General features: G+C 38.8%; 2 protein-coding genes and 1 long non-coding RNA gene across 9 annotated transcripts; all 3 read left to right on the forward strand.

The window, feature by feature from the left end:
* The first annotated feature begins 3461 nt into the window (after positions 1-3461).
* On the forward strand, positions 3462-12958 carry LOC141907228 (putative cytochrome P450 CYP44). 2 transcript variants are annotated; one of them, XM_074796807.1, is made up of 9 exons: positions 3462-4080; positions 7974-8202; positions 8478-8668; positions 9244-9442; positions 9603-9774; positions 9935-10101; positions 10528-10606; positions 10688-10850; positions 11427-12958. In XM_074796807.1, the coding sequence occupies exons 1-9, from the start codon at positions 3852-3854 to the stop codon at positions 11582-11584; spliced, it is 1587 nt and encodes a 528-aa protein (XP_074652908.1). In that variant the 5' UTR covers positions 3462-3851; the 3' UTR covers positions 11585-12958. The 2 variants fall into 2 exon arrangements, with proteins under 2 accessions (XP_074652908.1, XP_074652909.1); XM_074796808.1 differs by lacking the exon at positions 3462-4080 and adding an exon at positions 7308-7374.
* A 2964-nt stretch (positions 12959-15922) lies between these two features.
* Positions 15923-36018, forward strand: LOC141907634 (FMRFamide peptide receptor frpr-18-like). Of its 6 annotated transcripts, XM_074797344.1 has the most exons (4): positions 15923-16006; positions 19888-19985; positions 31215-31360; positions 34074-36018. In XM_074797344.1, the coding sequence occupies exon 4, from the start codon at positions 34088-34090 to the stop codon at positions 35183-35185; it is 1098 nt and encodes a 365-aa protein (XP_074653445.1). In that variant the 5' UTR covers positions 15923-16006; positions 19888-19985; positions 31215-31360; positions 34074-34087; the 3' UTR covers positions 35186-36018. The 6 variants fall into 6 exon arrangements, with proteins under 6 accessions (XP_074653445.1, XP_074653444.1, XP_074653446.1 ...); XM_074797343.1 differs by lacking the exon at positions 15923-16006 and having other exon boundaries at positions 19578-19985; XM_074797345.1 differs by lacking the exons at positions 15923-16006; positions 19888-19985 and adding an exon at positions 24986-24999.
* A 326-nt stretch (positions 36019-36344) lies between these two features.
* On the forward strand, positions 36345-51566 carry LOC141907635 (uncharacterized). The gene is made up of 3 exons (XR_012619528.1): positions 36345-36379; positions 39858-39937; positions 51512-51566. It is a non-coding gene; the product is annotated as an uncharacterized LOC141907635 (long non-coding RNA).
* Positions 51567-59894: the final 8328 nt, after the last annotated feature.

The raw sequence follows: 59894 nt of genomic DNA on the forward strand, positions 1-59894 counted from the left end.
CTCAAATACAAATTTTACGTCCCATAACAAAACTACTTGTCACAAATTCAAATGGCGTAAAGAAAGGGAAGTTGAATTTGCTCAGTATATGCATTCAGATGATACCCAATCTTACCTCAACGATATTATAAACAATGCAATGAATAGAGAACATAATGAGTTTTCAATTAACGAATTGGTTAATGATTTTTCAAAATTCTTCCAGACTGCGGTCGAAAAAGTTCATGGTTCATTTCAAAATTCGAGGAACATGAATAACAATAGGCCTATATCATGGTATGACGGCTCGTGCAGAAAAGCACGACACCGACACAGATTATACCCGAATGATTTAAACCGATTTCTGGTCAAAGAAGCACGGGATAAATACAAGTCCACTATAAATAGTGCTAAAGCATTGTATGATGAACGTATGCTGGATGACCTGCTGAAAGCGCTAGATTCAAATAACCACAGAGATCTATGGTCAAAATTTTAAGGGCCCAATGAATACGTTGATACTCAACTAAGCATTGATGACTTATATGAGCATTTTAAAAGTATCTCGTATGAAGATCGCCCTCCACTGGATGTTGATATCGACGTATCTGATCACATAATTGATCAGCAAATCACATTGGAGGAGGTTAATAGAGCATTTAAAATGCTTAAAAGAAATAAATCTGCAGGAATAGATGGTATAAAAGGCGAGGTATTTATCGCTGGTGGCAACCCAATTGTTACTCAACTTACTATTCTTTTTAATATTATATTAGATAGTGGACGGTATCCCGAATCATGGAGCACTGGCTATATTGTTCCACTACACAAGGGTGGTTCAAACAATTCAGCAAATAATAACAGGGGCATAACCATCTTGTCGGTATTTGGCAAACTCTTCTCAATAATTTTGAATACTAGATTAACTTCATGGTGTGAGGCATACTCTGTTCTATGGGAGGCGCAAGCTGGCTTTAGGCCAACTTATAGTACAACGGACCAAATATTTGTATTGAATTCAGTTATAAATCACCTGTTAAACAAGAATTGCAAATTATACGCGGCCTTCATTGATTTTTCGAAGGCGTTTGATTTGGTTGACCGCTCGTTATTACTACAATAACTCTCTGTGAGTGGGATCTCGGGTAAAATATTATGTATTATCAATCTATGTATATGTCCACAAAATCATGTGTAAGATATCAAAACCATTACTCTGATTATTTCATTTGTGAAACAGGGTGAATGTCTATCACCTTTACTTTTTAGTCTCTTTATCAATGATATGGAAAGCTGTGTGAAATCCGGAAATTATGAGGGAATTGATATGGGAACTCTGAAACTATTATTACTCTTATATGCTGATGACACGGTAGTGCTGGCAGATTCTCCTGACTCTCTTCAAGTGGCGCTCGATAATGTTTATATCTATTGTGAAACCAAACATATTAAGATAAATTATGATAAAACAAAAATAGTTATATTTAGGAAATCTGATAACGCTCGGTTATATAAATGGACAATTAACGGTCGAGTACTTGAATGTGTGAGTCATTTCAAATACCTAGGCTTGGTATTTAATTTTAATGGAAAATTTACTCAAACTATAAACTCGCTAGCAAATAATGGAAAAGCAGCGTATTTCACATTTCGCCTATATCTTTTACGCTACCCAAACATAACAACACGCTTAGCATTCAAGTTCTTTAACCCCATGGTTGTACCGGTCTTAAACTATGGATGTCAAATATGGGGGTTTCAGGTAGAGAAGAAATTGGAGCGCATTGTTCTTAAATTCTATAAATCTCTACTGGGTGTAAAACAGACCACACCGGACTTTTTTGTCTATGGGGAATTAGGTGAATATCCACTGTTTATTAACCAGCGACTACAGGTACTGAAATACTGGCTAAAGATCATTAAAACAAAACCTGAAAAATTTTCAAAAAGAGTAAATGATTTCATGTTCACCGAATGTCAAGGTTCACTTCACATAGTAAATTGGGCATCAAAAGTTAGGGATCTGTTGAATAGCCTGGGATATGGCGAATTCTGGATTAATCAGAGGGTTGAAAACGAATTGTGGTTTATCCGTTCAGTCGAGCAACGTATGAAAGATATTTATTGTCAAAATTGGTTTAATGCAATATCTACGTCTAATATAGCGTTATACTATCGGGACTATAAAATGACTATCATGTATGAGCCATATCTGGACATGTCAAAATTTATTAGAACTACTATAGCAAGATTTAGGTGTTCAAGTCATGATTTAAAAGTGGAGACTGGTAGACGTTATCGCTATATAGAACCTTAAACTATAGTTTTATATATATATATATATATATATGTATGCTCGAAATTGTATATATATATATATATATATATATATATATATATATATATATATATATATATATATATATATATATATATATATATATATATATATATATATATATATATATATATATATATATATATATATATATATATATATATATATATATATATATATATATATATATATATATATATATATATATATATATATATATATATATATATAAAACTATAGTTTAAGGTTCTATATAGCGATAACGACGCACGTCGGTTTTAGAATCAGTTCTCGAAATTGTATGCTCGCTGCAGGGGCAAATCCATCCTCGCTTGCCAGGGGCCTGTATCGCTCCCCGAAATCGCTTCCACCAACGGGGAACAGCTTGCTTAAGCGTAGTGGGTTCGAATCCCTTGACGGGTGAAGATGGGGCTAATCGAGTCCACCACTATTACTGCTTGAGCGCGGTACTCATGTATGTAGAAGTCTGTTTCTAAGTTCTGGTTCAAGTAATGCTCAATTTGAATATCGAAAGTGGTAAACTTCTTATTTCTTTTGCGAATAATAATATTTCGTCGAATTCTTGTGGATGGATAGAAGGATAGAAATGATGTCCAAAATGTGCTCAGGTTGCATCTCAGAGCCATAAAGAATTAAAAACTTCTAGGTGCTCTTCCACCGCAGCACTCAGGTTAAATCCGCCCCTGTTGACCGGTCGTGTGTGAAGGCATGCTATGATATGACTTCGCGCCTCTCGACAGAAAACGAAGGTTGCGTGAGTGTGTCAGCTTAACGAACTACTCTTTTGGGCACGCGTGGTAGGCAACTGGGGTTTGCTCTACATATCCGTGGGGTGACACATGTTCGCGCCGATCATTCGATCATTTACTCCGAATTTAAAACACAAAATAACAACAACAGCTATAGAAATATGATTTTCTCCGGCGTCAAGATGAATGAATACACGTGTTCTTCTGAGAATTGTCAGGTTTAAACCTTGATTGGCACCCCTTTCGATCACTGACACGGCATGTGGTAGTGCGTCGCTGAATTCAACATTGTAACAGGTTTGGCGGGGACCGCATTGCAACAGCAGTTGTCCCGGACGAGATTTTTGAATTTACGCATTTGTTAGACGTCAATGCGTTCTAATAAGAGCACTACCAGAAATCCATACGCTGATTAGAAAAGAAAAACAATCGATCTGAATGAAGATACGACCTAGCGAGTTGTGGTATTGTAATTGAAATATGGTAGCGATGAAATGAGTTGTGCAAAATGATACAAAATAATTAAAATACATGGAGTATAATTTTCTGATTTTGCGAAGAAAATTTAGCGTTGTCTTATATTGGAGAATTTGGGTTAACTGATTTAAGACAAGTTAGTTACATAATTAACTTTTCGAAATTTAGCGTTCTTTTCATATATTGAAGAGTTGCGGTGAACTGATAAAAAGACGAGTCAATCAAATCACTAACTTTGGAAGTTTAGAGATCATCATTCAGATTTGCACTTGTCGATTAAGTTTAAAATGTCGACATTATTGGTAAACAGAACGTCTAAGATTGTTTCGACGACGATCTTGGCGACAAAGAGAAACATTTCGCGCCAGTGCATTCGTGGGCTGAGTGATGGCCCTGTAGGTGAGGCGACGCACTCGTCCGGATTGGTCAACGCGTATCCACAAAGCCGACCATTCAAAGACATACCCGGGCCAAAAGGTCTGCCGTTTATTGGAACTTTGCTTAAGCATCGGATAGGTAAGAGGAAAGAGATTGATGCTTTAAAGATATTAGTAAGTAATAGTATATACGTATAATTTAATTTTTTTATCGCCCTTTTCAATTATTATTATAATTATTTATTTATTGCTCCATATACATTACATACAGTGAGCACAGATAATGCTTGTTACAAAATTGGTGATTAATCAGCGACGGAATGTCGAAAAAGCAGTACAACAACTGAGTTACATAAACAGTACAACAACTGAGTTACATATTTGCATACAAAAACATTGTAGATACAGAAATAATTGCATACAGTTTAGAGTTAATGTTGGGAAATTAACATAAAAGAGTAAATGGCCTTAGACAACCTTAGCTGCGATGATAAAAAATCCCAATTTTCTTACCTTTCTCGGATCTGTGAAAAATGAACGGAGTGAATAAATATTTTGGGCCATACGTGGTAAGTATTTGATTCTTAAATTATCGAAAGCTGAGCAATGGAAAATAAAATGTTTTTCATCCTCGACTTGGTTCAAGTTACATTTTCCACAGATCCTCTCGGTACGGGGTATGTTCCTATAGCGCCCAGTTTTTACTGCTAATTTATGGTTAGAACACTTAAAACGACATACTGCTAGACTTATATTCTTATTGAATGATACTTAATACGGTTCTCTACCCCATTCAGTTTTCACAGTTCTATATGTGCTACATTTACTTGATCTAAAAAGGTCACCATGCCATTGTTGGATGAATTGATCATGGAGTCTTTGTTTTATCATTGCTCCCAAGTAAGAAACGTAAGGGAAATTTTGGTATATCCAGTAATGGGCTAATCCACACTCTTCTAGTGTTCGCTTCACGAAACATAGCCACTTTGTGCTTTTATTGTTGAGATAATTGTTATATAGTACTTGGTAAATTCTACCCGCGATTGTCTTCCTTTTCATTATTAGGTTACCCCAAAATTTAACTATTCTCGTCTTTATTAGAATTTCCATTGGGAATCGCCCCGTTTCCCCATAAATCATAACATTTGGTGTTGACCTTTTTAGACGAAGTAAATATTTGCAAAATGTTAAATGGACCTTTTCGATCATTTCTATGTTTTCATGACCCCAAGTCTCACAACCGAAAGATAAAACTGATGACACCATGGCGTCAAAAAGCTGAAAGGCAATGTCTACATCGAGGGATTGCTCCTGTACAAAAAAACATGCTTTTTTAGCTTGGTCGCATATAGATTTTTTACACTTCGTAAAAGAACCGGTGTAATTGAATAAAACACCTAGATAGCGAAATTCGCTTACTGTCTCGATAGCTATGCCACCGACATAAAACGATCGGGTAGCTGATGATTTCCTTCTTTCGAAAACTAGTGCTTTCGTTTTGTTAATATTAATAGTTAATTTCCCCTTGTTACAATAACAAAAAAGCGCATTTAAAAGGCTCTGTAGTCCTTCTCGGCTATCAGATAATAATATAGTATCATCCGCATACAGGAGAACTAATAGGCGTAGCCAGGGCTCAATGTCGTCGTTTAAAAAGAAGTCTACAGGTTTACATCTCTGGGAATAGAGATAATTTTCAAGGTCGTTAACATATATGGAGAAAAGAACTGGCGATAAATTCTCACCCTGTCTTAGACCCGTGTAACTAGGAAATTGTTCACAAATTTTACGGTTAACTTGTATGGCGGATTTTATTTGTTGATACATACTTTGTATTGCCTTAAGGCATTTACCTGAAATACCCGTCGTGATAAGTTTATGCCATAGTGCTTTCCTTCATATAGTATCGAATGCTTTTTGATAGTCGATGAAAGCACAGTACAATTTCTTTTTATTAATGATAAATAAGTCGATAACCGATTTAAGAGTAAAAAATATGGTCATTTATACTGTGAAATTTCCTTAAGCCCGCTTGGTTTTCATTCAGGAGGCTATTTCTTTCCAAAAATTCATTCAACGACGTGCGCTATCCATCAGACCAGGTACCCATTTGCTCATCGGTGAGGAGAGGCAATAGGGATAAGTGTCTTACCCGGGGGCACGCCGGTACTGTACGGGTTCGTACAGGCGACCAAGATTCAAACGCTCTAACCATTAGCCCACACGCCTCGTTCACATATTGCGCAAGCGTAGAGTGATAAAATGTAATGCGTGCACAGGGCTGACCCAGCGCCAAATTTCTACAATTCAGTGACAGGGCGATAGACGTTTCATTATACTTTCTCACGTTTTCTTTTCAATATACTTATCTTTATTACATCAAGATGATTAAAACAATTGGTTTTAAGCATTTCCGGGGTGGACCCAGAAAGGGGTCTAGGGCCTACTGCTCCGTGTTCGAAAATTGTCTGATAGCGATATCAATCATATCGATGATACGACTTCTATATCATATACTTATACAATATATAATATGTTATATTTACATCATTGTAACGATAAAAATGTACATTTTATATAACATATTGTATGAATATATAATGTAAAAACAATCGCAGTAAATAAAGTTATTAACATATACTAAACCGCAATTCAGATCTTTTTCGATTGCTGTTTCTGCCAGATGTTACTGTTAGGTAATGCGCACATTTCTGTGAATGCATTTTTCATTGAAATATGAAGAAAGTATCTGGGTAAACACACCGCGCTCGACCCCCTCTGCTAAAAATCTCTGGATCCACCCCTGCTTTTGTTGATGCGCCTACCCATACTTTCAGTAGTGATGTAAAATGTATTCATACGTCAAATGTATTCATACGTAGTTTGAATATATTCATAATATATTCCATACATTTGAACGTGTATTAGGAAAATAATAATATTCATTCAATAATTTATGTGTTACAGCAGCTATAGGTTTAGAGCAAATCCACAGTTCCTGGTATCGTCAATAAACTTTGAACCGAACTAGTTCAGCCTTACCATTCAGTTTGGGGTCGCCAGTTTCATAAATCATTGTTTTAATATCAGATCAGCATGTGGTTCTCACATTAGTTGCAGTTGCTACCAGGGACTACTATTACTATCCCAGAAAATGAATTAATTGAAATATTCTTGGAAAAGGGCAAATTTAAAAAGTTGCTGTTACCATAAAAGGGAATTAAGCATAGTTGGGAGGGAGGGAGGGAGGGGAACACCGGAACTGGAGAACAGCCCTGAGAGCAGAATTAAAATAAAGCCTGAAATAAAGCGTATATCAACTGGAGAAAATTCTTCGAACGTTCATTTTACTATCGCGTGCTTTCGAAGACAAGCGTGGACCCCATGTGTGATGTGTTGATGTAATTGTTCGAATGAACATTATTTCTATTCCGTAAGGGATCTGGCTATTCTGTGAAAAAGAAAAAGCACAACACTATAGCACCTCTATATTTCCTTTACGTTATTGACAAGCCACAATCTGAAATCGATGAATATCAGCAATAAACCTCAACGCGACGACGGCTGTTACGCAATATCGTTATGGATGTTTTTCAGGCGTGACTTAAAAAGATTTTTTGTTACAACGGCTTAAGGCCGGTGTAGGTCAATTTGCGACTGCTTGCGAGGCGACGTTACCGCGTCAGCGACGATGCGCACGCAAAAAGTCTCTGTCAGTCGCAAAGCCGACTTTATGATGGTTGTTGGTTGCGACAGGGAGAGACGGTCACCACGCTATACGTCACAGGAAGTAAAACATATTAGATATGATCTGACGATCGCCAAACCCTTGGTTAGAATTTATTCCCTCTGAAGAAACTGAATCTCTCGGTTATAAGATATATGAATAAAGGATCTGATCGGAATTAGGAATCTTGCACGGTGCTTGGTTATAAGTTGTATGTACATCATAACAGCATCATTTTTTTCAATTATTTGAACTATTTATTATAATTTCTGTAATTTACGCTTACGTTTAGTTCGCATTTGCAGGTAAATACCGCCCGGAAAACTATCACGTCGCCATCGCGGATCATCACCGCGAATTCGGTGGAATATTCAAGGAGACGATCGCTGGATCGACCGTAGTCCATCTCTCTGACCCCGGCGACTACCGAGTCGTACTGCGAGCGTGTATGAAGGATCCCCGCGTTCCGCCGTTCATCAACGCCATACTCGAATTCAGAAAGAAAAACGGCTATACGCACGGACTCGGGTTTAGGTAAGAAATTTCAAAACCTACTTCGTAAAAGTCATTAGGGTCAAAAACCTATTATTGTATATACAACCCCCAACCCCAATGTCAACCCCCGATATACCGCACTCCCTTAAACTGCCACCCCCGCCTACCGCCAGGTTTTTCTCAATGTATATTCTCAATACAAATACAAAGTAAAACACGATATACCGCCATACTCTATATACCACCAAAATCGCTCTGCATCGATGTGGGCGGTATGACCATACGTCATATTTTTGTTTCTGTTCATTTTGTAGCGTCGGCGATGAGTGGCGAAGACTACGTCATAACTCGCAGAAGTACTGGTTGAACGCGAAAAATTGCCATGCATATTTCGATCGCATGTCCGCTATCGCTGACCAGTTTGTGGGGTACATTTCGAAAAACATCGACGCTAAGGGCGAAGTACCTAACCTGTATCCAATGATGAAAATTTGGAATCTAGAATGTGAGTATGTAATTAAGTTTTCAGTTTTTGTATCACTCACTCCCAGCCACGCGCTCTTTCGTTCTTCGAGGTACATATTCATCAATACTTAACATTATACAATTATCATCCATTATCATCTGGTTTTTTCTCCACTTTCTGTACTTTCAACATATCTTGGTGTAACTTGTGTCAATAAAATATATTCATATTTGTAGGTATATCTATGTTATAACTCGGTAGAGCGTGTGGCTGGAGAGTGAGTGGTGTTTTACATTGAGGTGTCTCATTTTACAATAAGATATCCTTGAGCACCTACCACTGATATTATTACATTTAATGTGATTATGTTAGAATTTGTCATAATTTTTTGCTGACAAAAAACAGGACTTGCCACAATTGAAAGATAAAAACCAGTATCAATGACCAACCCCAGTATTCCTGTATAATGAACTTATATGCGGTAATTTCATATACAGGGATACTGGGGTGGTCTTACCGACACGTCCCTGTGTGAAAGAATTAAACTGAACACTTTACCAAATGCTATCATCTTGCATATTCGAGCATAGATTATAGTTGTTAGCTTCTTGCAGCCTCGGCGATTTTGGCATTCGACCGAAGTTTCGGGGCGTTCACGGACAATCCCGAAACGTCGAAGATCGACCAACTCATTTCATCGAACCAATTGATGTTCGACATGGGTTCTCGGTTCCCATTCATGTTGCCGCTTCACGACTATTTCATGACGCCCATGAAGAAACAGTTATTTCGCTCTGAACAGATAGTATACACGTGCGTAATCATGTCTTTTTGAAGTGTCTGAAAAGGAGAAATTTATCTCGTGCATTCGACAAGAAGATAATTGGATAGAATAGTCGGGCTGGGTGGTATCGTAAGGCTATAAAAACTGATATATAAGCTGTACGTATATTTACTTATTCTCTCGTTTCAGCATCGTTAAAGATCTGATCGAGGAAACGCTTCGAAAGATAAAAGATTGCAAGAACGACGCAGAAAGTTCTGATAAATACCTATGGTTGAAACACTGTTTGTCGAGGTCGGAACTCGTAAAAAATGACTACAACATTCTTACTCAGAACCTGTTGCTGGACGGCTTAGCCGGGGTAAGACAGAAAGCAAGTCCGATATTTGAAAACATTACGCATAAACATTGTCATTCTATCGGTTCAAAGACATTGTATATTAATTAGCACAAAATGCTTAGTCTTACTGATAAGTTAGAGAAAAAGTTGACAAAAGCAAAGAAACGTCGAATCTTTTCAGACTGCACCGCAAGCTGCAAATCTCATCTATCGCCTGGCGAAATCGCCGGACAAACAAGATAAGCTTTTCGACGAGATTAAACGCGAAGTTGGTCCTACCGAAAATGAAACGCGTACATCGATGTCGAATATGACCTATCTGAAAGCGTGCCTCAAAGAAGCTGCGCGGTATGTATCGTCCTCCTGGGATTCGAACCTGATGGCATCGAGACTCGCCGCGGTACGAAACCCTGCTACGCTAGCCCGCGTGCGCAGGTACACGTTCGGATTAGATTATGTCATTATTAGCCAATCAAAGAGCCCGTTTTATTATAGCCTGGGTTTATCCGTGAAATTTGCCTGAGCTAAGTTATAAAACGAGCAATCTTATTGATGATGCAATTGCCTTGCGCAAACCTGCCCATATACCCGACGGTCTAGTGTGGCAGGGTTTTGTGCCATGGCTGAGCGATGCCCCCAGTTAGAATCCCTGCCGAGGGGATAGGTATGTGTAAAGACACGAACCGGTAAACGATAGGTCAAAATGTTGAGATGAAATATTATGTACGACGCTTTACAATCGATTGTCTAAAACAAATGGTTTCCGATTTCTAGTTTGACGAATGTTGGAACCGAAGTGTCTAGAATTCTAACCGAAGATGTCGAGCTCAGTGGCTTCCGCGTCCTAGCAGGCGTACGTACGAATCTATTTATCATGTTTTCTCCACTCTGCATTGTTTTTTTTTCTACAGCCTTCATCTTATTGTCTTTATAGACACGCGTCGATTTGAATCATTTTGTGACGTGTCGAATGGAGGAGTATTTCGATCGCCCGAATGAGTTTCTGCCAGAAAGATGGTTGCGTGATGTGAACAACACCAACGGAATACACCCGTACGCGCACGCGCAATTCGGTGCCGGAACCCGAATGTGCCCAGGTATATTATTATTCTTGTTCGACATCTGGTTCAATCTGCTCGTTGATATCGTCCTTTTGAAAACCCCTTTTTAGTTCTCGGGCTTCTGTGAGACCCTTATTCTCGTACTCTTGTCTGTCTGTCTGTCTAGTGTGTCTGTCGTGTCTGTCTGTCTTTCAGCTACTTAGCTTCGTGAAAAGTCGTTCGATCTTGATGAAACTTGGGTACAATGTTAATATGGAGGTCTAGTTGTGCGGTGCGAAGGATGGGACCAGTACGCCACCTAGCTAGCACTGACAATCGTTTTTTCAGTGACATGACCTCGAAGATGACCTCTGAGGAACCGGGTCGATATTCGTCGATATGACCGTGAAGATGACATCATAACTTAGGACCGGGGTTGATATCCAAAAAGATGTCTTGACTTGAGCTATTGGCCCTAGATACAACATATCCAAAATGCAATGGGAACTATAAACCCATGGTAATTTTGGACTTCGAGTTCGAGCGTGCGCCCGAGAACCTTTGTCGCCTATAGCCTGTTGATAACTCTTCGTTCATATAATAATGCCATACTATTTTTTTTCGTTGTCGCAGGACGTTTGTTTGCGCGCCAGGATATCGAGCTCTTCGCCGTAAAGCTACTGAAGAAATACCGCGTCGAATGGCATCAGCCGAAAAACCTGAAACAAGATTGGAAAATCCTCTTCGCGCCGGAGAACAACGAAGTACCGATTACGTTCGAACAACGTTGATGTGTTAAGCTCTCCCAACCGAAAAAAATCGTTTCTTTATCGAAAGCGGGCCCAGGGGACTATATTTTTACCTATGGTTGCTGAAAACTATTGAAAAAGCGAATAGCAGGAAACTTTCACCATGAATAATTTTTTAAAGCACGGGCGTCACTGTTTAAAGGGAAAAAACAACGTGCATGTCAGGGAATAGTCAGGAAAAAGCACGTCAAATAAAAGTGGCCACCCTGTAAAAGTCATCTCCCGGAATATTGACTGTTGGGATACATAAGTGCAAGTACTCCGCCTGTAATCATTACGCTTATTCAAAGATTAGACTAATTGGCTGTAGGTTGTATCCATGGAAGTCACGACGATTTCTATCTTCGCAGGGCCAACCCCCATGGAGTGGAAGTTTTATTCGCAGTAATTCCACTATGACCGAGCATATCTCTCCGATACGATTTCGTGTTAAGATTAATGTTAAGATATCCCTAGTGTCTGGATAGATAGGGCTAAACTCGCCTCATATAAAATGGCCTGCCGTTAATTTGAGAAAAAAAAACAACAGTATTTGATGGGACTATCTTAATGGTGATCAATGTTCCTATATCGCGAGTGGCAAAGAAGCTAGATTGCCACAGTTTATTCACGGCGAAGTGACATCGTGATCCTTTATGCGACTATAAATTACGAGAGAAGCAAGACGCGCGGCATTTCGGCAAAATTGCGATGTTTTTGATAACATCGTTCCCGCACTGATATGTAGATACATATCATATTTAAACATGATACGAGTTCGTGTTAGTAAGAGTTTTTTGCCGCCTTAAAAACCGTTACGATAATGTTTATATACTTTGATACCTAGCAAGCGTTGTAATAGGAGTATGAGTCGATGTGCACTACGTCATCGATATTGGCGTTTCAAAATAACAGTTACAATTGTGAATTTGGCGTTTGTTTTGTGATCAGATATATTTCATAACTCTTATTATATTTTTTGATAAATTCTAATGATTATCTATGAGAGGATGCGCACTAAGTCATCAATATATCTGGTCTAGACGGGTTACCGGTCAGTTCAATTCAATTATTGATATATTCAAATTCAAAATAACTTTATTGATCCTTGATATGATTATATTATCTATTGTTGACAATATTAAGCGTTGTGTTATTTTTCAAGGCGTCAACAAACTTTGACGCATCGAGTTAGTTTTCTTGTTATATTTGTCACTACTGTATAGATTCAAATATTGTTCAAATGTGATTATATCGATCTCATCTTGTATCTTTTTTCACTTTTGTCGAGAACGACATGTGTTGGTTCTCTTATATGATTCGTTGATGTCTCTCTTATATGATTGGTTGCTGTTTCGCGCCATGTATACTATACTGTAACCCTATACTGTAGTAATAAAGTTAGATTCTGTTTAGATTCATAAAATACAACACGCTCGTCGACTTTGCTCCTTCGGATCTGGTCAACTCTCTGTGGTGATAGTCACTCCGTCACAACTTCCCTACGTTGGCAAAGAGAAGAATACAAACAGAACAAAACTGAAAATTTCGTGTCAGCTTACATTGTTTTATATGTTTGGAGTCTAGTTTACTGGTTGATTCCGTAGTTATGGACAATCGATGTAAACGAAGGTGGTTAGTAGCATTAACGCCATTACGGCCCATCCTCCCCGGCATTATGAAAACCTGTTGATTACACTAAAAATGGCCGTCGATTGCATGACAATTGACTGACAAAAATCTGTCTGATATGTCAAAGATCACTCCCCTTCACGTGACGTGACGATTTCAGATCTCTGAATTCTCTGGCCAAAAATGGCCTTTTTGGCTTTAAAAAAATATCACAGGACGGCCAGCTTGTGTGTTCGATCAACCCAATTTCTCTTATGCTGATGGGCGTTTAGTTTCCCTTGAATGCAAACAAATATTTTTTGTAGTGATAAGATATTAAAACTGCCGGTAATTTACGTCACCGAAAGTAAACCATTATCCAGCGAAATGCGTTGGCGCCAATGTTTATCGAGGACTCGAAGGGTAAATTTCTCTGTGGCTTTATCGTGCTTTATTGCCCAATTTTTCTGCCGTTTTTGCACACACAAAGACACCGTTGTGGAGGTCGTGGAAAATCGGGAAAGCGATTGTTCCAAACATAATCGTGTAGTATCCTGCAGTCATCGGACCGAAGCGTTACACTTATTTTAGGGCGTTCCCTTCTTTAAAATTTGCCTTTTTTCCCGCGGGCTCTTTCACGCATCCTCCCACGACAGGGATTCGAACCTGATGGCATCGCTACACTCAGCCACGGCACGAACCCCTGCCACACTAGACCGGGTGCGCAGGTACATGCACACGCACGAAATCTTGCGGCACCAATCAGATTGCTTGTAAAATGATCGCTAAGGTAACTTTCGCGGAAGAACTATAAATAGGAAAACCTGGGCTAAAATAAAACGGGTTATCTGATTGGCTAATAATGACATCATCTAATTTGCGCGAGTAGCTGCGCACTCGGTCTAGTGTGGCAGGTTTCGTACCGTGGCAATCTCGATGCCATCAGGTTCGAATCCCTGTCGGGGAGGATGCCTTTCACGGTGATTTAGGGTGTTCCCTCGTTTGAAATTCGCAATTCGTTTCCGGTGAGTTTTTTTTCTACAGTGGGCACAATAACACGAGTGATGACTTTTTTGTTTTATATCTACGCATTTTAAAAGTTATTTTTTTTAAATTCCTGAATTCCGAATACATATCAAAATAATTTTCTTATACATTAAAATCTTGGGGTAATCGGGTACTGATATCTAATTCAATTAACTTTATTGTCTCTCACCGAAGGACCAATTCTGAAGTGCGCAGCGGTTGAATTGTCTTTATTCCACTTTTGTTTGTCGCTGGGAAGATTTACAGCCAGACCCGATAGTAAATTGGGTAGTTTTCAGACAATTTTGTACTAACTGTCCACGAAAATACATGGAAAATTGAATTTAGTTCGACGTATTGCCTTAATCCGTTAAATGCACACATAACGATTTGATAATATAATTTGTAAGGTTAAACAGATGAAACACCAAACATATTGAAGATAATGACATTTTAATGTGCGCCGGTGATTTGTTGAGAGGGAGGCGTAGAGGGAGACGGATAGAGAGAGGTTGAGAGTAAGAGGGAGATGGAGGGGCAGAAGGATAGGGAGACGGGTAGAGAAGGAGAGGGGGATAGATGAGAGTCTTACTATGTTTTGGTAGACAAACACGATCAGAAATCCAAGCTCGGTTTTTTTTCTGTCGGAAATGACAACTTTTCAGACGCAACGCTCCATTATTCGGGAAAAAGTGAAGGCATTTTGGTCATCGTTTCGGATACAAACAATCCCGGAGACCGGATGATTATTTGATTACACGCTGCACTCTCATACTCCCAGGACACTACTTAGCTTGGCGTACGACCGAATTGATGAAATACATGCCAATTCCGAAGAGGACTGGTGTATATGATTTAGGAATATTCCGGGACAAGTGACAAACATTTATGTACGAAGGGAGAAGATGACGTGTATGTAAGTTCTATTTCGTACATATACACTTAGATAAGAAGAGTTGCGAAAAACGAATATTTGTTTGAGTTTCGATTTCAATTTTCAATCATTCTCGCTTGCCAGGGTTTGATTGCCTCCCGCCAAAGCTCGCGCCAACACAAACCCTTCATTGGTCTATCACATTGCTTCGGCGGAATAAAACCGCGGCAAGCGAGGATGATTTTTAATAAAGAGTTTATTAGAACTATTTACACGTCATTATCTTACATAGCATCAAATTCTAACCCTCGCAAATTAGTACTGGCTGTTGCAGATTTATCATGAACGCAACGTTGATATTTTCTTATGGGTAAACACGTTACGCAAATATGCTCGTTCCTTGAGATTATATGTAATTTTCTCGCTGTATGCACACGATGGAACTTGACAGAATTGCGCCGTCGAAGCGAACAGGCGGTCCCGACCGTATGGAGTGTCAAGATTTCTTCTGAAACTAATGCCAGGCTATTTGCTGAACTAACATTCTCCCTCGGGATCTATTAAAATTACGAAAATTCATCGAGTCGCCCGTAATCAATCTTTTTCGAAGATATCATTCTAAAACTATCGTTCTCATAAAAAAGTCGACACAAAAGACCAAAATCTAGTCCCTTTTGATAACATATTTTTAATCGTTCCCTAATCGAGATAATGCTACATGCTACGAGGCGCATAGTTCGCTTAGACTAAAGGCCGCGCTTGTAGACCTATTTCAGCTAAAATCGATGTGACACCGATTGCCGTAGAATTACAACCCATATGAATTCTAACTGTTCTGGCGTTAGTACAAGCGAACTACTGGACCAATGGTCCTTTATCTTTTGATCGGGCTTGATCTTTTATATGGCATTACGGTATGTAAATTTCATGTAGTTTGCTTTTTGAAATGAGAGACTTCAAAATTCAGCATTCGTATAATAGTTAAGTCCTTTTGAGAAGAATTCTGGCGTTAGCCGGCCACGATTCGTTAATGAAAACGATTCGTTTATCAGTTCATCGAGCATTTTCAAAAACATTACAGATTTCCAAGTACTCGAATTCGAAAAGCTTTTTTCTGACGTTCACTCAGCGATATCTTGCCAAATTAGAAGGGGAAATTTACCAAAACCAGAACAACGGGACCACACGACAGTTGTAGATCAAAATGCTAGGATTAAGTGGAATAAACAAAGAGTTGAAACCTATAAAATTGAGCTCAAACGACGTAATGAGGACCAATTAATTGAACTCAATAGAGAACTATTAGATAATAATATCAATGCTGGTGATGCGAGCAATATTTTAACTGACATAATGATCAGTACTGCAGTTTCAATAATGGGGTTACAAAATGTAAAAAGTAAGAAAACGGTCAGTAATAATAAGGGGTTTAGCCCAAGATTAAAAGAGCCGAGGAGAAACTATCGTCAGATGAAACGGAGATATAGGAGGTATAAATCAAACCTAAATAGAACAGAAATGAACAAAGCTTTTAGGCGATATAAAAAAGCTATCCGAACTCAGAGAAATATAAAAGTGAAAAATATGAATAACACCTTGCGGCAAATGAAACGCCTAAACCCAAGGGACTATTGGAAATTCTTCAAAAAGGATAACAATCCACAATGTGAAACCACACTTGAAGACCTCTTTAAATTTTATGTTGACTTAAATAAACCCCCTACAGATCAGGGGAATTACTCCGGTTTTTTTAATGCCCTTGACTTTTCGTTTGACGGCGATGAGGTATTAAATAGGTTTTTCACTACAAATGAAGTTGTTAAATGTATGAAGAGACTTAAGACTAACAAAGCTGCAGGAATAGATCGCATAACTAACGAAATTTTAAAAGCCTCACAAGAGTTCATATTACCAACACTTGTTTTACTTTTTAACACTGTCTTAGATACCGGTGTTATCCCCGACAGTTGGACTATTGGTACTATCAAGCCAATCTATAAGGGAAAAGGCGATGCCAAAGACCCAGACAACTATCGAGGGATCACCCTCCTTAGCTGTCTGGGGAAACTTTTTACTAGCCTGATAAATGATCGTCTGACGGAATACCTAGAAATCAATGATCTTCTACTGAAAAACCAGGCAGGCTTCAGGAAGGAGCATTCTATACTAGACCATATCTTCACTTTGAATTCACTGATTGAATTATTTATAGCAAACAATAAGAAGTTATTTTGTATCTTCATCGATTATCGAAAGGCATTCGATTCAATATGGCGTAAAGCACTCTGGCATAAAATGATAAATACTGGTATAACTGGAAAAATATTACGAGTAATTTACAATATTTATCAAGATGCAAAGTCATGTATTCAAGTAAACGGCGTCAATTCGGAGTACCTTGAGAGTTTTAAAGGATTGAGGCAAGGTGAGAACCTCTCCCCTATTCTGTTTTCAATATATCTGAATGATATGGAACCGTTTCTGATTGAAAGTCAGTGTGATGGTATTAGGTTCTTTCGTGACCAAGAAAGCTTAGATGTTTATTTCCAACTCCTATTATTGTTATATGCAGATGATGCCGTTATACTAGCAGAATCTGCCCAAAGCCTACAATATACAATCGATAAAGTCTTTGAGTATTGTCAGATGTGGAAACTCGACATCAACTTGGATAAAACGAAGGCAATAATCTTTCAAAAGAGGAAATGTCGAAATCCTCCAGAATTTTTCATAAATGGGAGTAAAATAGAATTAGTCTCCAGTTTCAGATACTTAGGTATCATTTTCTATTATAATGGAAACCTATCGACATGTATTAAGTCTATAGCTTCACATGCTAATAAAGCTATGTTTTTTGTTTTGAAAAAGGTAAAAGAATACTCCTTGAGTGTTGACATAGCTTTACAACTCTTCGACAGTATGGTAACCCCAGTTTTAACATTCGGTTGCGAAATTTTGGGATTTCTAAATTTGAACTTGCTTGAGAAAGTTCAACTGACCTTTTTCAAATATCTATTAAAACTAAAAAGGTCGACACCGACCTTCTTTGTTTATGGAGAACTAGGACGTTTCCCCTTGGAAGTAACGGTAAAAACCAGAATGCTTAAATTTTGGAGCAAATTGTTGAATAATCATAGTAAGCTTTCTTCTTTTATGTACAAGGTTTTTGTACCAACAGTCCTTATTTAATAATAATACCAGTAGATGGTTAAAATGTATCAAGAATACATTGGAATCTAACGGACTTGGTGATTTATGGTACAACCAAAACACACCGGACCTGGAGCTCTTCTCTTTAATAGTGCGGACACGATTAACTGATCAATTCACCCAAACTTGGCACAGCATAGTAAATGAATCAAGCATCGCCACATACTATAAATTTTTTAAAAACCAATGGGGTATCGAAAATTACCTTGTCAAACTGCCAACGGATCTTAGAATAAGTCTTTGCCGATTTCGCTGCTCTAACCATAAACTACCAGTCGAAATAGGAAGATATAACCGTACCCCCAGGGAAGAGCGAATATGTAATCTATGTAATATGAGAGTCATTGGGGATGAGTACCACTTTGTTCTAGAATGCCCTTTCCTTCAGAATCTTCGCACCCGGTTCATTAAACCATATTTTAGAATAAGACCAAGTGCCTTCAAACTGATACAATTATTAAATTCTAAATTCAAACAGCTCTGTAACCTGTCTCGCTTTATACAGCAAGGATCAAAGTTTCTCTAACTCATATTAAATATGTACTGTTCAATGCCCGCCTTAAGCTATTGTTGATTGATAAGTATTCATGTATTTCTTTTCATTTAAACCGTGTTTGTATGAATTCTGTAAACTGCATGGATACGTGTACAATGTATGAACCTGTTTTTTGTGCTCTGTGCAAATGTAAATTTTGTGGAGCAATAAACTAATTGTAATTGTAATTAACACAAGCTCAAGAAAAAACTGGAATGCATCGGCCGTGGCTAAATCATTTCTCTCCACCTCACTTCATGCAGGCACGTCTTAACGTTCGAGCGAATGGACTAGAGGTGGCTCCGCGATTATTCCACTCGTTCAAACGAAGTACAGTGGAGCCTCGTTACCACGAACTTCACAGGAACAGAAAATCTGTTCGTTATAACCGATAGTTCGTTATATCCAGTATGAAATTATCTAAATTTTCTTACTCGGGACGAAATTCTATATTTTTTGTATCCGACGAATCGTTGTATCCGAGTTCGTAATAACGAGGTTCAACTCTATATCTCTTTCTTTCGCTGCGACCAGAATCGGCCCACATTTTATTTATAGTGGCGACGTAACGCTGCACACACAACCCCAATTACGCATGTAGCAAGCCAACGAACCGTCCCACGCGCGCGTACTGATGCTTCCCCATTGCCTCCCAATCACTTAGAGCATCGCTCCCAAGTCGAGCGCGTTTCGATACTCGTCTCCGGTAAAATTGAATTTCGCGTATCTAATCCGACGACTTTTCCGTGCCGGAGCGGTTTGACTTGGTTTCCACGCGCCGTTTGTTGTGTACGTCGTATTAGTCCAACGGTTGATACACCGCTGCTATGAACACAATATGTGGCCTCTTCGGTTGCTAGGAAGACCAATATTCCGAATTTCCGCCGATGAAAAAGACACGAAATGATCGTCATGACCATTAGATGAACTTCGAACGAAGCGGTATCGCCTTTCGACGGGGTCCGATCACTAACAGCTGCACGCACGGATTTTACAGTCAGTCATTCACATTTTAGACCTGATGAGATATTCTCTGTTTTTGAAAAAAAGGAAACGGACTATGACAGCACTTCAAGAACTTTGACGGTCATCTACAAGCCATTTACGTGTAGGCCGGACGTTTCGTCTCTAAGTCGTAAAAAAGCGAGGTAAGTTTCAACTGTTTTTACGTTTAGAAAAGTTTTAAAGTTTTTAGAAAATCTCATTCACTCATTGTTTTCTAATCGCTGATAATCTGGAATTTGAATTTCCACTGATTTTGAGTTCGAGTACAATAGAATATTTACTAAAACCAATGGGTTGGTTGTTCGCAAACTGGTATAGTTTCCATGAGGATAAAATCGTTGGTTGGAGCACGTATGGGCAGCAAAAAGAACAACAAATACGTAGACATCATCTACGATTATCAACATCGTTTACACTTCCAAAAACTAAGTTCGAAAACTAACATAATTTCCTCGAATATGGTTAGATCGTGGCTGGGGCAGAAATAGAAATCCACAAATTTACAAATAAATTTCATCTACGATTATCAACATCGTTTACAGTTTCAAACATACACTATCTACATGTGAATCTCGAGTGTGCCTTCCATATACCTGCAGTGATAAGTACCTGTACTTCGGATCGCTTCTGGAACCACCGCATGTGGATAAATATAAAGCAAACACAACATACTGCGGATCCATATGTACAGGTATACATGTAATAAACATTATCGCTTCGTACGAGTTATACCTTGAGGTTCATCTGGGTTTTATTTAGCTGATTGAATAAATGAACCGGACGAGTATTGGCGTGAGCTTCGGCGAGAGGCAACCAAGCAGAGGCGGATCTATAGGGAATTTGGAAGGCCGAGGTCCAAGGAAAATGAAAGGCATTTCTCAGATAAAGCAGCCATTTCATATAAGGCTACTAGCGAGGTCCCATCCTCATTATTAGATATTTTTGAAGAAATGCGTGCGGAAAGATGGGTTTCAAATTTGCAGCTTTTTACTATCTTTGACTTAACCTTAATGGGAAGGCAGGGGATCCGGACCCCCGAGACCGCCCCTTAAATCTGCCCCTGCCAAGCCCTGGCAAGTGATGATAGCGTGATCGTTGTACTGGTATTGGCGCATCAATTTCGGTGGACTTTTTCAGCCTCGCGAATACATTTACATCTCAATCCCCTAGGAACCAATCTTTTATATTCATTTATCGATGCTTCATTTTTTAACGAAATCAAGACGTTTTTACAACGAAGTATCGTTTGCCAGTTGTTAAGCAGCTACACGTTTACAAAGAGATTTTACGATTACAAATGGCTTTTAAGTCCAGAAATAGTTCCGACGCCGGGTAGTAATTCCGAACGCGTATCACTGTACAGAAAAAAAGATAACTCACTTAGCGTGTGTCTCCGAGTATTTGTAAACATCTTTGCACGTGGAAACCCAGGTAGAGATTAAGATTTACAGCCAACTCTACAGTCGATTACAAATAACGTTTTACGTTTTATGCTTTTTACCGTATGTTATTGACAGAGAACGAAATTCCTCGTATTAGTAAATTTTAGCGCTGGCAAAAAGGTTTTTCATTTTTAGTGTAAAATAGGCACATTCCTTTCGCGGTATTTCGGCCGCGTAAATCCATCTAACCCGCAGGTTCGGCAAAACGAAAGAACCGCGCGGTTTAGAAACCTAAAACAAACATTTGCAATTTTAACTGCGCGAAAAACTTAAATCGATAAATCAATTTGATTTAGCTCTAGAACGCCGGCCGGATAATGGAAAATATTGAAACGTGAAAACGATGAATATTTGAATACGGAAAATGTGAATACTAAATTTACTCGTTTGGACATTGAAGATACTACGTACGTATTATTTGAAATATTCTAAGATAGAAGAAGGGATATCGCAATGTACGGTCCAACAAAAATGGTGTATTCATTCTTGTTTTCAATCATCTTCTGTTAAATAATTAGTATTTTGTATTGTTTGAATTCATTACTGATCGCAAATGTTACAAACTGGTCTGATGGGAAACATGATTTTACAAAAACACTGCCAGATTTGCAGTCTACTGATGACGCCGGAATAAGAGTACGGAAAAAGGATATATTATTATGAATTATAAAAAGGCTCATTTTCTGATAGCTACAGTTCGATGGCCCTGAGAAGGAACTTTCTTCGTTTAAGTATTTCTATGAAAAGGCATCCTTATTTCTCATAATTATTCAACGAGCTATTTGCTAGTAGACTAATGAATGTGTGAACGTATGGATTGTTTGTGTAGCAATCAGACAAAAAATTCCTTCTCAGGGTTTCATTAGAATCTAAATTCCATTAACACCTGATATTCGTCACATATAGTTAACAATGTACTTAGTCTTCGAGGCGAGATTGGCAGATTATAAGACAAATACGTTGGTTGTATTGTAAACTACATCTTGGTGCACCTTAGATAGCTGGAATATTCAAAACATGTACTCTTCCTAATCCGTCCACCGCTATTCTATTTCGGTGGCTTTTAAAGCCTTCTGTCTTATTACTTGAAGCAATGATTCGCTAATGAGAAAGTCATGCTCTACGATCAGTGACATACGCTTTGACAAATTCAATTGGCTGATAAGCGCATTAAATCATCTTCGAATCTAGACTTCAATCCGCAATGAAGAAAATTCTTTTTATTCCTCACCTCTATAATATATCTAAAGCAGAGAACGGAAAGATTAAGACTTCAATCTGTAATGAACACCCCATTAAAAAACCTTTGCGTTTGATATCACAAATCATTAGGCGGTTTGGTGATTAATCTCAAAGAAAATGGAAAGATTGATAATTATATTCAAGTCAGTTCATGTATATATTCATGGAAAAGATTTTTTTAAAATTTGATTGTTCATTCATGAGGGACGTAAAAGAGGGCCTGTAATATCGTGCGCTCGAGTTGTTATTTCAGAATTGTGAGTTTTAATTACAGTTGAAGCATGTGCGCATTTGTGCGTAAGATTCGAATTGAAGTCATCACTCGAAATGATATGCTGATACCTACATCACGATTTACATTTTCATGATTTCAGAACGCCGAAATCACGTCGGAAAGAAATGTTTGCGACCGCCTTATCCGCGCTGAACACGAATAACTAAGAATAGCGTGTGCCTTTACTTACTTGCACAAATCACAATTTACAGTGCTTTTTACGAGGTTTTAAGGTTATCTTTGTGTCGCGTTTTTGAACAGCAAGCAAACTAAACTAACTGGCGATACAATCAAGAGAAAAGCCTTTTTTAGTGACGAGCGGCGGGCAAGGTCAACACACACAATCCTAGCATCATTCTTTTAGGACTTTTTGCAGATCGGCACATTATTCGTGTAGGAATCTCTACTATAATTCTCAAAGGACTTATATGTATATATAGATTTGTCCTCTATACATTTTGTCGCGGATTTTAGTTTTAATAACGCTAAACCAAGTCGTAGGATGGTATCTTCATCTAACGCTTTATGAATCATTCGAAGCATATTCACTGGTTGAAGGTCGATTGGAATATTGACGGGGATATCGCGGTTTCGTCACAATTGAATTTGCATCCTTTCCAGCCATATCGATATTATGTGTATATATTCATCAATGGTCGTATAAACCTATAGAGCAGTTTATACGGCCACGATTCACCGGTTCAACGGGATACAACTGGACGTACGCGGATAGTACGTTCTTGTTGCGTTGTGATTGTTGTCAATTAACGCCGGCTAAAACCCGATGATCCATCAAGCCGATGTAAACATCATCGTCGGCCCACCGCGGCTTTTGTTTTCTGAGAATACGCGCCCATCCGCCATTAGAAATTCAAAATAGCGCGGTGTCGTGGCGTGCTGTCCCGCGCAACCACCCGGCAATAAAAGCATTTAATAATCGATATACGCGCGTATTGCTCGATAGCCTTGATTTCTAATTAAAGTATTAATTGAACTGGTAATTCGATTTCAGAATTGCAATTAATATCATTGAAAGCGCGGAATGTCAATGGCGTACGCATTCACGGTATCGGAACCAGCCATTTCCATAATTCGCCATTCGGCGCGTGTCTTACAACTCCATCAGAGTCACCAGAGTGAATATAATTTGTTGTTTAACAAACTAATTCATGATATGAACAAGCCATAGGCGACAACGGTTTTCGGGCTCACGCTCGAAGTATAATTCGAACTCCGAAATTACCCATGCGTTAGTTCTCGTTGCATTTTGGTTATATGTTGTATCTAGGGCCAAAAGCTAATTTTGTTGAGGAAAATTTTTGAATTTCGATCCCGTTCCTCAGTATGAGGTCATCTTCAAGGTCATATACTGAAAAACATAGTTTTTGGTGCCTAGTTCTGCTGCTAGGTGGCGTACCATGCCCGTTCTTTGTACTGCACAACAAGATCCTTATACTAACATTGTACCCAAGTTTCATCAAGAACGACCCACTATTAACGGAGCTAAGTAGCTGAAAGACGGCCGGACGAACGGACGGACAGACGGAACGAGTATGAGGGTCTCACGTTAGTCCGAGAAAAAATATGAAACTATTGCTCAGCTAAACTGAAATGATTATGTTAATTAGCCATCACATACCGCGACTGAGGGCTCCGTGCGTTCATCGCGTAAATACATATCTACGAAAGCTGCGCGAAAGGTTTACTTAAAACGGGTAATTCAAACATCGATTCGACGTATGTACGTTTGTGTAACAGCTGACAAAATACAAACTGAAATCTAGAATTAATACTTAGCTATTATAGGCGCCTGTTTGTTTTATTCTTTTTTAAATTGCGAACGCGCCGTGCACATTGGCTTAATTGAATAAATGAGTAAAGTGCGCGTATGATTTTGTTCATTAGCCTATTGTATGTATATCAAAAACTGTGACGTTACGGATTCGTTTGGATATTTGAATTCACTGTCATTCGGAGAGGCTGGAACTGGATTGGCCACGCCTTCAGAAAACCAACATCACCAGACAGGCCCTCACCTGGAAACCACTCCAAAGGAAGCAGAAACCGAGAACGACCGACGAACAGCTGGCGAAGAGATATTGAAATACATGGGCCTCACGTGGAACCATCTATGGAAGGAGGCTGGAGACGGCTTGTTGATGGCCTATGCTCTCAGGATAAGCCGTGGCTATAAGTAAAGTAAGTAAATTCAGCTTCTTCGGTATAGATTTCTTTTGGCACGGACGGTTCGACCCGCGATAGTTTCGTGTAATATAGCGAGCAAGAGTCATGATAGCATTGGTATTTTCCGATGGTAATTATGAAGCGCGATGATGATGGATGAACGCGTCCAGGGAGAAACACACTAGATAATAGGATGGTTATATCAAAGCTGTGGGTAGTTGGGTGTTGAATGGGTATTACCGTGTGATATGTGGGAATTTGTGGCCAGCACACACAGATCACAACGATCACAGGGAGAGGCAACATGTGAAAATGAGGTAATGAAAAGTTAAAGCGCGACGATTGCTGAACGCGTCCAGTGATTCTGTGCACGGACTCTCTCACGATAAGTTATACAGTCGCGGCGAGCTGCCGCGTGCGAATTTAAAGCACATCCAGATTCGTGGATCGTCGTAAACGCTTTGGATTGTTTGGATGGAAGTATTGTAACCGAACTAAAATAAATCTAAGGTAAAGCATGATCTTATATTTGTTTGATATGGAGGTGGAATTGTTCGCTATTTACATTACGAATAGCTGTTTGCGAAAAAGGATCTGATTTCCGAAGGTCTTGCGTGAACAATGTTAACGCGATTAAGTCTGCAATCACGCGTAAACTCGAAACAAGGCTTAACAAAATTCTAAAACGATATTTTCTGCGTTAATCACATTTCTCTGCACAAAACGATCAAGTTTAAAAAAAACTTTTGTTGATCGGCAATTCGATTCCTGTCTGGCTTTGACGTAACCGATTAAACAATTCATCATTCTCTGTAGTGTTTACCGAAATCAAAGACATATGCGTCCGATTTTTTTCTATACATGCAAATTGTGTTTCATTCGCTGCTGAGAAAAATACTATCTACCGCATTTCATTGGGCTGGTATCTTTTTTATACGGTCTTTGTTAGTATCCAAAAACACCGTTTGCAAAAAAAACAAAGCCGATTTTGCTGATAACGATATCAAATGCGCAAACGGAAAACTCAAGGACTCTCTGTCTGAGTTTTGCGTTTTGGTTCTTTTCTGGAGATCGTTAACATCGCGGAAAAAACGATGATGAAAACCCTTCGGAATCTGTATATGTATCGTAAATTGTAATATTTAAAGCAAATTCGTTACTAGTACTTTTTCATTCTGCTAAAAGTATTCATTTGGAAATTTTAATTACTTTGAGTGCGGATTTCTTCAAGGACGAAGTGGGAGGGCAAAGGGAAAAAAAAAACGAAAAATAAAAAAATAATATCGTAGGCATTTTAAAATGGTAGGGAACCGGGAAAACTAAAGATGAATTCTTAAGGACTGCAGAAAGACATAAAAAGGAGTGAAAATTGTGATGAATTTTATTCAATCAAATGATATATGCGTCAGAGGAGTGAAAATTGTGATGAATTTTATTTATTCAATCAATTGATGGGAGAAATGAAAAAACTTAACTTTTTTTTACAAATCATAAGATTGATAATTAAGGTGAACATAACTTTTACAAGACACTTGATTGAAAATCGAGACGGACGTATCAAAAAAGATTATTGATTTGATAATTTTTGCAGAATTATGGGAGGTAGATCCGTGCTCCGTTTAAAAAAAAAGGCGTGGTGGAAAAGGATCATTCGGAATGAACTCTTCATCGGTGGAGCCAATCGACAAGTCGATGAAGAGTGTATGGTCAAATTATTTCTGCATAAGGGTTCTACATTATAACTGGGTGGTTTGATCATTAGTAGATATCCTTATCTGTTGATCACAGTAGCAAACAGTACCGTAACTACATTTAAATACGCATTTCAGCAAGCTGACACCAACTTTCTAAAGGGGTCAATTCTACACTATATTAAGCGTATTTTATGCACATAATAATCCAAATGGGAATGGACGAACGGATGGACGAACGGATAAAATGACATAGCGGGTTTCCAGAACGACGACAATTGAGGTTATCATCTTTGTCATAACCCATTTCCTAGATTTAGTAACGTTTAGTAACATGGCGCGTTGTTCAGTCATTTTGAGACAGGCGCAGAAGGGGACAACACCAGTACCGTTACCGCGATCAATGCAAAATTGTGTACGAGACATCACATATATGTTAGTGTTATATTTCGATAACTTGCTGACGTATCCGACGCCTGTCATTTTTCAAGCGCTTCTTTGTACAGCGAAAATAATTCATGCCAGCAATTCCATTTGCGGGGATCGGGTATTGGATTACACAATTCATGACAAACACTACCGCTATTTGCGGCTTTACCTTTCGCTTGTGGTAAGTCATTCTTGAAAATTCGATCCATTGTTGTTGTTGAATTTTTTTCTGAAATCTTCAATCGAAAACAGAGGTTATGGTTTACAAGAAATACCGCATTTTTCGGCTCACAGTTTCATAAGGCAGGGTAGAAAAATGTATTCGACCTCGGAAACTTATTAATACGAGCGATGCATGCGACACATTGAATCGGATTTATGGGCCCGCAAAAATACGTGAATGTGAACGAACGCCACGGGACCCTGACCTGATAACGTACATCTATAAAAAGCATATCAACTATTATTACCGTAATTATCTATAAGTAACATAATTGCATGCAATTATCATGTACATGTACACACAAGAGACATCTTTTAAATCTCTTATGGTACATTCCACTCCATTTCTTGCCCCACACCGTCACGTATGTGTTTGTATATATTAGATTCAGAAAAATATGTGCGCAATGTTTTTTGACATTCGATGAGTAAATAATCATTGAACAAACAAGCGATATTCTTTTTTTGGGGGTGCCGCACAAAAGTATTATCAGTGGAAAATTTATTCACAGACACACTGTTCCAATCAATGTTTACACATTCAGTAGATTTTACGATTAACCTTCATGTCACCCCTTAACAGATTATGAAGTGTTGAATTTTCGCCAACGTTCGTTACATATTCAACATAATATTCTATAGAGGCATGATCGTTTCATTGTAGAATTTTTGCGTCGGGAGAAAAGGCAAGCATAAACGAGATTTAAAATCCGAAAAAGGCTTAAGACCGAAGGATAATTAAATTCATTCGTATTGCGTGTTATTGAAATTGCAGACGGTCGCGGTGCGTAAAAACAAAGAGAATCATTTCAGCTTTTAGAATACATTATGTTTATACCATTTCGCGCCGATGCGGTTTACGCTCGTGCTTACAAGTACCATTAGTTATGCCAGCTCTTTATATGGATAGTATTTCTAGATTATATTCAGAGTAGAAACGTTTGATATCGGCAATATAAAGTCTCCTTGAATGCATTTCTGAAGAGGAATTTTTTAATAATTGCAGTTCAAGTAGGTAAATTTTACTATAATTCTGTATCTCTCGTTACATTTATTCCATATGGCGCAAAACCGATTGAATTGAATTTTACTCTAAAACTATAAAACCTATTTTAAAGCCGTTAGTCCCGCAGTCGTCCCGAGCAGGCGGGGTAAAATGTTCAACTATTTACAGGTTCAATCCCATTTACTCCAAACATAAGCAGAGATCTCAGTTCAAAAACAACTTTGCGCGTCGAAAAGGCTTTCAGTATGACACGCGCTAATTTCCCAACGGTAAAAACGAAAATTTCGAATCGATTCGAATTGATTGCAAACATCAGCAAAAAGATGTCGGCAACGAGTGTTCGTTTTTAGATCGCGTGACCACTGACTTGATGCGAATCGGTGTCCCTGTTCTGACTTAATGTGAAATACCAACGAGTGTAATGTGCCACCAGACAGGAGTGTCGAACGACGGCACCAGTCACGGTATTCGATGATTCCGTGCTCTCAAACAATGTTCGTGCGTTCGGTCATCAGCGCACGCATCGTGTGGCACAAATTTATAACTTCTCGCAATTTTATTAATGATTGCAATAAATATTCGTAACGCCGGTGCCTAATAATCCGAGCGTGTTCGGAGCTCTGGTCGTATAGAACAGGGTCAAATAAAGGCTGTTGCCGCTGATTATCAGTGCGGGAGCGTAGCGAGGATTTTTTTAAGAAAAATAAAACTACCACATGTCAATACTGTCATTATGGAGACCGAACGAGAGCGCCGAGGGCGGGAATTTCGAAAAAGAGTCGAGTAGATGAGCATTCAAAGGGTTTAAAAAGTAAACACGTTTGAAAAAATGCCTGTATCATCCTTTTGCCTGATTTCCTCTACTAATAATTTACACTAGCTGTCGACTGTCAACGGTCAACTGCTGGTAACACCGACCGAATAACGCAGTTAACTATACGCTCGCACTATAATACCGTATACTGGACTAGCGCCCGATGTGGTTCTTTTGACATTGTTTATCAATGTTGTTTATTGAGTCAAAAGCTTGTATGACATATAACAAACTTTTAAGTACAATGAACACCGATGAGGCGGTCATATGATAAATTTGCATATTTCGTATGATAATTTGAATTATCTTCTATTACCTACTAATATTCTATTTACTTATATTTTATGGACTCTCAAGGAGCAAATTCCGATGTGCAAATACTTAAGTTAGAAAAGTCGCAACACGTTTTGTGATAGCGCCCGAATACAGCGAAAGTGATTTGATAAATTTATGCATTGACTTTTCGTTCTGGACTGATCGATCGAACCGTTTAACATTTTCGCATCGCTCCAGTCAGTTACGTGATAAGGAAGGTCGGTTCAGTGCGCACGGTGGGGACTAGCCGAACATTCGTTGTTCCCGTCAAATTGTTTGTCCGTCCGCAATCTAAAACGCGAATTTTGAAATTGTTCGCTAGCCGGACATTTCCGTGTTTACTGTCTGAGCGGAATGGACATTTTCCCACGCACCAGCCATTCAGCGAAGAAATGGGAATCGACAATCAAAATGGCGTCTGAATCGAGAACACAATATCTGATTCTATTGTGGGATTTCTCTCGTTAAAATGGTGTCTGCCTGGTATAACCTCGGTTTTCTTAGTCAGTCTACTAGTGGTCGGAACTAATAACTCTGGTTTAACGCATTTCACGTTGTCGGCCATCTTGGAACTAGGTCCGCGAACTACAGGGACCGGTGCTCGATCACGCGGTTGACTATTTTCAGTTCTATTTAGCTCGTAAATAATAGACTAACCCCGATAAGCGAAGTTCGCCTGAATGGTGACATGTTGCAATCATTGGATTTCGTTTTGTTCTAGTTTACTGTCGCCAGGTGGCGCGGAAAAAAATCGTCCATCGTCTGCGCAGGCAACGAACGCGGAATGTTCCGTGTTTTAGTTCGTCGATAAAAGTGCTCGTTCGGCAACAGAGATATCCCAACACGAGCAAACACTGCGCAAAATTGACTATCATACTAGCGTATAAAATTGAATTTACTCAAACCGAAACAAAGATCAACAAACGGTATAGGTTGATCGGAAAATTGATTAATGCAATTATTCCCAATGCACTCAGTTGCTAACGCGATATCATGTCTATCCATTCACGGGGTATAAGCGATGCCCGCCGATGCGATCGTCTGCAATCTGCATTCAGATCAGTCAAATGTGAAAATCGACTGGCTTCGAACAAAATGGTTGGTCATGTTTTAACCCAATCGTGAAAGTTAAAACTGGTATCTAGAACTACGTCGTCACATGGGCTATCTATGTATCTCTGATGCGTTTTCCAGGCCCGTGTCAAACTGGGGAAGTTGTATTTCAAGAAAAATGGCACTTTTTACCGTGGAAAAGGCCACTTTCCTATTGAAAAAGGACAGATCTAAAATATGAAGTGCCCGGGTTTTTTTGTCATTTTCCAAAAACATGAAAATTGTCTCCAAATTTCGCAAAATCTTGACGCATTTTTTGACACTGACTTTTTGAAGGGAGCTTTAAAAAATTTTAGAGGGTTCGCTCGCTACCCTGAACCCCACTCGGCATGGGTCTATTATCTTTAAGTCTATGACATATAGCTAATACGGGGTTCTTTTAATTTCGGGTATCGATCATTTAAGACGTCGTGACAACTGTAACAAAATGTTGTTCACATCCGAGCTTTATTTTAGAGTAATTGTATTGTGAGTCGAGACGCGTACTACGTCATCGATCGATAATGACGTTTATTTTGTAATAATCAATTGAATTTTTTACTCTTACTTTCTATTCGATGAATTTTCACGCATTTCCGACGATGATGTTTTGAAATACTGTGAATAAACTTTCAAGTAAGTTTTTTTTTGTTTCTTTCAGCGCTTACAAACGGGAAGGTGAACGGGTGTGCGCGGCAAGTGCAATTTGTCTTCAAAAACACTTGGCTAACGATCTGTTTTGAAATAAACCTTATCTTTGCTAAAAGGCGAACGCAGATGAATCACATAATAACGGTAACAGTGAAGGTATCTGTGTTTTTATTATATTCGTAGATTATCATGATTCAATTTAATCTTTTTCCAAAAATTAATATCGATTTCTATGCATTCCACTTTCCGAATACCTTTAGATTTTGTTTAAGGATGGACGGAATGCAATCTATCTAAGTTTTATGAGTAATCAATAACTGCGCGATAAAACATGGATTTTCAAAGATTCTACTTGTGATTTGAGAATACAGCGGAACCTCGTTATAACGAACTCGAATTCAACGATTCATCGGATATAACAAATAAAGAATTTTGTCCCGAGTGAGAAAATTTGATTAATTTCAAACTGGATATAACGAACATAATTTCTGGTCCCGTGAAGTTCGCTGTATCGGGGTTCCCCTTTACTATGAATTATGAAACAAATCTATTTTAATGAAAATAATCTAAGAGGCTGTGTATATATAATTTCTATGGCCTTCGTCGATGATATGATACGATATAATATGGTACGACGATAAAGGGTTCTTGACTTTTTAATCCTCTTTTGAAGTTAGTAAAGTAATAACGGTGAAACATATTCAGGGAAACTCAACCAAAGCCATGGGTTATCGAAATTAGTGTAAACTAAACTCGTGGGGTAGGCTTAACTTGTTTTTTCGGCTGAATGGGTTCATCGACTGCTAAACGTCGGAAACACCGCGGAAATGCCGACGAATACCGGTAGATAACGCTGTTATAGCGTTACCTATTCAACTCTCAGCGTGTGTTTTGGGTGAGGTTTCAATTAGATTCGCCTCTTGCGATCGGAAAACAAAGTTTTAACTGAAAATCGACACTTCCAGCCGCTGATCTTACATGGCGTCGGCGGTGGCGGATTAATACGCCCGTAAAACTAACATGGCCAATTTGCTGATTAGAATCACGGACTCGAAAAAATCGACTTTTAAAGTCATTTTTAGAATATAGATGAATTCGAAAAGAAATTGTTTGTGTCTAAGTGTTCTTAGTTTTTTGTGGTAAGGCCTCATTTAATTTGTTGGATACGGATCCGCCTCCGAGAATTCTGTAAAAATCAAATTAAAAATATTTTTACTCCTCCTCCGTGTCAAATCAAAAAATCTTTTGTCCTCCTCCGTGTATCCATCACAATTTTTGGATAAAAATTATTTTTCTGATATGTCCGTCCTGATTTTCAATCTTGTAAAAGTAATGTTCATCTCAATTTTCAATCTTATGATTTGCAAAAAGTTACTTTTTTGCATTTCTTCCATCATTTGAATAAACTTTATTACAATTTTCACTTAAAATTTTTTTTCTGCACTCCTTCCGAGGTTTTATAACCGTTAAACGGCTGCTGCGTGCTTAATCATCTATCCTTAAACAGGCCCCATAAGCTCCATTTCTCCATCTCGTCGGCGGTTGATATGTCTGAATTCTCTTTTAAGTTGAAATATAATCAAAAGTAACAACCCCCAAGATGCCGTGGAGGTATTCGATTGACATTTAAGTGTTTATTACGGGAATGTAACTTGTAAATCTAAAAAACACGACAATGAGCAATATAATCGTGATTCGATACTCGTGTGTTGATTTACATTCAAGAATATTCTTACAAACAACTTACGAAATTCAATTATTTTTCTGGACCTTTGGAGCAAAACTGCGAGTTTTTAAAGCGTTAAATTTAGGTGATAATTTGCAAAATTTCGAGATAGATCTTAACTGTGGAATTGATACCGGTACCCATTCTATCTCTAACGTCTTTCCCGTGGTGATTCGCCAGGTTTTTTGCTATTTCCAACATATTGTTTCAAACGCGATTCCTAATTTATAAACAAGGCCACGCAGTTTCATTTTCAACGCGCGTCAAAAAAAAAAACACTCGTCGGTAAATAGAAATGCGCATCCCCCATGCAGAAATCTGTTTTCGTATCTTTTCTTAAAAAAACCAAAACACTCCCGCACGCATCCGGTGAACAACCTGATCACACTGATCTTCACTGTCGCCATTGTTACTGTGGCAGGTTAGTATTGCGTTAACGAAATGCTTTCCATCCCGATTCGAGGTCGTTAACGCAAAAGTTGCCCAATCTAAAAATGAAAAAAATAGTCGCCCTTGTCACTTATGGAATCTGGGATAAGGTTTTTATTTCTCTTTCGAAAAGGAGGTAAAATATAAACCTGCCGCCCTCTCGTCACTTTTCCAAAAAAGCCTGATGAGAAACAACGGTATTTCTTTGTATGGTCTAACGGATATTACGCGTTCAGCTCGCTATTGTATTAAATTCATAATCGGTGATTGAGTGATCCAATAGTTGTTGCTTCGTTGATAGTTAAATAACGACTTGACAGCCATTTTACTTCTCAATAACACCTCCCGCTGCGATCAAACCATCGTGCATGTGTGGTTATGTGGGCTGTTTCATCTACGTATACAATGTCCCATATGATACAATATCTGAATATTTCAGAAAGGAGTTTTTCATGTATTATCATTTCTTTTACGAGATATGGTTTCGAATCAGTTGGAAAAGAGTAATGTTCTAAAATCGCTTTTCAGTTCTACTTCATTCAGTTCTCGTGACGAAGTCCGAATTAAGCATATAGAAGCAGCGGTCATTTCGGACTCATAGTGAAATTTGGAGAAAAGGCGCCTGTTTAGTGCTATGAAATTCCGTTCATTTAAAGCCTACGCGTAAAATCGTTAAAAATGTCTATATCTAATGTAAGAATCTTATATTTTCAGTAGAAGGGAACGAAATGAATTCTTCCTCGAACATAACGACTGACTACGACTACGGCCCGAGTACGCTCGACGTATGGTTTTTGAATTCCAACTTGCCGTCGTCGCTATGGTGGGCGTCGTACGTACTACAGGCGTACGTGCTAGGTTTCCTCGATGTGTTGGGCGTGATTTTGAACGCGCTAAGTTTCATAACTCTTCACAACGAACGCGGCAAACGCTGTTCGCAGACGACGCTATTGCAGGCGCTGGCCGTCTTCGATTCGCTGTACCTGATCACCAACATGGCGTTCTTCCCAGTCGGCGCCATCGTCGTCGTGAACACCGGCTCGGTCGAATACCACAAAAAGCTTATCGGTACGTACATGTGTATTTTACAGATGACGCGTTTGTTCGCCCTTTACGCCGTCGTGTTGGTCACGTTTGACCGGTTCGTGGCCATCAGGTTTCCGCTGAAAGCTCACAGCTTCTGCACGACGAAAAGCGTTCTGATTCAGATATTCGTGCTGGTGATATACGTTTGCCTCGTCGAACTCGTGCCTCGTTACTTATTTCCGCATATTATAAACCGGGACTACGTCAATTTCACTTACACTACGATCACCTTAGTGACGACGTGCGTTGTTCCCGTATTTCTTGTATTCGCCTTCAACATTGGTATCATAAGTGCCCTGTACGCTTCTAGAAAAATGACCGGACAAAAAAGCGATTCGCACAAACAGTTAACCCGTCGGCTGCTAGCCGTATCGACGACGTTTCTCGTCTGCAACGTACCGCTACTTATCGAGGGTATTTTACTGCAAGTTTACAGTGACGTTTCCGACGCCTACGTGGAAAACATCGGCTGGGCGTTGAATTATATTCTGTTGCTGTCGATTCTGTGCGTGGCGGTGAATTCGAGCACGAACTTCGTCGTCTACTGTCTGACCGGGGCTCGGTTCAGGAAGACGTTCGTCAACACGTTCTGCGCTCCGTGTAAGACGTGCGTCTGTCCGCATTACGACAAGGACTCGCCGGTGAAATTGACGTTCGTGAAAAAGCGGCGCGGTTCGTTTTCGAACGGTTTCACGTTGACGAAATCCGATTGCGCGACGTCGATCACGTCGATTGCGTAATAAGAAAAGCGCTCGTGAAAAATATTGCAACAAGGGGCAGCCAGGTCGGATCCAGAGGTCAATTTTGAAGGACATGTCGCGACCCAAAAGGGCACTTTCATGTCCAAAAAGCAAACCTAAGGCGCAGTCCCGCACTGAAATGCACCACCACAAATGATCTTTGTTGATAAAATGAAAAAGGGCGTTCAGAAAAAAAAAAATTTGATTGACTTGCACAAGTCTCACAAAAATTCCCCTGGATCCGCCCCTGTGTAGGTAAACATCAAAAAGGCGCATCTCTGAATTAGGCAGTCAATTCTGGCTATTCGTGTGTGTCGAGGCCACTCGCACATGAATTCACCACGACTCTCTTCGCAGCGCCCAATACGCATATGCATGCACAAACGTTTGTATTCGATTTTTGTAGAACGAAAAATAACTCTTTAAGATTTCATTTATGCATTTCACACATTATATACGGGTTACATTATCCTGCTACTCTTGAAACTTGACTACTTGTACTTAACTAGGCGCGTAATGGCGGAGTATAGATCTTAAGCGTAGAAGTAACGTTAGTTGATATCGCCGATGATTTATTTGTCTGTACAATGTACACTCATGTGAAGCAATCGAACGCTTGTAACTATTTCGCAGACGGAATTCAGCGGGTAGAAAAATGTCATTTAATAGGAAAAATGGTTGAAATTGTGAAAAAATTGTTGTTTATGTTACCGTATTGAGACACGTACGTATATCCAAGTAAAGCATTTTGTCTCACAGTCGTCAGACTTAACGCTTGATATTTGTATTGTAAACCGAATTTTTCCGATAATAAATGAATTCATTTAAGTTCAGTCTGTGGCGGTTTTCTATTGAGGATACCGTTGTGTGCATAGTTTTCCTCGCCTCTCACATCGTTGTGGAGTGTGCACTCCTTTATGGCTGATTTATGTGATAAAAACGACTTCTAGGGACGGCTTCACCCATCCCCCGGCAGGGATTCGAACCTGATAGCATCGAGATTGCCACGGTACGAAACCCTGCCACACTGCACCGAGTGCGCAGCTACGTGCACAGTTAAGATGATGTCATTATCAGCCAATGAGATATCCCGTTTCATTTTTGCCCGGGTTTTCCCATTTATAGTTCTTCCGTGAAGGGTTTTTGTTTTCAAAATGTAATTGGAAAAGAATGGCCCGACTCTATTCACAAGAGGTAACGCCCTTCCATCTCTCCTGAATCCATATCTGTTTCGAAGCTCTTCGTCCGACCGCTCGAGTTGTTAGATTCGCGACTTTTGTCTTCGATTGATAACCGAATTACCGTTATTTTCGCGGAAAGAATATGTTAAACCATTCTATCGATGTAAACGGCCACGGTAAAGAGTCATCTTGACCACTGCAGGTTCTTTGAATACATATTCGATTTAAATAAGCGACTCGTACGGTCGATTCGAGCCCGGCTTTAGGAGTTACTCAGCTTTTGAGCAACCGACTCAAGATGAATTTAAAGCATAATAAGACTGGAATAAATTAAGCAGGAACAACTATTTTATTTCAAGAAATCAGTTAATCCAATATATTGTTTGTTTCTCACGACTTCAAAAGCTGCGCGTATAAATATTGTCCTTTTTCAAAAATGATATCCAAAAGTCAAATTCGGGTGCCCTAGTCGGTTCTTCGGAATGGATATGATGAAAAATAAGCATCTTTTTCTTGACCTATTGAAATATTGATTTATCTAAGTAACTGTTCCTTAGCTGTCCGTTATACACCATAGATCATCAGTTACCATATGATCCACCATGGCTTCTGTATCTGTGACCTGAACCTCCATAGCTTCCGTATCTGTGACCTGAACCCCCATAGCTTCCGTATCTGTTACCGAACGAACCTCCATAGCTTCCGTATCTGTGACCTGAACCTCCATAACTTCCGTATCTGTGACCTGAACCCCCATAGCTTCCGTATCTGTGACCTAACGAACCTCCATAGCTTCCGTATCTGTGACCTGAACCTCCATAGCTTCCGTATCTGTGACCTAACGAACCTCCATAGCTTCCGTATCTGTGACCTGAACCTCCATAGCTTCCGTATCTATGACCTAACGAACCTCCATAGCTTCCATATCTGTGACCTGAACCTCCATAGCTTCCGTATCTGTGACCTGCACCCCCATAGCTTCCGTATCTGAGACCTGAACCTCCATAGCTTCAGTATCTGTGACCTGAACCCCCATAGCTTCCGTATCTGTGACCTGAACCTCCATAGCTTCCGTATCTGTGACCTGAATCCCCATAGCTTCCGTATCTGTGACCGGAACCCCCATAGCTTCCGTATCTGTGACCTGAACCTCCATAGCTTCCGTATCTATGACCTAACGAACCTCCATAGCTTCCGTATCTATGACCTAACGAACCTCCATAGCTTCCGTATCTGTTACCAAACGAACCTCCATAGCTTCCGTATCTGTGACCTGAACCTCCATAGCTTCCGTATCTGTGATTTGAACCCCCATAGCTTCCGTATCTGAGACCTGAACCTCCATAGCTTCCGTATCTGTGACCTGAACCCCCATAGCTTCCGTATCTGTGACCTGAACCTCCATAGCTTCCGTATCTGTGACCTGAACCCCCATAGCTTCCGTATCTGTGACCTGAACCCCCATAGCTTCCGTATCTGTGACCTGAACCCCCATAGCTTCCGTATCTATGACCTAACGAACCTCCATAGCTTCCGTATCTGTGACCTGAACCCCCATAGCTTCCGTATCTATGACCTAACGAACCTCCATAGCTTCCGTATCTGTGACCTGAACCCCCATAGCTTCCGTATCTGTGACCTGAACCCCCATAGCTTCCGTATCTATGACCTAACGAATCTCCATAGCTTCCGTATCTGTGACCTGAACCCCCATAGCTTCCGTATCTGTGACCTGATCCTCCATAGCTTCCGTATCTGTGACCTGAACCTCCATAGCTTCCGTATCTATGACCTAACGAACCTCCATAGCTTCCGTATCTGTTACCAAACGAACCACCATAGCTTCCGTATCTGTGATTTGAACCCCCATAGCTTCCGTATCTATGACCTAACGAACCTCCATAGCTTCCGTATCTGTGACCTGAACCCCCATAGCTTCCGTATCTGTGACCTGAACCCCCATAGCTTCCGTATCTATTACCTAACGAACCTCCATAGCTTCTGTATCTGTGACCTGAACCCCCATAGCTTCCGTATCTGTGACCTGAAACCCCATAGCTTCCGTATCTGTGACCTGAACCCCCATAGCTTCCGTATCTGTGACCTGAACCTCCATAGCTTCCGTATCTGTGACCTAACGAACCTCCATAGCTTCCATATTTGTTGTCGTCCGCGTGTCCGTTATTTTTACTGGAGTCGTCAACACTAACTTGTGCACTGAATGTACCGCTGAGATCACGAGTGTCTCGTCCTGCCACAAGGTAGCAGCACCCTGTAAAATGGAGTATTTTTCTATTATGGTGGGTATACATTGAATCAAGTAACATTTACTGCCAGATATAACGTGTCTATTTTCATTCATGGAGTTGTCATATGAAATGTTGCCCTTCATTAAAATACATCGTAAACATTACATAAAGTCAATGACCTTAGACCGCAGTACCAGGTATCTGATTATCAATTACTCAATCGGCGGACATCTTAGTCGTGTCATTCATCGTTTATAGATGGGAAAAGGCTTACTGCGGAAAATATCAACAGGTTTTGATATATAGGCTTAGTCTTGTGACACTATATCATTGTTATAACTGTGGGACTCTTTAGAGTAAAGGCCGAGTCTTGGTGTTATTACTGTAAAATAAGTGGAATTACCCGATTTCTGTTCTGCCTACCTGTGGGAGTTGGATATTGAATTATGCACTTTATTCAATGGTATCTATATTTCATTTCATGTTCATAGTTTCCGTATATGTTCACTAGAGAACGTTGAATAGAGGAATAAAATCAACTGGCTGCGGTGTCTTGGAATCCTAATTTAAGCTTTTAAGCTTTCAAATGCGTTCTTGAATATGCTTTTATCAATTATCCTGGTGTTTCAAAAGTAGTTATACATGTATCTCCCCGTTAAGGTCCTACATTACCGTGAGATAAATTTGGTCAATCGGACCGTGGACTCTAGGACGAAAACCGCAAGATGACCGTCCCGTGTCCACTTTGTGCCAAAAAACCTGGAGCTTTTTTTAGGTTTAGCCGATTTTCATGTGAATTTGTGATTGGTATACTTTTGAGAGGACCTTTCAACAGGCTGGTCTTATATATTTCTATAGAGTATCTCCTCGGGAAATGAGATCCTTCATTGTCAGTGATATCCTGCCGCTTCAAAGTTTTATTATCATTATCATTATAATTATAATTATATTTATAATTATATTTATAATTATGATTATTATTATTATCATAATCATTATTATTATTATTATTATTGTTATTATTATTATTATGATTAGTGTCATTATTATTCATATCATCGAAATCAGGGTTTTCTGCAGTTTCAACAGATACCCCATTGATTTTCTCCGGATTATTATAATTATTATTATCATTATTATTATAAGGGGTTTCTGACTTTCGTCGAAAACCCTCTTGTAATTCTGTTGATTATTATTATATATTTTCCGTTTTTGTCGTACATAAAATTTATCTTCAATCAGATTCGAAAGCTAACAGCTCCAAAACGAGATGTAGAACTCTGATGCTAATATAACAGTCTCTCTGAACCAGCAGATTTTAGGTATGTAGTGTCGATCATAGTCTAAACTTTAAATTACTACTAATAGATTCGAATCCCCAAAATCTGATATTTTTATTTTCTATAAATACTTTAATCTTAGACAGCATGGCTGATCAGAAAACCCGTAATTGCTGCTTTGCAGCTATATTTATAATTATTATCCTTCTCATATCCAAGTAGATAATCCCCAAAAGTTTCTAGAAGCCTAAGGCAGGGGCACCTCGCTTCAGAACTTGTTACTGTGAACAGCTTTAAAGCTTGCTTGTTGTCCCTCTCCATATTGTAAGTCATCTATCTTATATTTTAAATATATTTTGTTAATCATAATTTTTTTTTGAGAAAAAAAAATCATTAAATCAGGCTCTTATCCAACTGTACTGTGTGTACAGTTATATTGGTCTTGTATGTCAAAACAAAGACCTTAAATGGTATTCGTTTATCGACTGGCAGCCGATCGGGGCTTTTCAAAACTCGTGAATATGGTCATGCCTAGAGGTGGCAGTTATCGAACGGAATTTTCAGAATCCTATGTAGAAGAGGGAAAGCAAGGTCTGTGGGATGCCATTCAGCAAAGCATTTAGCCGTGGTATGATGGTATCCTAGTTTGCCATTTCTTTTACAGAAATCACGATGTAGCTTGGCATCTATTTCCAACCAATGAATTGTCGCTCGTGACATGTTCCACGGTTGTTGTGAGTTTCAAGGTCACTGGTTTATATATTTTTGTCAAAATAAAAGGAATATTTCCAATGAACACAGAGGGAAATGATAGTAATATAATTCGTACAACGAGGTTGAGAGAAGAAAAGGAAGATTGATATAATATGATTAATGAAATGTGAGAATTATACGCACAGTTTGGATATTCTTGATAAATTGAAATCAAAAAGTGCATTCGTGGTAATATATTTACTTCAACACGATCATTGCATTGTGTGTAATTCCAGGTGAACAATCAGACATCGACATATTAATTAGAATTAAACGATCAGTCATTTTACTTCAACACAGCCATTGTTTCTCATTTATGATGGATCAAAATCTGAAACGCTGGTGTATATTGAAATCAATCGAATCAAAAGTTTCATTGAAAGCATACATTGAAATTCGTCAGATTATAGCAAAACCACATTTGTTCTATCGCATACCGTATCATAATGCATCTATTTATTAATTCTCAGCATATTTCCTTCTGACATTTTGACCTGTGGTATACTTCTACCTCCGGCATATCTGTGGCATTTGAATGTAGTTAGAAATCTACCAGGTTGAAATATCAAAATCTTGAATGTAGGTAAAAATCCCCTCTCAAAAATGTCTCGAGAACATTTTCAATGCATGATATTTCTCCGATTCTAATCATTTGCAATCGGAATGCAATGTATTTGAACTTTGCAATGAGCTCTCTGTTGCGATGAATTCTTAAATAGATTCTTAAGCCGGGCGCACACTAGGCGATTTCTCGGCGATTTTCGTCGCAAGCGACAAAATCGCCAAGAAATCGCGTAGTGTGCGCCCAGCTTTAGAATAAGCCTTTTTACAGTTTCCTGGCGCCATTTTTTGGGTACCCGCCGGGTCCGGATTGTTGAATTTTTGTCCCTATTTTTCTCCGGTTTAATTTTTCTATTTCTTTCATATCCCTGTATTTGATTAACATAGAAGCAAAGTAAAAATATCGATGGACTCGGCTGATAATAAACTTTTTTATTACATCACTCATTTATTAAGTTAATGCAACAATGTGCGCTGGTGAAGTTATAACATAGAATTCGTGTCAAATCTCAAAACAACTATCAAACGCACGAGATCAATTTTGACAGAAAGTAAACGAATGTTATGTTCCTCACTATATACTAATATATTCCAAAGTTCCAATCTTTCCAACACAATCGACTAAGCTAAATATATTCAAATTCAATTTGAAACACCTTCCAGCTCGTGTCACGATCAGTAATAAAGATCGAACATCGAACATTCTCAAAAAAGCAAACCCGATCCAACGGTTTGCAAGCGTCAAGTTTGACACAGCCATGGCTGCCTCCATTTGCATGGAGCTGCTGCTGAATATTCAAAAATGTAAATCGGGTACCGGTATTTAACTGAAGACCGAGTGCTCGCCATTACACCATGGTATTTCTGATAGTTAACTTTTGAGCAACTGGCTCCAGAATCACCTGCCAACGGCCATATTTTATTGATGCAATGTACTGTGAAACAATATATAATATTGACGGGAGATCAATGAAACTTAAATGCCTGACACTAAAAGACTTATTTCGAATTTTCGACTATCTTAGATGATTGGGAGAGGGGTCCAAAATGAGGACATTTTCCGTAGATTAAAGCTGCGAGTAGGGTGCTCCTCGGTGTTGAAACAAATACATCCAAAACAATTCAATTTGCAAGCGGATGATTGTTAGATTTGTAGGTTTTATGCGATCACTGTCTTGACAAAGATGGTAACCTTAATGGGAAGGAGCAGGTGTCCGGACTACCGACCCTCCAAACCCGTAGTCTGTCCCTGTGTTACTAGAAATATATCTCTATTTACCATTTCTTTCAAATAACTAGGTGCCCTTGTTTCCATAGTTACTGAAAATTTTGATTTTAACAAAGTAAGACCGGTTAAATTGTCAAATTTCTTGATATAAATATGCAAACATGATACTCAAGAATACGTGTTTTGGAAGTTTGACTCGCAATTACTTAAAAACTAATACGGATGATTGAAAACGGTAAAAAGAATATAAGACCGCATATAGGTGTTTATTGATCCTGAAAACTCAAAAAATTTAGATTAAAATTTGTAAGAATTACGAACTTTTGAATGAAATGAGCAATAATTCAAGTTGAATTATCGGGAAGACGATATCAATGTTTATAACTTCACCAGCGCGCATTTTTGCATTAACTTTATGATTGAGTAATAAAATAAAAAAACTAATTGTCAGCTGAGTCCATCGATATTTTCACTTCGTTTCTATCTTTATCGAATCCAGAGGAATGAAATTAAAATATTAAACGGGGATAAAATAGGGACAAAAAATTCAACAATGCGGACCCGGCGGGTACCCAAAAAATAGTGCCTAGAAACTGTAAAACGGCTTATTAGATGAATTGTTAAAATGCCATGGCATTTATACCGCGTACCAATAGAACCTCTATTCATGTATTACTATTATGATGTTTTCGCATAAAAGGACCACTTGATATATGATGTAAACATCGATCGAAATCCGGAGTAGTTGCCGAATGGTTTTGGGTTCGAATCCCAGCAGTGGCTTACTCGAATGTTCACTACTAGTATCTCCCCTTAATCGAAAAAAAATTGAACCCGAAAACCACTTATTACGCCCGAGTGACGTTCACTGGATTGAGGGATGAAAACTTCAAATATTTAGATATCATGTAAAGCCACGAAGAGAGACGCCAAATAAACCACATTAAAATACTTGCATAGAATTTTGAACACGAGACATCGAAAAACTTCACTCACCGACCGTAAGAACAAAGACAGCAATATACATCATCGCAGTTTCGTGAAAAACAGATCCTATGCGCTAGATTTTATACTTTTTGCGGTCTATTTTATTTACCAGGGAAGAATAATCTCCCCGACAAATATCATGATTTGTTTAGTCAGTTCCATGTGATCAAATTTGAATGCTACATATATTGTGACGAATCCTCGAGCGTGGTAAAAATCATATTCCTTAGAATTAGCTTTGTTGGCAGCTGATTACAAAATTTTTAATATAAGAATTATCGTTTGTTTAGTTTGTGCGGCGTTACTGTGTTGCTTTCTGCAGATGACAGTCACATCTCACATTGTCAACGACCGAAGAAATATTCAATATAGACCGTATAGGCTTATTATATGGTTCAAACTTACCCAGAGCCGCGACTATAGGGCCAGGGTTTGATTTTTTTTTACACGGAGATGGGGTTTGTCTTTTTCCACTGCAACTTGTCTAGCCCGGATGTATTGATGATGACGGAGTGCAAATCCTCTCAAAAATAATTATTAGAATTTATCAAAAACAAGATAAGAGAGAAACACATTCAATAACAAAATGAATGCCAAAATTAAAAATTTGAATTCTTATTTTGAAACGCCAATATGTGTAATGCACATCGACTCGCACAGAACCCCTTATATAACGCATACTAGGTATAGATGTATATAAACATTATTTCAACGGTTTTTTATGGTGGCTGATAAGGGCCATAGCGTAAAATTCCTGGTATGTAAATGAGGGCGCCAGAACGCCAGAACGCCAAAACGAAAAAAAACGTCCAATTTTCTCTAAAAGTTCGTTTTGGCACGCCAAAACAAAGAAAATTCCGTTTTGGCGCACCCGCCAAAACGAACTTTCGTTTTGGCGCCCCCGCCAAAACAACGAAAAACGTCGAAATTTCTCTAAAAGTTCGTTTTGGCGCCCCCGCCAAAACGAACTTTAAACCACGTAAAATAATTCTATATATACGTAAAATATTATCATATATGCAAATTTATGCAAATTACACACAAGATCAACGCGCCAAATTGAAAAATAATTTTACTGTGGTTGAATGCTTGTTTTGGCGGGGGCCAAAACCAAAAGTATTGTTTTCTCGCGCGAAAAAACCAGTAGTTTTGAATTCTCGCGCGAGAAAACCAAAAAAGGGCCAATGTGAAAATTTTTTCATCGTTGCTCTTGCCGTACAGAAAATTTGTTTAGTATGGCCCGAATCAGCCACCATTAATACTGAAGAAAGTGATTTCTTTATAAGTTTCCAATATAAAAATTGTTGAATATGCATGAAGATTCTCAGCGCACGAAAAACATTCAGAACACCGAATAACTAAAGCTATTTCATACAGTTTGTGAGGATGTCAAAATTGGGGAATTTCCTCGCTACTAATTTAATATCATATAATATTTCAGCAAATCAGATATCTCACAATCATAGTGGGAATGATATGCAGATAACAGTGACCCAGTCTGTCGTACTGATTCACCCAACTCTCATCTCAGCGTTACATACCTACTAAACCTATTCATTTTTTTGCAGTTATATAGTTTTCTTTTACGTATCGCGTGTTGCTGGTTAGAATTGTCAAAAGCTGTGTAAATTCAAATTCACGATATCTGAAACATCAACGTGGCAGACTGCTGCGCAAACTATACGAGATAGGTAGTGGGATAACATAATAACGACCTACGCGAATAGACTCGAGTATCGTATGTCGTCATCCTCCACCGGCAGGGGTTCGAAACTGATTTCATCGCTAGATTCGGCCTCGGCACGGAAACCTGCCACACTAGTCCGAGTGCGACACACGCAGGTTTGTAGAGACCTTCAGTCTAATAATGGCATCATCTAATAGGCAGCACATCTAGCTGCGCATTCGGGCTACTGGATTCGGGCCGTGGCAGTCTCGATGCCATCAGGCGAATCCCTGCCGGGGAGGAGGGTAAACCGTTCGCTTGCAGACTCGGTTATTCTGTACCGTGTGGACCTCCTCGAATCGCCTTTGTCTGGACCTCCTCGCATTTCTAAAAAAGAACCCAGGGGCCGGTTTTATAGACTGGTATTAACCGTAACCCGGGGGCTAACTTAATTCATTTTCAATGAATCACCAGTCTTTTGGTGATGATCCGGGCCCGGAGATGATTCTATAGACTGGTTTTAATTCGGGGGTTAACTCAATTCATTTTCATTTGAGTTAGCCCCCGGGTTAATGGAAATACCAGTCTATAAAACCGGTCCCTGAAGTTTCGATCTCGTCTCGAAATTATATTTATAATGTTGTATGTACATATTGTAAGCCCATATCCCTGATGTTGCCATGGTGTAAGAATATTCCCAATACAATCCAAGATCAAACGCGAGAGACAGCAATCGGTATTATATCTATATGGTTAGGATATACAACGCTTTTTTTTCCGATAAAAATTGGGTGATTGATATGTATACTCTATGAGAGAAAAGTCACAATCAGTCATTTTTTTCGCTTATTTCATCAATTGGGTATATATTTACACCCAGTAAACATTCTTATCGGGCCCACGTCGGCATTCAGTCGACCAGCAAGTCGCTCTTAAGTCGTACATGGTTGAGGGCCGATGAGCCTTTTGCTCATCCAAGTACGATGCGGACCTTCAGCGTCAGTAGTGCGACTTAAACCCGACCTTCGTTAATATTGTGCCGACTATAGTTGTTTACATGGAAAAGCCTCTCCAAGTACCAGCTGGATTTATTGACGGTAATAACCCGAATGTACTTGTACTTGAGCCGAACGAATTAATTTCGCTAAAACGAGCATCTTCAATCATTCGAAAATATGTTGTTACGCATGTGAAGCCGCAATGTCGTATTTCCGGGTCGTATTTGATTATAGGTACCAAACTCAATAGGGGGAATTTCAGCTGGTGTAACTCAAATGTATGCGGTAGTTGTATTAGACCATCTCTTTGTCTACATAGATTACATTCACAGTTGCCAGCCGTCATTTTGTCATGATATTTTCTTTTTTTAAACAAGAGCTCCATGTAGCATTATACTGCCGAAGCCTGTAGCTATGGTTATCAATTTCTGAAATATGATATTGTATAATATTAATATAGTAATATTAGCAAATTGTATGCAGTCTCTTTGGATTTTTTCCGAGGTATTTGATTTATAGACAGGTCATTCTTTATTACCCCGCCACACTAGACCGAGTACATACGAAGGTTAACCACACTGCGTCACCAATCACGGTAAAACTTTGAATGGGAAAACCCGAGCTAAGATAAAACAGAATATCTGATTGGTTAATAAGGACATCATATCAAGGCGCGCGTGTTCGTACCGTGGCGAGTCTCGATGCCATCGGATTCGAATCCCTGCCGATAGATGATGTATCATAAGAACCCACCTTATGCAGATTAAAAGTTTTGAAATCGAGAATCTATTCAACAAAAAATTGATCGAAACAAAACGACGATTCGATCTCACACTAGACATCATCGTCAGGTGTCTCTGGTGTGAGATGAATTTTTGCTTACAATATGAACATACAACATTATAAGCATAATTTCGAGACGAGATTGAAACGTCGTGTCTTTTAGATTAATTTCTGATTGAATAAATTCTCGATTTTAAAACGTTTAATCTGTATATAGTGGGTTCTTATGATAAATGCTCTATCGGCAGGAATTCGAAACTGATGGCATCGAGACTCGCCACGGTGCGAAACCCAGCCACACTATAGACGGAGTGCTCAGCTAAACGCTCAGCTTATATGATGTCATCATAAAGCAATCAGATATTCCGATTTATCTTAGCCCGGTTTTCTTTAATCCTATTATCTGTTCTCCACATTTGGTTATTCTATTCTTATATCGTATTGGTGAGCAATATTACCAAAATAACCGAAACTGACCAGATCATCTGGAAAGATGATCAAATTGAACACGTCTAATATTTTTTAGTCAAAGGTTTTATCAACCTTTGACATAGGTTAATAAAGATCAGATACATTCTGAATTGAATTTGATCGATACTGGACGGATAATCTGCTCTTTTGCGACCATTCAATCAAAGTTCATACACGATACCAGGTGGGTACGATTATGATGTATTAGATTATAGATTTCCGTGTAACAGCAGTGCAGATTAGAGGGGAAATTATGTTGTTATTGCGACAACAATTCAAACGCATGGCTCGTTAGCGGATCGACACACAGATAGAACATTTAGATTTCTCTTCCGTTTTAGATTAGTTGGAAAAAATATCTTTTTTATCATCCAAATGTCATTTACGCTACTATACTACCATCTATCGCCATTGATAGAATCGTGTTTTGACGATATTCGAGAATTTAGATTTCCCCGCAACTTTTTTTCATCTTCTCGACCTGGTTTTGTAGACTCGTATTAACCTCAACCCGGGGGCTAACTCAATTCATTGATAACTGTGTTAAAGAAAATTACACTCTATAAAACCGGGCCCAGGGCCTAGCCCCAAGCCCCGGTTTTATAGAGGAATGCTTTTAAAACGATACGGTACGGAATATTTCGAAAACGGTAGCAAGGAATTTAAGTCTGAAGATTTGAACGACATTAATTCGATACAATCTGTCAGCTGAATCATCAAAGTTTCAACCCCACTCCAACGTTCAACGTGCACCGTATCGATGACGGGACTATTGATTTCGGGTCAAGCGAAAATATTGCCAATTACCGAAGGTCTGGCCGTGGTCTGACTTACAAATGACCCGCATATTCGATTTCGATTTCCACACCGCCAGTTTGAGATCGCTGTCATTTGTTGATTAGGTTATAAACGCGAAGCTTTTGATTGTCTTTACTCGAAACAAAAATTTTCGAAAAAAGAAAATGAAAAACAGAATGGAAGGTGTGTGCGTGATGATAGGTCTAATTTGGGCTAGTTTAGTAGTTTCGTTATCGGACGCGGCACTGGAGCCTGAACTACTTTTTGATGATAAAGAAATCTACTGTCAACCAAAGAATATGACATACGCCACCGGGGATAGTACCATGTTTGTTCATTATGCGGTAGGTGGTGTTATTTAGTGATAACCTTAGATTTTAACACTGCGGTGCAAATTTTCTCGTACGCGCTTCGGTTTTAGTGACATTTTTTCTAGTCCTTGGAGTCGATAGCGCATATCAAAAGTCAAGATTTAAGACCATCAATTGGTCCTATAGCCAACTAACAACTTCGACTCTGCTTTCGAAAAATTATTCCATTTTATTATTAAAATTATTAAAAATTATTGAAATTATTACATTTTACAGTTTCACAGTTGCTAGCCGCCATTTTGTTAGGGTACTTTTGTCCTGTATTGTTGGGTCATTTTTTTCTCTTTTTTAATAACTATCCGTGATGCGTGTTGTATCATATTTCATCTGTCCCTGGATGGATTTTGACGGTTTCAGCAACATTCAAACCGTGTGAATCTCTAGTTTTCAGTTATGTAAAAATCATTTCTAATATTTGCAACAATGCGACATGGGAGCGATATATAAATCGGTGGTCAGTTTTTGCCGTGCGCATAAAAATCCAGGGTACTGAACTTTGAAGTTCGTTATTTTCAGAAATAAGTTTCCAAAAAATCCAAACATTTCAAGAACTGTGCGTATAAACGTCCCCTTTCAGGTGAACTTTAAAATTTTCAGATATCTTGCCAAGTTTTTATCCTATGACTCTTTAGCTGCAGCGCGTGTATTGTCATTCCGAGATTCGGCGCCATTTTCTTTGCATGTATTTCAGTATATGAGTGTTATTTTTTCACTTTCATTACACTTGTTTCCACGGAAAATGGTTTTAATTGTTGGTACGTGTATCAGGTTTAAATATTACGGCATTAATACTGTACTCCGTTCTCCGGCGCTAGTTCGTAATGGCTGTAATGGTAGCCGCTTTTGCAGCAGGCAGAGGCTTACGTAAATGCACCCAAGAAAACCCAAATTATCACTCATTTGTTGTAAATGCAATCCACGCACTGCTTGCGTTTTTGTGATGGTAGATGTCACTTTTTACTTTTTATCACCTGTGTCTGACATTCAGACTTGAAACTTGATATTTCACCACCAAAACAAGAAAACGTTTTCTTATATTTTCTTCCCGATCTAATCGATCTTTTGTGTACTTTTGTATAGAGAGTATTCATACAAAGTTGCTGAATATCTCCCCCACCCCATATGTACAGCTTTTTGACCACTTCTCTATCCATCTTATTTAAGTAGATTTTTATGCAAATTAATTGATGGACTACTGATTTGAATGGTCATCATACTCGATTTTGAGTGTTATATTTCTTTTCTTCTACCATCTCAATATAGGCCTATTCTCTTCCAGCGCGCAACTTCGAATGGGCGCGTGGTCAAAATACCGCTCAGTCTCTGTTGCTGAAACTGGTCAGAAAAATCCTTCAAACCCCAACCTCTCTAATGTCTTCGATCTATTATATTGCATAAATAACGTAATATTAACACCTGATACCCGTACCAACAATTAAAACCATTTTCCGTGGAGACAAGCGTTGTAAAAATGAAAAAAATAATACCCATATACTGAAATACACGCATAGAAAACAGCGCCGAAACTCGGAATGACAATACACGTGCTGCAGTTAAAGAGCCATAGGATAAAAACTTGGCAAGATATCTGAAAATTTTAATTCTAGTTCACCTGAAAGGGGACATTTATGCGCACAGTTCTTGAAATGTTTGGATTTTTTGGAAACTTGTTTCTGAAAATAACGAACTTCAAAGTTCAGTACCCTGGATTTTAATGCGCACGGCAAAAACTGATCACCGATTTATATATCGCTGCCATGTTGCATTGTTGCAAATTTTAAAAATCATTTTTACATAACTGAAAACTAGAGATTCACACGGTTTGAATGTTGCTGAAACCGTCAAAATCCATCCAGGGACAGATGAAATATGATACAACACGCATTACGGATAGTTATTAAAAAAGAGAAAAAAATGACCCAACAATACAGGACAAAAGTACCCTAACAAAATGGCGGCTAGCAACTGTAAAATGGTTTATTACTACCGAAACAGTTATGAGTCATTACCAATAGTTTCTGCCTGTCATTCAAATCTGTTAGAAACGTTATGATAGAACCATAACCTTGTTGTTGGATAGTTTGCATATAATTGTCATTTATACTACCATACTACCATCGATAACCATTGACGAAACACTATTTCCGTGTTTTGACGATAAATTGAGAATCCCATGCTAACGTAACGAGAAAGATGGTATATTCCTAAAGATGACTATTAAGTTATAGTCGAAATGCCGAATCGATTAATTCTTAGCTCAAGGAAGCTTCTCATCTTTGTGTTTATATAAGTATATCATCCTGAGATTTCCTTAAAACCAGCAGAGTTGCTCTATCATAAATCTTCAAGTCGACTATCAGGAACCAAGACAAGTGAATGTGGGATTTACCTCCCAAATTCGCTGATCTTTTTCCTAACCCTAAATGCATCAATATACGTTCATCATACCAGATGAAGAACTAAATTTCATTTCAATTCAAATGTTGAAAATCTACTTAGAGGAAAGCATCCTAAATGCTAATAGAATCAAGTAATAAAAACCAGCAAATGTTTGAATTATTTCAAAGCAAAGATGAAACGCCTTTATATCACCAATTGTCGGTAACGACCATCCTCAGCCGCCAGTTGCTCACTGGCGGCTGAGGCAAGCTATCTGTTGCTTCAGAGCAGTACTCCATAACATTTTTAATCTATTTGTTCATTCATTAATTCCGTAGAAAAGTTTATACGTTATTATATCTATTGCCATTGTACAAATAGTTGTAATCAAATAGTTGTAATCTATTTCCGTAAAAACAACAATAATCTGATACAATAATAGCAAGTTAAGATCATTCTTACGATTTAAGATCATTTTTGGACTAAAGTCACAACTGGGACTTTTGAGCTGTGCTGTTTAAACCGGCAACAAGGCTTTCATTCAGATCAGAAGTTCGAAATCATTCTAACTGCCTCGTACGAGCTTTATGGTTGAAATGATATGGTATATCTATCACGCAGGTGTGCAAATTTGAATGCACGGCCGTTAGACCCAACCGCATTTGTACTGGAGAACGAATCACGGATTCACAGATCCCTGACGAGTACGTGAGATGTAGTTGCATGATTGAAGGCGACGAATGTAAGGTATTTGCTCATTATTTGTTTTCCTTCATAATTGACGTCCTTGATAACGACAATTCATAATAATATAATATTTGGAATTTTGGCAATTACGCTTGAACTGACATCGTGACGTTAAAAGTGCTCATTTATCTATTTATCTATTTTTCTTTAGGAGAAACTCATTAATGACGATGATAAAACGATCCACGTGGCTAGCGTATGTAGTTCGCCCAGTGATAAAAAAACTGAATGCCAGTTCACCGACCAAATGTGTATTTAGGAAATGAGATGTTTCGGAAATGCATCGATAAAAAACCTCTACAGGATATTACCCTTATTTAGCTTGTTGAAGTTATTTTGATTGTTGAGTCGATACGAACTTGTACCTACATCTCTTGAAACTACAGTTATCGATTTCTTAAAGACTGTTGTTATATAGTTCTCGACATCGAAGATTATACAAAACAATTAAGGGTTTGCGGGATAAGTACCCACTTGAGAAGTGGTTTCAGATGCTTGACTATATGACAATTTCAATAATCAACGCCCCTGGCGAACGTTTGCAGATACCATTCAAACTCACCACAATCATACATTAGAACATGTCTGAATGGGTGCTCGCTATAGCGACCTTCTGGCTTTTGCTTGACCCTCATCAGAAAGCCTTCTCAAATTCACTTTCGTTCCGTTCGTAAATATTCGTAATCTATGCTTTCTTATGAAGAGAATTTAAATATCATGGGCTTCAACTTTGCAACTGAAAGTGGTAACATAATATGCATAGATCCAAATAATATTTGATATATTATAGATAACAAACACTACGTAATTTCTCCATTCAATGCCGCCTGTTGAATGTATGTAGAAGCCAATGACCTTGAAAATCGCCACAATCATAGAAAGTATCATGATCTACAACTTTGCTGGGTGATCCCAACAATATTCACCAAAGCACGTCTTCAAAACTTCCCATGAAAACATCACCAATCCACAAAGTGCTGATATTGCAACAACAGCCAAATGCCGACCGTCTTGATTCCGATCGGGCCGGGTCATTTTTGGGCTGCAAATGCGCCGTGAGTAGATCAACAGATAAAGCAAATACTTCTCAAGAAAACGAAGATTCTGTCTACAGAGAGTTTTTCTGATCGCACAAAGTCACACGAACGACGAAGCTCACACGTTTGAAGCAATTGTTCAGTTGACGCCGATAGCTGAGAATGTACGTTAGTCGAATACACACTTAACAGGGGCGGACCCAGGGAGAAAGGAAAGGGGGGGTGGCCTTTTGCTAAGCTTCGCAGCAATTTCGTTGTTCACTTTCAAAATGAATTTTTTTGGATCCTCTAAGAATTGGTAAAACACCCCATTGCCACATCAAAGTTTGGGTATTTTTTCAGTTGTTTAATCATAGTTTTTCATCATTCTCAAGAAATCTTTCTCAAGAAAATGTATTCAGTACGGAATATTTGAGGACGAAATTTCAAGGGACCTCAACATTTTAGGGAATTGGAGTCCAGAGCCCCATGGACATCCCCCTGGATCCGCTACTGACTAAAGCTTTAAAGCAACTAGGAAAGAACAAAAGCCATCGGGGTCAAGTTTAGAGCGTATAATTCGAAAACTGGGTATCGGTGACAGATTGGACGCGTCATCATAATTGGATCGATGTTGATCGTTGGCTCGAGGCGTCGTGGGATCTCCGGTGTCGAGGAATTATCGGTAAGGGCCACGTGAACTGATTTTGGTTTTCTGATTTTATCCATTTGTTTCGCCCATCATTGACGCTGAAAAGAATCGATAAATATTGCTATTGATTTACAGAAATTCATACGGTACACCAGTTGGTGAAAGATATTCACGCATATTTGAGTTGATATTGATATCTGACATCAAAATCGAAAAAGAACTCTATACTGATATATATTTCCCCTATGGGGCAGTGAATTTAGAATTATGAATTAAAAGGAACAATTTTGGATTCAACTTTGACGTGATAACTCAAATACGAGGATAGAAATTAATTGGAAATCATTTAATTTTTGAGATGATAATCAAAAATATCTACCCTAATTAGAAATGTTGAGACAACTACTTATTGTGGCCGATTCGGGCCATACCATAGAATAAAGATTCTGAGGCACGATAAGAAATCTTAACATTGGCCCATTTTTTGTTAAGTTTTGAGTCCTCAAAAGAATTCTCGCGCGAGAAAAAAATGGACCAATGTAAAAAACTCTAGCCGTACAGAAAAGTCTTTAGTATAAAGGCGCGGATCAGCCACCATAACTTCTCGACATTAAGATAGTTGCCTTTTATTTTTCTTAAATCAAGTCACCGGGAGGACGCTTCCGAAGTCGCTCGATAATGGAGCTGATCAAAAGGGTGCTGACTGTGAAGACGACGAATGAGTGCGCTACACGCCATCTACCGGTGCTGTGGTCATCATATTATATTATTTTTCAATCGTAGTTTTACAAAATGTTGTGATGGGAGACATAATTTTACCATTACCAAATTTTAATGAAGACACCGGAGTACGGAAAAAGGATATGTCATAAATTATACAAAGAATGTTCATTTTCTGATACGTAGCTAAGGTCCGATGGCTCCTTTCGTTCAAGTATGTTAACAAAAGCATAACACAACCAACGTAAGCCACAGGACAAAGCCACAGTTCTAAAATCGCCAACTCAAATGGTTTAGTCAAGCATCCATGAATTCTTGGTTTATATTACCTATTCCAGATATTATCGGGTAATGTAACTGGATAGGAACGCTTCATATAACACAGAGCATCAAGATGTCCTCGACACACGAACGAAGGATCGCGATAGTCTAACGCTGTTCTAGTGGTAAACATCGGTTCCGTTCGAGCGCTTTGCTTCACGCTGTCTCGTTCAAGTTTCATCTGGTTTAGCTATTTAGAAAATCAATTCAAAGACCAGCAGTCAGTCGTTGTAAGACGCAATATACATGCCACACCAGGTGCCACACCGGGTGCCACACCACTCCAACTTTTCAGCCTACAGGTAAGACCGGCCAGTGGCATGTTAAGAAAGGGGCGTCGGGCGGTCCGGACGAACGCACCCCTCCCTCCAAAAGAATTTTGTTGCGCTCATCTATTACTCAAAAGTATCAAGTGGAAAAGTTACCCTTTAAATATTACAACATATTAAATTTGTTCATTTTCTTAGACCTACGGTATATCCATGAAAATCACCCAGACTCCATATCTGAGCATCAAAGTTATAGAATTTACCCGGGAGAGGGTCCCAGTTAAAAACGAACCCACCCACATATTTCTCGCGCCACGGGCCTATTAGGCCCAGGAGGAAATCATCGACGAAAACAGCAATCTTTGTTCGTGGAGCGTATCTGTTTACCTTTAATGTGTGGCGATTGTTTTGGTGCACATCTAGCGACACGTTTCCGTCGAAGTAAACAAAATCTTCCCGTTGACTGGAGCGCGGTGTTTTCCATTCGGCCGGTGAAGTGAGGATGCTCTGAAGCAGAAGCGACACGAATATATATATCTTACTCTCCTGGATTTGCAAACTTTCCTACCTGGGGTCGGTTTTATGAAAAAAATTTGAGCTTAAATCAGTTAAGTTTGAATAGTTGTCCTAATTAAAAACATGAAGTAACCAATGGCAATTACACCGAAAATTTGGGTAGTTAAACTTGTTCGTGAAACTAAACCCTGTTGTGTAAATCCCGCATTGTGTTGACCGCCCACGTGAAAAAAACCAAAATGGCCGTTGAGTCTACAATATGATTTAGAAATCTCATTTTGTAGCTACGTATTGTATGTTCATATTCCTTTTCATTGGTCACCATCAGAGCCCGTCCACGTAGCGTCCATGATAGTTCACCATACCACTTTGTGTTAAAAACGTAATACATATTACATATATGTTTTTTTCGTTCTATGGAAATAAATGAGTAAATCAATATTGATTTTACAATCCTAGAATATGCAAATGCGTCCTCTTTTCTATGTCACGCGAGTAACTTCTCAACATCTTCAGGATAACATATCTTGTTAGACAGTCGTTTCTTTTCCTACGGAGCCCGGTAATGTTTTTCGTATAAAATCTTTGGTGTAGTCAGAATATCACCTTCCTAGATGAATTCTCATTTACGGGCCCCGAAGTGAAACAATATCTAAAAACCATAGGCAACCGTCGGTGAAATAATCCATAAGGAACATTCCCCAATTTATTAGCAGAGCCGTACCTAGCGTCGGGTTGGGGGCTGGGGGTCATGCAGTTACCCCCTCCCCCCAGGAATTTTGGAAAAGTGTCTTTTTGCAAATATCATTTTCATATCTTATAGAACTACCCTTTTCGGGTTTCTCTGCCCCCTCCCCAATTCAAATGTTAGGTACGGCCCTGGAGGTTAAAAATGTTAGGTACGGTTTCACGAGATAATTATGATGATTTCATGCAAACCTTGGCGTCTTCGGGAGGTGCGCATCTATCGGCGACGACGTTGCACTGCAGGTCTACCGGTCTGGTGTAAGCAGACGTGTAGTTAGTAATCTTACTTGGATTATCATTGCCGAATGTTACGCGTGACATTGGTTTCAAAGTACGTGGGTTTAGGTCGTCGCTTCCCATGACGCTTGCCCGCGAATGTTTGTCGTTAGTGCTGGTAACTATGGCACGTATCTAGGATACGAATACTAAAAGTATACCCAGTGTTCAATGGCAGAAAGGAGATTCCATTAGTATCTACGTCATAATAATCTAATCTAGCATTATAAACGTTGTGAAAATGTCGTGATAAGGTTCGTTGCTTTTTGATTTAGATGAAAATCAGGGACCAAAAAATCACGGTAGCACATGAACTAAGAGATACCACGTGTGCCATTCGTTATAGAATAGATAACGCTTTAACTTAAGTAACGTACAGGATCTTCTCCAGAAAACTCCTTGAAATGCCTTTTTAGTTAAGTTAATCAGCCGAGAATAAAAAAGGGATTTTTGGGCCTTATTGCTGGAAATTACCATCTTCCGTCGGGTTTGGTCGAAGCTCATCCTTTATTCCACCCCTGAAATTTTAGGGCTGATTTTATTAGTGGTCAACTTAGGTATCTAACAACTTACAACGCCTTTCAATTCGAGAAATTTTTTTTCTAAATTCCCATAGACTGTGGGTAGCGGACTGTCCAACTTTTGCCGAAAATGACCAATAGAAAAGGAATGGGTGGTTCGTATATGCAGGAACACGTAGTAGGTTGTTATGCGCAGAAGTGTTCTAATTATGATATCGAGATTTCTCAAAGATGGGAGGATTATTGATCTTGCCTTGGTATTTCCTTATAAGATGTCATGGGAACAAGACCAATACGGTGAATGAAACACATAATTTTGGAAATCTTTGATAACTCATCAATCGGTGTACGAGTGAAATTAACTAATATCGTTGTTAATTGCAGTTCTAACGAACCATTTTTGGTGGCAAAAACAGTTTTCCAGAGGGGTAATTTGAGATGTTACAGATACTTGTCACGATAGCGGGGGTGCAAAATCAACGATTCGTGCAAGTGTCCTTGGTGCCACCATCTATTTTCATAGGTCGTGCCCTATTTAACTGGTTATTCTACTGGAAATCGTACGCGGAAGACTGAGCAACTACTAGCGATACTGGCGAACCTGGTGGATCCTCGCCTGCCACACGTGGAATCCTCGATTGCTACAGTAGCGGTGCGGATACCCGATTGATATTCAAAAGAAACACATAAAACACTCCTCTTACGACTCTAGCTTTGTGCGTAGGCATATGTATGTCAGACTTATTCCTTGTCGGACCCATTTATAATCGACCTATAAGTATTGAAATCTTGTATGTAGGACCGTATTATATCTAGTTCAATCTCACTCGCGTAATATCAAGTGGGCGAAATACATGATATCGGCGAAATGTTAATTCTATGCATTGAAGAGTGATGGTGCACAGTTGTGTTGAAGTTCTATGAGAAAATGGGTGTATGGTAAATGGTCCTTATCTAGCACATGAAAAGAAATATACATCTAATTTTGAGTGGATTTGCTTTGGTTTTCAATATCGCCGATAATTATAACGGATAAATTCTTCTCTCTGACATTGGGCCCGGGTTCAAACTTGACGAACAACAAAAACAAAATCATCCCACCAGCGAGTCGGATTTTAATGAGTAACGTTTTTTAGTTGCGCCGTTGGTCAACATTGTCAATGAGATATCGTTCCAGCAGCTGTTTTCTGTTGTTGATTGTTGATTCCGCGAGGTAACAACCGACATTTTAAACTATTAGCGAACCTGGTGCAGGTAAAGCCATCACTTTAACTTCGGATAACGTCAAAAATGAGGAAATGCATCACAACCGGTCCACTATTCCATCATATATAACACTTGGGCCAAATCGTTGATGAAAAATACAAATTGATGTCGCTGTAGTCTATCGATGACATCATCTCGGTTATCGGGGCGTTTCATATATCTTTTCAGTATTCAGTATTCCCGAAGATGAGTATAGCCCAATGGAAGCTTTCGGACTGGTTCTTTTCCTTTCGTATCGCGAGTTTTTACCGTATTATTCGACGTATTTCCATAATTTCCCGTTTCCACTTGTATCTCCAAGACTCCTGTTCAACAGGTCCGACGGTACAGAATTAGCAGAGTTAGTATGATCGGTTTAATAAGCCTTTTTACAGTTTCCAGGCGCCATTTTTTTGGGTACCCGCCGGGTCCGCAGTGTTGAATTTTTTGTCCCTATTTTTCTCCGGTTTAATTTTTTTATTTCGTTCATATCTCTGGATTTGATTAAGATGGAAACAAAGTAGAAATATCGATGAACTCGGCTGATAATAAACTTTTTTATGATATCACTCATTTATAAAGTTAATGCAACAATGTGCGCTGGTGAAGTTATAAACATTGATATCGTCTTCCCGATAATTCAACTTGAATTATTGCTCATCTCATTCAAAAGTTCGTAATTCTTACAAATATTAATCTACATTTTTGAAATTTTCAGGATCAATAGCCATCTATATGTGGTCTTATATACCTTTTACCGTTTTCAATTATCTTTATTAGTTTTTAAGTAATTGCGAGTCAAACTTTATATAAAATATATTGGTATATTTGTTATGTCATAGAAGTTAGAACTTTGGCTCAATAAACAATATACCAAAAAATAAATGTACACTTATTTAACTGATGTATCGAGTGAAAACTCACAACAAACGCGGCCTGAGTCCTAACCCAACGAGGAAAAAACCAAGTAGAGAGAATCTCAAAATGATAACGGAAAACAGTCCGAAAATGTCACCGGAGCTAGTAGTTATTTCAATGTTTCGACTATATTCGTATGGTCATCTTCAGGAATACAGGCAATAGAAGACAGAAATACTAGAATATAGTCGAAACGTCGAACAAGCTACTATAGCTCCGGTAACGTTTCCGTACTGTTCTCTCTATATTATCGTCACATCACGGATATAGTGTTTTATCAATCGCGAGGAAAAAACCACGCGCTATTGTTATTATCATTCTTCTGAAACAGCATATTTCAATACGGTGCAAAAGTGTAAAGTGCGATTTCTTTAATTTTTGCGACGACGACGACGACGACGAGCGTGAAATTAGCCATTACCATCCGAGGTAACGGCGGGGGAAATTGCAGTATTCCATTGTACGAAGGAACAATAAAAACACCGCCGATGAATGAGACTGCCGACGGGGGCGACAAGAAACGGTCGTAACGTCGAATATAGAAATCCCACCGGCAATTTCTATTTTCATTAGCCATAAAACCTACCTGTAATATGATTGATGCGCCAGTGAAATTGACATTGCGGTGTGTCGGTTATCGCGAGATAGAGTGTTCGATATCAAGTATCTATTGGCTTCGCTTACTATCGCGGTAGGACACGAGCATTTAACTTAAGGCCTCATACACAACACCGTGGTCCTCCGACAAATATTCGTTACCATTAACGTCACGATATCGACATCGATAAGGTAACATTTCATCGGTCATTTGCCCCGATGTTGTTTGATATAAACACAAAAAATAGTCGTCGTTGCTATAAAATGTTCTATCGATATGAAGTTTTTGGATATTAGTGTATGAAAAATATCAGTTTGACGGTGGATACGAGATAATCTTCCCTTTTTTATTACAGAAATTTCATTTTATGAAAAATAATGTGATATTTACAAAATATGTTATACAATACTGAAGTCCTATCCTAATTGGACATTATTAGTATTAGTATACGAGGTAAT

This window comes from Tubulanus polymorphus, chromosome 6 (assembly GCF_964204645.1).
Source record: "Tubulanus polymorphus chromosome 6, tnTubPoly1.2, whole genome shotgun sequence".
In the NCBI taxonomy this organism is placed as follows: domain Eukaryota; kingdom Metazoa; phylum Nemertea; class Palaeonemertea; order Tubulaniformes; family Tubulanidae; genus Tubulanus; species Tubulanus polymorphus.

Bases quoted from the DNA above. Each gene is read 5' to 3' on its own strand.
- LOC141907228 (XM_074796807.1), top strand. From the start codon at position 3,852: ATGTCGACATTATTGGTAAACAGAACGTCTAAGATTGTTTCGACGACG. The intron at 4,081-7,973 runs GTAAGAGGAAAG...TCGCATTTGCAG, and splicing joins TTTGCTTAAGCATCGGATAG to GTAAATACCGCCCGGAAAAC. The intron at 9,443-9,602 runs GTGCGTAATCAT...CTCTCGTTTCAG, and splicing joins TCTGAACAGATAGTATACAC to CATCGTTAAAGATCTGATCG.
- LOC141907634 (XM_074797344.1), top strand. From the start codon at position 34,088: ATGAATTCTTCCTCGAACATAACGACTGACTACGACTACGGCCCGAGT.